At 35.2% G+C, this 72,089-nt stretch overlaps 3 protein-coding genes and 2 pseudogenes across 4 annotated transcripts; 2 read left to right on the top strand and 3 right to left on the bottom strand.

The window, feature by feature from the left end:
* The first annotated feature begins 26,170 nt into the window (after positions 1-26,170).
* On the top strand, positions 26,171-29,484 carry LOC132163909 (tetraspanin-3). The gene is made up of 2 exons (XM_059574285.2): positions 26,171-26,760; positions 28,883-29,484. Exons 1-2 carry the CDS (start codon positions 26,248-26,250, stop codon positions 29,219-29,221), a joined length of 852 nt encoding a protein of 283 aa, XP_059430268.2. The 5' UTR covers positions 26,171-26,247; the 3' UTR covers positions 29,222-29,484.
* Positions 29,485-31,320: 1,836 nt separating this feature from the next.
* SEN1 (splicing endonuclease 1) lies at positions 31,321-34,525 on the bottom strand. The gene is made up of 3 exons (XM_059574513.2): positions 34,350-34,525; positions 31,767-32,500; positions 31,321-31,647 (listed from the first exon to the last, which is right to left on the bottom strand). The coding sequence occupies exons 2-3, from the start codon at positions 32,492-32,494 to the stop codon at positions 31,473-31,475; spliced, it is 903 nt and encodes a 300-aa protein (XP_059430496.2). The 5' UTR covers positions 32,495-32,500; positions 34,350-34,525; the 3' UTR covers positions 31,321-31,472.
* Positions 34,526-35,718: 1,193 nt separating this feature from the next.
* LOC132164144 (uncharacterized) lies at positions 35,719-45,825 on the bottom strand (annotated as a pseudogene). The gene is made up of 9 exons (XR_015912990.1): positions 45,681-45,825; positions 45,096-45,126; positions 44,823-44,971; positions 41,907-42,107; positions 41,743-41,814; positions 40,454-40,621; positions 38,749-38,844; positions 37,156-37,278; positions 35,719-36,229 (listed from the first exon to the last, which is right to left on the bottom strand). The product of XR_015912990.1 is annotated as an uncharacterized LOC132164144 (transcript).
* A 2,772-nt stretch (positions 45,826-48,597) lies between these two features.
* Positions 48,598-53,700, bottom strand: LOC132164556 (uncharacterized). Its single transcript, XM_059575089.2, has 11 exons — positions 53,412-53,700; positions 53,186-53,216; positions 52,931-53,079; positions 52,553-52,644; positions 52,445-52,452; positions 52,268-52,339; positions 51,865-52,032; positions 51,383-51,478; positions 50,506-50,628; positions 48,968-49,099; positions 48,598-48,853 (listed from the first exon to the last, which is right to left on the bottom strand). The coding sequence occupies exons 1-11, from the start codon at positions 53,429-53,431 to the stop codon at positions 48,848-48,850; spliced, it is 897 nt and encodes a 298-aa protein (XP_059431072.1). The 5' UTR covers positions 53,432-53,700; the 3' UTR covers positions 48,598-48,847.
* A 17,644-nt stretch (positions 53,701-71,344) lies between these two features.
* The window catches only part of LOC148584218 (uncharacterized), a 5,636-nt pseudogene continuing 4,891 nt past the window's right edge, over positions 71,345-72,089 (top strand).

Raw genomic sequence — 72,089 nt, 5'->3', positions numbered from 1 at the left:
TTTAAAATTTGTGAACATACTTATATAAGAGTTCAGCTCGCTTAATAGCGCGACTTGTATATATTTATATATTTACATATTTATTCATAAATATATGTATATATATTCATTAATAAAAATAACTTATATAGTATAGATATGGTCATATCTTAAATTATCTAACCATTAAGTATCTAATGCTAGTTGAATCAACAATTTGAATTGTTAATTATATGATTGAATGGAAACTTATTATACTTAATCTATCATTAATAAAATTTGTTTTATTTTGTTTATTTGATTCTTTTTATACTTAAATACAAAATTTAAATAAACCAATACAAGTCAAGCTCGAGCTCGAGTACTCAACTTGAGCTCAACAAAAACTTCTGAGCTCAAGCTTGAGCTCGGACAGGGCACCCACCCTGACGAGCCAAGCTTGGATACGAAATGGGGCTCAAGTCAAGTTCGAGTTCTAGCTTGACCAAAAATTCAACGAGTCAAGCTTGAACAAGCACTACCTACTTAAGCTCGGTTCATTTACACCCCTAATTAACAATTATCTATTCATCTATTAGATAACATTATTACATATTTTATATTGATGATTATAAATTAAGTTTGTCTTTAGGTTTAGTGTTTCTTTTTTTCCAAAAAAAAAAGAAAAAAGTTGTGTCTTTTTAGTTAACATTTACTTTTACTTTAAATTAGGTTGAAGAAATTTATTAAATTGGCATCCTTTTAAAATATATGGGTTTTGTTTGGTAATATGTATCATAATTTTTTTGTTTTTTATTTGAAAATGTATTTTGACGTGAAATAAAGATTAAATTGTTTTTTGTATTTTTATTAGCGTTTTTTTATGGATAACTTTATTAGCGTTTTGTGTTTAAGTTGTCTGTTGATTTTTTTATTTTGAAAATAAAAAACATAAATTTGAACAAAGAGAACTATGATTCTCATCACATGCTCTATTAAAAATACTTGTAAAATCATATATATTTTGAACGCATGTCACTTTAATAAATTAAGATTTGAAATTAAACATTCTCCATATGCATTCATAATTTTAAAATCTTGCAATTTTACTCTTAATAATTCTCTATTAACCCAAGAAAAAAAAAATCTTGCAATTTCACTCATAAATGAAAATGGAGAAGATGAAAAAGCTAATCATAAAAGGGGTTAACTTAATTTATTAACTCGTAGACTTTAAAATGATCTTATAACCCTATTAAAAATTTGATATTTTAATGATATCGATGTTTATTTGTTACCATTATGATGCGTTTGTGATATATATATTAAAAATAAGTAATTTTAGGGGCCATCTTTTTATCCTCCTAAAGCTGATGTGACTTTTAAAATTACCATTAAATTTTAAATGAATCATATTTGAATTTTGATCCAATAGTAATTTTGAAAGTCACATTAGCTTTAAGAGAGAGAAAAAAAAAAAAAAAAAAAAGATAGTTCCTACCATTACTCATTAAAAATGTTACATATTTAACTTCCATCTCACGAGCTAACATGATAGTGTCTATCCTCCCTTTAATCAACATTTATTAAAAATAAAAAAATAAATGGTTGATGGGCACCGTTACATTAGCCTAAAGGGAACGATTGAACATTTAACTTAATTTATTAATTCGTTTAAAAGAAACTTTAAAATGATCTTATAACGATAGTTGGTGAAGGTTTGATGCTAGATGTGGACATTCACGGAGGAATGATTGAAGTGGGATTGGATCGTTCAATGGAGAAAGTTTGAAGTTGGATTCAAATGTTCGAAGTTGACAACTTATTTTTTTAAAAAAAAATCTAAGACACCTTAGCCAATCTTATCTATTTGGCTTGCCTATAAGTAGAATGCTATGCCCCTTAGCCTCCAGTCCCACCCTTCTTCAATCTGAAAACCTTATTGAAGAATATGAGTTGGGAGTGTGTTTTATTTAGATTAAACTGTTAATATGTTGAGGTTGTTCGTTAACACAAGATGTGTTATCGATCTCCTGGTTCATCTTTGTTTTATTTTGAGATTAGTGATGGATTAACAAGTTAATGATTTTGGACATGCTTTTTAGTGCATAGATAAGAAAAAACATTTTTTCTTAAAAAAAAAATAAAAAAAAAAACCAAGGGAGTGGCCGAACCCATGGTGATTTGGGGGTGGTTTGGTCACCCCCTCATTTTGAAAAGAACAAACAAATTGAGATGTAGCCAAACCACCCCCGGTCCATTTGAGGGTGGTTTCAACTACCCTCTAATGAATTTTTTTTATTTTTTATTTTTTTTTTAGGATTTTTTTTTTTTCAATTTTATAAGGATATGTTTGTTTGATTGAAAATTTTTATGGTCATTTTTGTCTTTTTGTTGACTTTGGGGACATTGACAAATTCTATAATTTAGGAGGAATATTGACTCAATTGGTAGTTTGGTGTGGGACATTGACAAATAGGATGGTAATTTGAACGGTATATTCATATAAATCGTATCTATACTCTTCCATAAACAATTTTTTTTTTCAAAACGAGTGTCAAAATACCTTTTCTTAAGAGCCCGCTTGATCTAAAACATTTTGAATCTCAAAATTCAAACCCAGTTCGAAGGAAATGGAATAGATTCAATTCAAACTCTTCAAAAAATAAATAAATAAATAATACAGTATGAAAAAAAAAAAAAAAAAATTCAAGAGATCATTTCTGCATCACAACAACATGGAAGAAGCTCCCGGTTATTTTTTTTATTTTTTTTTCTAACTATTTACGAAAATTTCATAATTATATTATAAATAGTAGTCAACAAATCTGTGTGTCTCTCCATGTGTCTTCAATTTTTGCCGGAGCCCCACATTACATGATCCATGGGTACGATTGAAAATCCATGGACCTTGTGTTGTGGAGACATATATGTTCAAGTATGGTCCACATTGTCGAATATACATGTAACTTTAGGAGTCATGCTCCCACATAAATGTTTGGAAAGCATTATATATTCCTACTTTTTTGTATTTTTGCTGCATCATATGTTATGATTTTGTTAACACGTTTTGGAGTGTCCTCTTGACATGGCATGAGTGAAATTATATAGTCTTTCTTGAGATGCTCAATATATTTGTTTTGGTTTAATTGGGTGTAATATACTCGAAATGGTTGTTTTCGAGGCTCCTCTAAGAGCTTTTTTGGGTATGCGTTTGAGATGCCTAAAAGTGTGTTTAACACTTAAAAAATTCGTTTGAAAAAAAAAAAAAAAAAGGTACCTGTTTGGTTAAAGAAATTAAAAGTGCTTTTAAGAGTCCAAAAACCTAAAAAAATAGCAACAAAAAAAAAAAAAACACTTTTGGCAAAAGCTTCATTTTTAAGCTTTTGCCGAAAAACGTTTTTTAACTTAAAAGCTATATTTCTCAAACACAATTCCAAATATGTTCTAAGCATTACAACATATGCCATTTTTAAGGGAATAATGTTGTACATGGTTAGGTAAACACTAGGGTATGTGTTTGCCTCTCACAATGGAATTTTTATATCTGATTAGCGTAAATTATATTGGGTTTTACTGATGTCTTGGTCATATGCTTGGGTCAGACTTTGGCTTAACTTAAGGGAGTGCCTGCAAATTTTACTATATAGGCCCCTCATGTCATTGTTCCTGGTAAAGAGACAGTACTATAGTCAACAGACAATGCGATACTAAATTCAATGCTTGGTTTTGAATTAGTTTAGGGAGTCTATTAGAAAGGAATTTAGATAATAGATTACTTGGAGGATAAAAGAACATGTGTAGGGTGTTTTTGGTTCATTTATTTAGAGAATTAATTAGGACACTTTTTTGCTTTATTGGTGTTAGAGTATATGATAAATATTGATATTTTTCGTGATAAATGAGTATTTGTTTATCTGAAGCAAAGGAATTTTATTAGAATTATATTACATTTAAAATTATTCATGCAATTTGTAAGATCTATAAATAGTCTTATACACATTCACATTAATTAATAAGAGAACAATATTAGATTTCTTAATAGTGGACGGAGGTGTCTAACACCAAATTACCCCTAAATCTTTTACGTTAATTTTCTTTATTTATTCCTCTTTCATTTTCTATTTAATTATAAACTTCTTCAATTTGAGACCTATATTTCTTTCTTTCTTTCTTTCTTTCCTTCCTTCTTTTTTTACTAACCTGATCTTGATAACTAGGCTTATTTCTCTATCTTGATGTTGAGCAAACACACAAAAGCATAAAAGAGAAGAATACATAGAAGTCAAGGGATAAGAAAGATATTACAACATTAAGAACCATCATTTGCCACCAAATTATTACTTTAGGTAACTTTCACTATCATCACTACCATTTGCTGCTCATGATATTTGCCTTCAAATCATCACCATCAAGTAGGGGTGAAAAAGCCATTAGTAAAATGTGAAAAAACTATTAGTAAAATTCAAGGCGGCTAGCGGTTAGTAGCTCTAATAACAACTAATCGCTTTTTAAAAGAAAAAAATTTAATAATTAAAAACAATAATAATAATAATTAAAAAAAAAACAAAAACAAAATGATGTCGTTTCTATGGTAATAGGTAATAGGTAAATCATAGTACATAAAACATTGTTTCTAGATTTTTCTATATATTTAAAATTTCAAACACAAAAACGACATCTTTCATGTGTATATATATAGGCGGTTAACAATTTTTTCTAACCGCCTTCAAAAGCCATTAGCAAACTGTTATTAACCGCCCGCCTTTTCACTCCTATCATCAAGTACTTTTATAAGCAATGTATGGCAAACTTTCCTTGAACCATTTTGTTCATTTTTATTTTGAATTTGTTCACTTCTTTCAAGGATAAAGATATCTTAAAATTTTCTCTCGAAATTCCAAAAAATTAGGAATTTCAAGAGAAAATGCGAGGCTCAGGTGCTCGAATAAGTGGACTCCACATGCAAGACTGTTCAAACCATCCGAGTCTCGCTCCCTCTCTCTCATTTTAGGAAATCATGATAACTCCTCGAACAATTTGTGCATACTTATTGTTATCCATTTGGGTCAATCTTCATGGGGGCATTTGTTGTCTCTTTACACCCAACAACTGTTTCCTACATGGCCTCTTGGCCCTCTTCCATACATTGCAAGGTTGCCCATTGCTATTCTTGAGCTTTGTAGTTCATAAGTTCTCCAATATTCTGAGAGGAAAAAGAATAGAAGTGAAAAGAAAAAGAAAAAGCCCCAAAAGCTTTTTACTTTTAATATCAATAAAATCTACAGTTATAGCCAGTGCCCAATGCAAACAGCCCCAAAAGCTTTATCCTCCGATCTGTTGTTGTGGATCGTTCTTTGTTCCTGACTTGTCAAATCAAAACCAATTTCAATGCAGCACTTGATGGATTCAATCGGAATGGCAAATGAATAATAATTTTTTTTTCCCGGTTCAGAGCATCCCCAATGATTTTTCTTTTTTTCAAATTTGGCTAAAATTCAGATAAACCAAATTTTGGAGAAATTACTTTTTGACCTATGAATTATTAATGTCTTAATATATATTTTTTTTTATGAACCGTTAATTGTATTATTTTGTCCCTATGAATTATTATTTTGTGCCAAAAATTTCATTTTGTCAGTTAAAGCTATTAACTCAACCGGTTAAAGTGATAAAGCGTTGAAGTTCATGAGACCAAAGTGATACAAAGTGACAGATTGACCATTTGAGTTAACAGTTTTGACTGACGGAATGGAGTTTTGAGCACAAAACAGTAATTTATAGAAACAAAGTAGTATAGTTGACCGTTCATAAGAAAAAAGTACAAAAACATTATAATTTAAGATGGCAAAAGGTAATTTTCCCCAAAATTTTTTGTTCCATTCGTAATCTATATTTAGAAAAAACAATCTTCTTTCCTTTCTCATTTTCACACATTTTTATAGTCATTTTCCATCTTTCTCTTCATATGGGTACTTTTGAGAATAAATAAATAAAGATAAAATAAAAATTATATTTAAATAAAATAAATTGAGATTTAGATAGTTTATTGTGTAATAATAATAGTAATTTACCAAATTCTTGCTGGAGTAGGTAAGCTAGATCATTGGCTTTTGTGCCAGTAGGATATGTCAATGTCGGATGCAAGCAAAAGCAGAAAACAAAAGAAATACTATATATATATATATATATATATATATATATATTTGAAAACTTCATTAAGTCCTCTTAAACTTTTGGTTGATTTTACAGATCTCTTTGAACTTTTAAAACTCTCATTTTGGACCCATAAACTTTTATTTTCGCTCAAATAAGGCCCTTCCGTCTATCTGAATCGTTAAGATTAAACGGAATGCATATCACGTGACTTTCACGTGATTTTTTAGGGTTCATTTACCCCTTTTGCCCTCACACGCACTCACCGAAATATCTAAAATACCCTCATTCGAAAAGGGGCAAAATTTAACATAAATGTTTCAAAATCGGCGTCAGAAAGTTGCGAAACACTTCTAGAAGATACTGTCCATGCGAACCATCGTCATCATCGCCGGCGAACCATTGTAGCTGAAGTTTGGTTGTCAATTTCCAGCGTGTTAGTTAAAAATCAGTTCAAATCCACTATAATTAAGTAAGTTTCGTTATCCCTAAAATTTAGATTTAGGGTTTGTATTCGAAATTTTTTTAAATTTGTGGTTGATCAATAATTTATAATTTGTGTTGGATGTTTGTAGGGGGTTTTGCATGTAACGCCTCTGGAAGCAATTTTGAGTAGTATTTATTTGTTTAAGGGTTTTACATAGTATTTATTTGAAGTGGGTCATATTCTCATCGTTTTTTAGATTCGCTGTTTTCTGACAAGGCGTTAAAAGTTGTCATATGTTTGGTCAACTTGTCGTTAGTTTTTTTTTTTTGAAAGTTGTTGTTTTTCTGATTTTGTTTTTCTAATCTAAGTGTAGTCCCTTAGGTTGGAGCTGTGTTTGACACATGATTTGAACGAGATGAGTTTTACTACATTGAATAAAGTGGTTAAGTGATCCCTTTCTTTACCACTTGTTTGGTTGCTGACCTTAAAAGGCACAAATGTGCTTATACATTGGCAGAGAGGTTAACTTTTTGTTGAAGTTGTTGTTTAGAGTTGATGAGTAGTGTAGTCCTTTGTTGATATAACCAAACGGGACCACAATGCATAGTGTGTAGCATAATGTACTATGCCCTTCGGTTTTTTTTTTTTTTTTTTTTTTTTTGTCCTTTCTTATCACGAGGGTTTAGTTACTAGTACTTAAACTTTAGTGGCTTGTTTAAAGTTGTGTTTAGGAATTTTTTTTATCACTGTCATGTGGTCTGTTTGGTGGCTGCTTTGAGTACAGGGGTAAGATGGAGAATATTATTAGGATTTAGGGGCAAATTTTCTAAAAATTTGTGTATGATTTTTAATTAAACTAAGATTAAATGTATTCTTTGATTGGGTCTAGTCATTGGCCACCACTTATGATTGTTGTTGTTTTTACTTTGCTGAAATTGTTTGGTGGGTTGCTTTATAATATTTATAATAATGATTGATGAAAGTTACTAGTACTTAAACTTTAGTGGCTTCTTTAAAGTTTTGTTTATGGATTTTTTTTTTATCACTGTCTTGTGGTTTGTCAAATGTCTGCTCCTTGGTATTTTTATAACTTTAAGAGATTGTATTAATTTTTTGTGGTTGGAACTGTGTATGGTATTATATTAAACCTTTGACTGTAATGAATGTGGCATGATACGTCATGGGTACACATTGTATGATGTTTGAAGTCCATCATGAGGGTATTTTTAACAGGCAATATAAGATTAATTATGTAGGGGCAATGTTAGTAATTACCCAGACCCGTATGATGGGAACAAATTGAAATTTTTTGATATAGAGGACATATGTAGGACATATAGGTATAGGTCTGGGGACCTTGTTTATTATAGTGTACCAGGTTTGCCATTAGACCAAGGGTTTAGACTTCTATCATCTGATTACAATGTAACTGAAATGGTGGCAAAACATCTAGATCATGCTCTTGTAGTGTTGTATATAGTAACTTATGGTGTAGCAGATGATGTAGTTGATGGAGATGAAGAAGAAGATTCAGAGTATGAGAGAGAATTTGTGTTTTGGAATGATGCATTCTGGGATTCAGTTCTTAGTGATGATGCAGATTGTCTTGATTCTGATGAGGATACCACTCATCGTAGTGAGGCCATTTATGAAGGGGTTGGAAATGCTGAAGAAGTTGTTGAGGAGGTAGATGTGGAAGGGGATGTTGATGATGTTTCTGGGGAGGGTGATGCTGGAGAGGGTGGGGAAGAGAGGGAAGAGAGTGATAGTAGTGGAGACATGTATGATAGTGATAAGCTAGAGTCACCGCATGGTAGTGGTGATGAAAGATTAGTGCACTCATCCCGTAAGGATGTAACCAAAAGACTCCTTTTTGATCATAGTGATATGAATAATCCGACATTGATTGCAGGGAATACATTTCATAGTACAGTGGAATTTAGAAAAACCGTGAGACAATACAATATTAGTAGGGGGAAGGATTTGAAATTCAAGAGAAATGAAAACAAGAGGATTGTGATTGTCTGCAAAGATCCAAAGTGCAACTATAAGGTATATGGGAGGTAGTTGAAGAACGAGATGACATTCCTTTTAGTGTCCATAAGGCCCAAACACGCTTGCACTAGGAAGTACCAAAATCATATGGTCACTTCAACTTGGATTGCTGAGTGGTGCATGGACTCTTTTAGGGAGCAGCCAAACATGCCCATAGATGTTTTGCAGAAAAAGGTGAAAGCAAAATGGAATGTGGATATCCATGTCAATTCTTTGTATAGGGCAAGGAAAAGAGCAAGGAAAATTATTTTTGGGAAATTAGATGAACAGTATTATCGGTTGTGGGATTATTGCTCCATGGTTAGGAGTACTAATGTGGGCAGTTGTTTGATATTGATGGTTGAGAGACCAATGCCTCAGGTGCCATGCAGATTTCACAAAGGCTTTATTTTTCATTGGCAGCCATCAAGAATGGTTTTGTGGAAGGGTGTAGGCCTATCGTAGGTCTTGATGCATGTTTTTTAAAGGGTACGTATAAGGGGCAGATGATGGCTGCTGTGGGCAGGGATGCCAACAACAACATGTACCCTATTGCAATTGCTGTTGTAGAGGCTGAGACAAAAGATAGCTGGACATGGTTTCTAGAGGCGCTTGTTACAGATCTTGGCCCTAGTCGACATGGATGGACTTTTATTTCGGATCGACTGAAGGTAAAATAATAGTTATTTATTATTCATATAATTTAAATGTTTAGTGTAATGCAACTAATTATGTTTTCAACTATTGTGCAAGGCCTCATTCCAAGCCTAAAACAAGTATGTCTGCAGTCCGAGCATCGTACATGTGTTAGACACTTGTACACTAATTTAGGAACTCAAGTCATAGGGGTATGCTACTAAAGGATCTTCTTTGGCAAGCTGTGGCATCCTACACAAAGCAAGAATTCTACAGAGTAATGGATGAGATAAAGAAGATGAGTAAGGATGCACATGCCTACCTAGAGAAGATTGATCCCAACACTTGGTGTAGGGGATGGTTTAATACAAATTATAAGTCTGGCCTCTTACACAACAACACTTGTGAGAGCTTCAATTCATGGATAACAAAATACCGTGACTAGACAATCCTGAGTATGTTGGAAGGTATTAGATGTAAGTTGATGAGAAAGTATGTGAGGGAAAAGGAATTAATCAGTTCAATGGAGGAGGCGGGGCCAAAAATTAGGAAGAAGTTAGAAAAAGAATAGGATAAAGCTAGTAACTGTTGGTGTACATATGCCGGTTAGGGAATGTTTGAAGTTGAGTACATGGGGAAGAAATTTGTTGTAGATGTGGATGGCAGAACTTGTGGCTGCAAGAAATGGGATGTAACTGGTATTCCATGTTCTCATGGCATTTCTGCCATTTTACACTAAGGTGGAGACCCAGCCGAATATTTGAGTGATTACTATGGCAATGAGAAGTACTACAAGTCATATGACTACACTGTCTTCCCTGTGCCAAGTGAAGATTAGTGGCCTATAAGCAACCAATCAAAGATTGAGCCATCAAAGGTGAGGGCAGCTCCTGGCAGACCTAAAAAAATAAAACAAAGGGGTACGGATGAACCAAGAAATACTTATTCAATTAGGAATGGGGGCCACAAGAATCAATGTGGGTACTGCATGAAGTTTGGTCACAACAAGAGGTCATGTGTAGCCAGGCAGAGACAAGAGGAACGAAGGTCATGTGTCAGAGATTATTATTGAGATAATGCATCAACTGACTGGAATTTGGACATGGTAATGGCTTATTCATTGAGAATTTTACTGTTTAATGTTTACTGCATAATGTTTAATTTATTAAATTGGTTTACATATTTTGTTTTTTTTTATTGTTTGTGTTTGTAGTTGGATGGATCTTCAACTGCCACTTCAACTACCGGCAGGAAAAAGAGAAAAGTGAACACACCATCAAGTTCAAGCAGGGCAGGGAGATCACAATCTGGTGGATGTTCAACATCCATAAGTCAAACACCTTTACAGCCTAAATCTCAGCCTGCATTTAGGCCAGCCTTACATGTTGCATCATTACATGTCTCACATACTGCATTTCAGCCTACAGCACAGCCTGCATTTAGGCTAGCCTCACCGAATGCACCACTTCATGTCTCACAGTCGGCATTTAGGCCATGTGAAGAGATTGCATTACAACAACAGTCACAGCCTGTGGGAGTAACAACTTCTGTCAGCCAGCATGTGAGAAATACACTTTATGCCACCCAGCCAGTCAGAACAACAACACATTATGCATATAAACCGAGTGTGAGTAATTCTTCATATTCTATAAATTAAACCCTTAAAAAAAATTAGGGGTCTGATTGTATGTGATTAATTGCAGGCATCTACCATATTTGGGAATAAGAATAAAAGAACCCTAGGATTGGCCACAAGGACAAGGGCATGTGGTAGGTTGAGGAAACATGTTAGGAGTGGAAGAGAACCTACCAAGCAGAAGATTGTAGTTGACTTGACTGGTAACCCTGCTAGGTCACCCGCAATTCCAGGTGGTGGACCAGTATGCGCTTGGGGGCCTCCCAAAGCTAGTGGTATTACATTTCGTACTGCCCCACCTAATTTTGAAATACAAAAAGGAAAAGGGACAGCTCTTCACCATCCACCAGGTTTTGAGGAACATGTTAGAAGAATGGACAGGGAGAAAGATAAGTCCACCAAAACAGTGAAGGACAAATGGAAGCAGAAGATGCAGTAACCATGACATAAAGAGTCAATGTGTGAACATGTGTTTGTCTCAGTTTGTAGTGTTTTATTGGTAAATATTTGTTGTGTGTTGGGGTATTTTCTAAACATTGTAATTGATGAATTTTAGATGATGGCCATGTATGTTTTGGCAACATTTTATGCAAGCTGAAGCTTGGTGTAAAATTTGGTTTAATTTTGTGTAAATTTTGTAGTACTTACATTGATATGAATTGTAAATTAATTTTGATGGTCATGTATGTTTTTAATTTTGATGCCTATGTATGTTTTGGCAGCATTTTATGCATACTCAAGCTTTGTGTAAAATTTGGTGTAAATTTTGTAGTGCTTGCATTGATATAAATTGTAAGTTAATTTTGATGGCCATGTATGTTTTGAACACATTTGATATAAATTTGGTAGTGTTTGCTTTGATATGAATTGTAGGTTAATTTTGATGGTCATGTATGTTTTGAACACATTTAGAGTAAATTTTGGTGTAAATTTGGTAGTGCTTGCATTGATATGAATTGTAGGTTAATTTTGATGGCCATGTATGTTTTGAACACATTTGGTAGTGCTTGCTTTGATATGAATTGTAGGTTAATTTTAATGGTCATGTATGTTTTGAACACATTTGGAGTAAATTTTGGTGTAAATTTGGTAGTGCTTGCATTGATATGAATTGTAGGTTAATTTTGATGGCCATGTATGTTTTGACAACATTTTATGCAACTTTTGGATTAGAATTAAATAAGGAATGATCTTAAGTAGTTGTGATTAAATATATGTACTGCTTGCCTTGATTTTGATAGTTGGATTAGGTTAGAAGTTTGAACACATTTGGTGTAAATTTTGGTGTAAATTTGGTGGTGCTTGACAACATGTAGATGACAATATTTAGCCAATGTTTTATTTCCCAATATTAAGGTAACACAACAGCAAGCAATAACATCAATTGGGGTCAATACCATCAATTAAGATGACAAATCCATTTTAATACTAGAGTCAATTGTGCCAACAAAATCCATATAAACCATAACAAATATTACAACCACAACAGTAAGCAATAACATAAATTAGGGTCACAATTTTCGTAATTTAGAGGACAAATCCATTCAATACTATAGTCAATTGTGCCAACAAAATCTATACAAACCATAACAAATATTACAACCTAACTAAAACCTAAAAAACATTACGAAAATGGTTAGTTCATACAAGTATGATACAAATAAAGAAAACAAAATGTCTATCTCAGCTGCTTAACATCAGCCTTGATGCAAGTCTATTAGAAAAACGGAAACACATCAATACAGCAACAAGACACCAAAAAGATGCAAGTGCAACTCGAAACTTCAGCTGCATCCAACGATACTCATTCTCAACCCTTTAAAGTTTAACTTCAAAATTAGCAGCATTAACTTCAATTTTGGACTTGTATTCAGCAGGCTCAAGCTTGCATTTGAAGAGTTTCCATTGCCCTTTTGGACTTCAACTCGTTCTGCCACTCCATCAACATTGACATCACTCGATCACCGCACACGCAAATTTCAGATTCAACCCATTTAAAATAATTGCAACCACGATTTTTTTCATTCTGTATAATCACATAAATTAGGGTCAGAAAAACTATGGTCACAAAAATTAGGGTTTACCCAATTAATATAGAATTTTGGCATAACGGGGATGAGCAGAAAATTAATGTGAAAAAATAAATTTTAAAACACATCTTACCAAAATAATTAACACAAGCATAAAACCTTTTGCCATGATTTTTAGTTGTTGATGCAGTTTTGATAACTATTTTGCTCCCACATTTGCAAATTGAATAGCTCGATCCTGAATCGCATACCTCACCCTTGGAGTGCTCCATATTTCACCGTCGTCATCTCGCCAGTACTGGGTAGTGGGTAATTTTGCCGTGGATGATAGAATCGACTTTCACCGGTACTGGGTATCGTCGTCGTGTGGGATTCTTCACCGTTGAGACGCACGTGACTCCCAGCTAGATCCTCAGCTTTGTTTCTTCGACTTCCTTCATAATCTTTTCCAATGGATGAATGGAACCCAGTGATTTTTTTTCTACAGCTTGGGTAGTGGGTCTTCGTGCTCTCTCGTTCTCGGGGGTTTCTTGCACAGCTTGGGTAGTGTGTTTAATATATATGGGTAAGTGTAAGTGTAAGGGTGAGTAAGGGTGAGTGAGTGTGAGTCTCGGTGAGTGAGTGTGAGGGCAAAAGGGGTAAATGAACCCTAAAAAATCACGTGAAAGTCACGTGATATGCATTCTGTTTGATCTTAACGATTCAGATAGACGGAAGGGCCCTATTTGAGAGAAAATTGAAGTTTAGGGGTTCAAAATGAGAGTTTTGGAAGTTCAGGGGGGTCTGCAAAATCGGCCGGAAGTTCAGGGGGACTTAGTGAAGTTTTCCCTTTTTTTTTTTCTTTCCATTTTCAATCTAATTTTTTTATTTATATTTTTAAAAATTTATCATTAAATTTAGGGGTAACTTTATTTTAGATCATTGAATTACCAAGAAATTTGAGAAACTCACAAACTTCAAAACTTCTCAATTTGGACTCCTAAACTTTTAATTGCAATCAATTTGAACTCCTACGTTAGATTTTAAACCTTAAAAGTGACACTACATTTATATTTCTGACCTTTTTTATGAAATTCTAAATTTACTCTTAATTTTAATTTTTTTTTTGAATAAAAAAATTAGGTATATTTTAGTCTTTTAGGGGTAAATCAGGAAAGTTAATGGCTAAATCTGACAGAGTGGTTCAAATTGACTATAATTGAAAGTTCGTGGGTCCAAATTGAGAGGCTTTCTAAAATCGAGTGGTAATTTAGGAGTTTAAAGTGAAATTACTCCTTAAGTTTAGGGGTAACTTCACTAAAGACTCCTTAACTTCTACCCGATTTGATAAATCTCCTAAAACTTCAAAATCTCTCAATTTAGTCTCCTGAATATTTAATTGCTCTCAATGTGGACTCCTCCGTCAGATTTTAAACGTTACATGACGTTTATTCCTTTGACTTTTGTAAAAAATTCTAACTTTACCCTTAATTCCAAAACCTTTTTTTATTTAAAAAAAAAAAAAAACGAAAATTAGGGATATTTTTGTCTTTTTTGGTATTTCTAATGGCTAAAATTGACAGAAGGGTCCACATTGAGAGCAATTAAAAGTTCGGGGTCTAAATTGAGACATTTTAAAGTTTGAAAAAATTTGTTAAATTAGGTAAAAGTGTAGGAATCTTTAGTGAAGTTATCCCGTAAGTTTATAAAACTTATGCATAAGTTTTTCGGATTGAATAATAAATAAATAAATAAATAAAGGTTAAAAATAAATAAATAAAAGTAGAAGAAAGAACAAGTCTCAAGTGATTAATCTAAATCTGCCATTTTAGAAAACAACATGTTGGGGGTTGTCTCTTTCTCTCTCGAATGGACCACAGAGGATGTTTCTCTCCCATCCCAATCCCATCTCAGACAAAAATTGGTTAAATCCAAAAACTGACGTTGAGTTGAGATGATTATCAATAGCAAAACTTCACAAAAAAAATATCGACGAAGGAAAGCCTGAAGAGTCATATTTATCGGCCACCACATGCGCTATGCCCTCACAGCCTTCAGAAAACGATGCCCGCATTGCACGGGTCTTCCGATACTTTCCAGGACAATGTTGATGGGTGCTTGGATTCTTGTCTTATGACGAAGTTACGAGGAAGTTGAGAAAAAAATGGAAACTTCGTTTTCGCTACTTGAATTTTTACTTCATTTTATAAACTCTTCCTAAACTTTAAAATATCTCATTTTAAATCTCTAAACTTTGAATTGCTCTTAATTAGAACCATTTCGTTAATTTTAACAGTTAAAGATATAAAAAAAGACAAAAATATCCTTGATTTTTTTAAAAAATAAAAATTAAAAAAAACGTTTTGAAAGTTGAAATTTTATACAAAAGTCAAAGGTATAAATGTCATGTAACGTTTAAAATTTGACGGTGGGGTTCACATTGAGAGCAATTAAAAGTTCATGGGTCCAAAATGATAGATTTTAAAATTTGAGAAAGGTTTGTAAAATCGCATGGAAGTTCAGGAGGCTAAAGTGAAGTTTCTAAAAATTAATAAATAAATAATACCTAGTTCTAGATTTCCTCTAATTTAATCAATTTTTTTTTTTCTTCTTATGGTTGTGGTAATTCTTGTTTAAGTTTCGGATTCGAGTGAAAAATATTGGTATAAAACTAAATAGGTTAACCATAACTCGACTCATTTAATTAAATGGGTAAGACCACTGAATTAAGATTCTCTCAATTTCAAATGAAGTGGATAATATATAGTTATAGTGGAGAGATATTTTTGTCTCATCAAAAAATAAAAAGACAAAAATACTTCTGCACTATAGCTAACTGGATATTATCCAGTTCATTTGAAATGGAGAGAATCATGTTCACGACTCAACTCTAACCCACTACTTTCATCTCAAATCTGCGGATTGTATTCAAAATTACTAACCATTACAGGATCAAATTCCAATATATTGTGAACCATAGTGACGGACTCAGAATTTTTGTTCTTTAGGGACAAGATTAAAAAAATGGAGTTTATATAGATAATTTTATTACTTGATAGTAAATTTGAAAATAAATCCAACTAAAAATTTGATCATGTACCATAAATTTTTAAGAAATAGAAAATTATTTGTAGTAAAGCAGCCTTATTATTGAAGATTATGTGAGACTGCAAAATTGAGATTATTTGTACTAAATCTGCTGAGGATGCTGGCTGTATTTGTGGTATGCCCATATGTCTAAGAAGTCAGTCAGATTTTCTTGTTTGGTTGGGTACTAATAATGGTCTGTTCTATTTTAGAAGTGCATATCATCTTGCAAAGGAAATTTCGATTATGGACAGATGTATGTGTTCTAATCCAGTCAATTTGGACAATTTATGGAACCAGATATGGAATATACAAGGATCACGTGTAGTTAAGATGTTTGTTTGGAAGGCTTGTAATGATATTCTCCCTACTAACCATAACTTGTTTAAAAGAGGAATTGTGTCCGATTCAAAATGCCCCATTTGTACTCTTGAGACTGAAACATTGTATCATATTACTTGGAGCTGTCCTTTTGCTATGGACGTGTGGACTGAATGTTCAAAGCTTTTCAATGAGTGTTCTTTTGTTCCACTCTCTTTTATCCATTTGGTTGAATTTCTTATGCAAAGGTTGGAGGTTGATGATTTACAGTTCTTTGTAGTGGTGGCAAGACAGACTTGGTTGAGAAGAATTTTTTTTTGTTTTGGGTGGTGATTTCTTTTCTCCAGGAATTGCAGAAGTTGTTCCTGCTTGGAAAATGATAGAAATTGTTACTTCCTTGGGCTACCACTCTGTTCTGTTTGAGGGGGATTCTTTGAAAATTGTCCAGGCTTTGAAGATGGAAGGGTGTTGTTTAGGTCGTTATGGTCAGGTTGCTAATGAGGCAAAACTCTGCTTGAGCCTCTTTAATTCTTGGGTTATTTGCCATGTTAAACGAAGTGCAAACAATGCTGTTCATTGTTTGGTAAAGTATGCTTTATCTGTGCGTATTGATCAGCTGTGGATCGATGAGTGTCCAAGTTGTATTCAACAAATTATAACCTTCGAGCAACAGTTTTTTTTTTTTTTTTTTTTTTAAAAAAAAGTAGTGGCATTAGTACCGGTAATTTTCATACAATTCGTAAATTCAATACAAAATTATAGCATTCGGCATAAACGAGTTATAATCATAAACGGATTAAGTAACTTTATGCAGACTCTACCTAAAGGCATTGACATATTCAATTGTGTGATGTTAGCAGTCAAATCACATCGGTTAATATTTTGTTTAAGGGTAGACAAGACAATTTTTATAAACGATGTATTAGAAAATTTTGGGCAGGGGGGTCTCCCTCTCAACCCCTTTTTTTTAATGGGCTATGATAGACCATACCTAAGGGTCCAAATAATATATTATTAAAAAATATATTTCTTAGCAATTGGTTTATTATTAAATATTCAAGTTTTTTATACAACTGTTCCAACCATCCCTAGGTAGTGCTGGAATCCCATAAAGTATGGCTTTACTTGCACTCAATGAAACCGATTTTCTCAATCCTTTCGCATATGTGAAATTTTGAGACATTCATGTATAATTAACCTAAAATCATTATAATTTTGGAAGTGTTAATTTTTATAAAACACTGAAAACGCATAGATACAGAGTAAACATTATCAAAAAAAAAAAGAAAAAGAAAAAAGAGCAAATACGTGATAAATGCATGAAAAATAAATAAATAAATAATAATAAAATAAGAGAGAATAGCAAGGGAGCCCAGAGAAAATCACACATGTTTAGTGTAGTTGCTCAACAGAGAGAGAGATGGGTCCCGAGCTCATGATGCTAGTCACCACACAGGATTCAACCCTAGCCACCTCTACAAGAGAAATGCTAGATTTAGCAAATTTTTTTAATCAAAATGATATGTGTGGAATGGAGGCTTTTATCTTCAATTGAAATGAAAGCCCACGATCATATCTCTAACTTAATTTCTACTACCCAAGTAGCCCAAAAGAAAAGGAAACTACTGGAATGGAAGTATGGAGCTCATCCAACAGCTTGCCATGCCCACAAACCCATCTGACAGCCCACCAAGCCCACAAGCTCATCCGACAACCCGTCAGGTCCATCAGACAGCCAACCCAAACGTGGCCCCAAAGAACCAATAAGCTCACCAAAACCCAATCTTGCGCGAAACACAGACCCAGACGGGAAATATAATATCACTCAATCATCTTCTATGAAAAGCAATGAATGCACTTACTTAGGAAATATGATATGCCAAAGGAAGATGGATCAAAATCACTCACACAATTGAAGGCCAAATTAATGGACATTTGACAACAATTTCCTTATGAAAGCACACGGCAATAAATTGTATTTAGCTTATATGAAGAGGCTAGACACAGTTACACTCAGATGCCCTATGCTCCATCTATCTTCATTTTTATCTCTAAATATTTTATTGACTTAAGCATCAGAGATGTCGTAGCCTCTCCCCTCCCCTCTTTGCAGCACGCTCCTCTAACTTTAGTTGTCGTGTAGGAATTCCATACGAGGACTAAGCATGGGTGGTCACTGTTTTTTTTTTTTTTTTTTTTAATTATTATTATTTTTTGGTCACTGGTTGATTTTCTGCATGAACAATATGTCACCATTTTATATGATCTATTGTTTTGGTAATGTAGTTATAAAGTGATGGGATTGTGACACATCATTGAAACCAAATTTTTTATTTTTACTTTAAGAAAAAAAAAAAAAAAACTTTAGCATTTTTCTTTAATAATTGTTCGCTTGATTCCCGACACATGTAGGTTGCAGGGGCGGGGCAAAAGAGAGGGAAGCGTGAGATATTGCATTGCAAGAAAAGTTTTAAATGAGAGAACAATACATGGCAATTGGCAAAGATGAATGCTAGGCTTACAAACACATTTTACAAAAAAAAATTTACAAATTGATGTGGCACAGCATGATTGGATATAAGATAAATTCAAATTTTAAGAAATCCAATCATATTGTGTTACATCAGTTTGTAAAAGTTTTTTTTTATAAAATGTGTTTGTAAGCCTAACATTTTCCTTTGGAATATGGTTATTGAGGAATTCATTATAATAGGGGACCTTCGACTCCTATTTCTCTCCCCAACTATTTTGAGTTGTAACTTTTCTTTTTTAATTCTTTATTAATCTAAGCATCAAAACTTGTAGCTATCTCTACCAGTCTGCTCTAGCAAGTTCTTTTTGTTAAATTCTTCTTTTTCTTGCACTTACTCCTGACCGGGGATTTGACAGTCAAAAACTGTTACAACAGGTTACAAGTTGAAAATATTGGAAAAATCGTAATTCTTTGAGGCATCATAATAATCCATGCACCGAAGAGAAGCTTATTCAACGTATTAGATGGGAGGTGAGGATCCAATTTGCTACAGAAGATAGATTTAAAAAGACTAGGAGAAATGATATTCTTTGTAGTGTTTGGGGTATAGATAGGATATTGGTTTAATTTTTATGGAGATTTTATCTGATTGTTTAAGTGTTTCAGCTTTAGCTTAGTACTATAGCTTTTCTTTGTAAAGTGTTTAATTATGATTATTTGGGGTGTGCAAATAATCATATGGTAGGAAAATTCACAATCAAATGATATAATGATAGGGAACAATCCAAGCAACCCATATATGATTTAAATAAAAAAAAATTCAAAAAGCTACGACACTAGTAGGAGAAATTACCACGAAAGCACCAAAACTGGTCAAACCTTCATATTCTCATAAATAATAATTTAACATATAAGACAGGGCATAAAAAAAACAGCCATAAAACCATATGCTAGCAGGAATGGAAGTTGGTGGTTGCCCATTTATGCAACCCATCTATGATTTAAATAATAAAATTTAAAAAGAAAAATGAATTAACTAGTTCAAACTCTTAAATTTACATTTTAAATGTGATTCTCATTGAAAATATTTTTAAATCTCCACACATTTTCCAAACAATTTTACCAAACACGGTTCCTTTTCTCTTGCCATTACTATAAACAATACTTTTTCAAAAGTGGTTCTCATTGATGAAGCTATAAACAATAATGGAACTTTTTTCCTTGGATGAAGCTATAAACAATAATGGGACCATAATATATTCCAAATGGTCCCTCCCTCTCCTCTTTAAATGTACCCAAAGCTATGAAAGTTTGGGAATATACTAATTTGAATAAGTTTTATCTGGAAATTGAGACATGTTATTCATTTATTCCTTATTTGTCTTATGTCTCTTTCTTTCAAATAATATCAGTTTTACAAATTCAATGTTTGATTTGAAGAAGTTATAAAAAAAATAAAAGTAAAAATAACATTTTTTTTTTATAAGTTAAGGTCACAAAAAATTAATTAAACAGAATGTTAAGTCAATTAATTATATACTACAACGTATTTTAATTGTTATTTGATAGCTATATATTAGTTTTTGGGTAAAGTTCACTTAATCTCTTCAAACTACGACCTTAATGACAATCTATCAATTGCGACAATTTACCTCTAAACTACCAAAATAATGACAATGTACCCCCTATTTTAACAAAATGATAAAATTACTCTTACTAAAATAAAAACAAAAATACTAAAATTTATTTATTTTTTCAAAATTTTAAGGGTATTTTTGTCTTATTGAAAATTTTATAGGGGTAATTTCGTTATTTTGTTAGCATTGGGGGTTACATTGTCATTGTTTTAGTAGTTTGGGAGGTAAATTGTTGTAATTAATAGTTTGATGGGTAAATTATCATTGAAGTGATAGTTTAAGGGGGTTAAGTGAACTTTGTCCTTAATTTTTTGTTTTTGACGAAAAACAATTAAAAGAAAAAAAAATACGCATAAAAAAAAAACAATTATAATAATACTTTATCTGTCAATTGTGATGTAACACCGACAAAGCCTTTTAATTGGATTTGTTTTAAACTGGGTTCCCACACTGGACGGTTTGATTTTCCTGCCACCAATCTTTTTGGTACACGTGTGAGTTGCCAAAGGAACAGAGAAGTTACAATGTTCCACGCGCGTGTGTCCAACGACAGTAACCGTTACGTAGTAACTAGTAAGTAACCGTTTCGGGAAGGTTTTTTTTTTTTTTTTTTGGAATAGTAATAATAATTAATTGATATGATATTATTAAGATGAAAAATAATGAAAAAAATTGTTTAATAATATTAAAAAAGAGGTTTTAATTATTATTATTTATTTTTGGAAAAAATAAAGGAAAAGAATGAACTTTGCCAATTAGATTGGCATATTGTCCGGGTACAGAGTTCTGAGGGTTGGTCTTCGGATAAGACTTGACAATGTGGGAAAAGATTGGGTTCAATCAGATAAGCGTAATTGAAGCGGGCCGTTTTGAAATATCTTTTGTTTTAAGGAAAATTATTCCTTTTCTATCCTCCTATTGTTTGTCTGAATCAATTGGAACTTCTTGCTACAGCTGATACCAGAAGAGGGAGAAATTTCATGTAGAATGGAGTCCTCTATACAAGGTTTTCTTCTAATTTTTTGTCTTTACTTTTTGTTTGAACAGTTTTTTGTGGAGACCGAGAAAACCCCAATGCTTTAAGTTAGCATTCTTAGTTGAAGTGAGAATATGCAACGAGTTTAAAGTTTTTTTAGAGGAATTCATCAATCTCCTTTACCTATACGTTGCATTCGTTTTATAGGGTCTTAGGTAATCATTTTCCATATAGTTTGTTTTATGTTCATCTGGTGGTGAAGAGATAGTGGAAGGTGGTTGAGAGATAATGGTCTTTTCACGTTCATGAAGTAGTTGACAATTGACACGCTCAAGTAGTGGTTAAGAGATAACCTCCTGAAATATATGAAGTAGCTTAGTTATTATATAACTTAATGTAGTGGTAGTTTATCTGAATGAGCTTGCTTGAGTGAGACCCATATAAACACATAACTAATGTATAGCTCATTGACTCTAATCTAACTAATGTATGCTTGCAAAGACAAAAAAAAAAAAAAAAACACGGATAACTAATTGGAGAATGACAATGAGGAACACTCCTATTTCTTTGTCAATGGGATGGTTTCTACAACGGATAAAAGATTAAGAGAGAGAAAAGTGAAATATATGTGTTCAGGATATAAATCCTTGGTGATAAACTTCTTCAACTTAGGTGTTTTATCTCCTTTTATAGGGTTGCCTCAAATAAGGTAAGTAGGCTAGATGTAGAAGTAGAAGATATCGAAGATCAAAAGTTTGATTGGGAAGATGGTAGATTATTGCCAAGTTCTTTTCTTCTAGGATGCTAGATCCAAAGTAGATCTTATATAGCCAGCTTCTCATCTGTGTACTAAATCTAGGGGTGTTAAAAATTACTAGTGAATCGGAATCGGAAAACTGGAAAACTGAGGACTCAGTTCCAGTTCTTGTTACAAAAAACCAAAAACGGGAACCCCGGTTCTGGTCCCGGTTATAACCAGGAAACCGGAACTGGGTATATATATATATTAAACCGGTTTAAAAAAATAATTTTCTTAAAAAACTGGTTACCGGATCGGGTACAAATCGGAACTGGCCGGTAACTGAGACTCGGGTTCTGGTTGCCTAAAACTAAGAACTGGAGTACCCCGATTCCGATCCTCGGTTTTGGCCAAAAATCGAGAACCGAGATCGGGTTAACACCCCTAACTCCATTAGTCAGGGTGACGGTCGGTTACGATACCATCGGTCATAATACCTTCAGATGAGGACCCATTGGCTAGGCCTCCCTTGGCTAGGGCACCTTTGATTAGTGGCTCCTTGGTGGGAAGCGCATATTTTTAAGACTCATGTTGATGGATTGCGTTAGGGTCCCTACCAAGGGGTAGGAAGCTTGTAGGGCTATGAGCCCATACGCGTAAGTGGGCCTCTTGACATTCTAACGATATTTAAGGTCCGTTTGGGATTGTGGTTTTAATAAGTGTGATTTTAAAAATTGTATTTTTGAAATCGCTACTTTTTAAAATCACAAAAGCTTTTGGTAAAACATGTTAAAAAATAATTTTTTTTTTTATCAAATATTTGTTATGTAAAATCGTGATTTTGGTTTTAATTCGTATTTTTTCAAATAAGCACCCTCTAGCCTATTTATAGAAATCACATTTTTTTTCTTCTTTCTATTTTAGATTAAGTGATTTAGAAATCGCAATGTCAAACGTATTACGTTTTACGATATTTTTTAAATACGCATATTATTCTTATGAAATCACAATCTCAAACGCATTCTTAATATAACCAACTTTTTTTTTTAAAGGGTTAAATACTAAATACCCACCTGGGGTTTCACAATTTTATTTTTTTCCTCCCTAGGGTTTGATTTTTATCATAGGAAGTTCCTGTGGTTTTGATAATAGACTAAGTTAGTCCTTTATCAGTTGACCGTTAGTTGACTTAACAGAATTCCACGTGGACTAATCATGTGTTGACACATGACACCTATTTAATTTTATTTTTAAAAAAAAAAACAAAAAGAAAAGGAAAAAAAAAATTGGCCACCCCCATTTGGCCACCTCCTTGGCTCCAAGGGGTTGGCCGAGCCCCCTTGCCGAAACCACCTTCAGTGGGTACTAAGAGTGGCTGAATCACCCCATGGAGCCTAGGAAGTGGCTCGCGTGGAATTCCGTTAAGTCAACTAAAGGACTAACTTGATTTATTATCAAAACCACATGGATCTTCTGTGATAAAAATCAAATCTTAGAAAAAAAAAAAAAAAAACAGTGAAACCCCATAGGAATATTTAATATTTAACCATTTTTTAAATTCATAGATGGGTGAACATAAAATCAAGGGTAAAGTCCACATACCCCCCTCAAATTACCACCTAATTGACAATGTCCTCCCCAAACTTTCAATTGTGACAATGTCCCCTTCAAACTACCAAAACATTGTCAATGTCCCCCCCAAGGCTAGCAATAAGACAAAAATGCCCCTATAGATTTCTCAATAAGACAAAAATATCCCTATAAATTAAAAAAAAAAATTGATTCTTTTTTAAAAACGAAAAATTTTAATTTAAAAATAATATTTAAAAAAAACAATTTTTTTAAACAAAAATTTTTATTTTTTTTTAAACGGAAATTTTTATTTAAAAAAAAAAACAATTTTTTTTATTTAGTTTTAAAAAACAAAAAATTTCATTTTATTAAACGAAAATTTTATTTTTTTAAACGTAAATTTTTATTTAAATAAAATTATAAAACAAAAATAAAATAAAAAAACGAAAATTTTCAATTTTTATAAAAAGAAAATCGAATTTTTTTTATTTTTTTCTTATAAAATTGATTTTTAAAAAGAAAAAATTGGCCAAGTTTGGATTTTTTTTTTTTGGTTAGTTTTAGGTTTTTTTCTAGAAGTTTTAGTATTTTTGTTTATATTTTACTAAGGGTAATCTTGTCATTGGGGGGAACATTGACAATTTTTGGTAGTTTAGGGGAGACATTGTCACAATTGAAAGTTTGGAAGAAACATTGTTAATTGGGTGGTAGTTTGAGAGGGTTACGGGACTTTTCTTTAAAATCAATGACATAATAATAATAATAAAATAATTATGGAGTCATGATTCCTTCCTTATCCTTAAGATGCGTTACGGTACCTTTCAGCAAAATTAGTTGGCCCCCTCTACTAGTCAACCAGATTACTTGAGTCCCAAGCCATAATAAAAATGAGTCATGGGGGGTACAGCTCCTACTCAGTTATTTAAATTCCAACCTCAATAATATACAACGCGGCTGCATGAGGTCAGATTGTACAACAACGAGCCTAATAAGGACACATTTTTTTATGCGCTGGCTCTGTTGAATAAATTCCAGAAAGGGCAAAGGGTTTCTCCATGCTTCCTTGATGCACTGTCAAATTAAGTCAAAATGAAGGAAATATCTCGGAATCTACCCCAATCTACTCACTACACGCTAATGAGTCACATGGGCAAGCAGCTGATGCTGTTCCCCATTAAAAAATATATATAAATCCAACTGTTCTTTGGAGTGCCTTCACTCAATCACTATCTGGCCCACAAGTGCTCACGTAAGCAAAAGCTCATCATCACAGGACCAGGATTTCTTCAATTCTATGATTCCTGCGGTTGCAATACCTTGTCTTCTGCCGTTCATTTATAATGAATGGCTACGATAATTACATGACATTTAATTTAATTTTTTTTTAAAAAAAATACAAAGAAAGAGGTCGGTAAATCGTTTAGGAGTGACAAACAACCTCAAAACAGCCGTAGAGTGGTTGGACACCCATTTGAGAGTGGTCGGTAAATCGTTTAGGAGTGACAGATAACCTCAAAACAACCTTAGAGTAGTTGGATACTCATCAATTACTTTGGGAGTGGTCCGACCACCCTAAGCTTTGTGAGCTTTTTTTTATTTTTTGTGGTCAACTATCTTGTTTCATAAATTATTTAGAATGCTCAGGGTGGTTGGCGAGCCCATTGACTACTTTGGGATAGTCAACTATCATCATTGGTGGCTTTGAGATTGTCCGGCCACTCCATCTCAATTTCAAGTGAAATTGAAATGAAATATTTTATAGTCAATATAGTATATATTGTCACGTCATTTAAAATTTTTAAATAATGTAACATCACATACACCATAAGATATAACATAATGAAATCTAGACCATAAAACAATTCATTTCCATTTCATCGATTGGACTTTCAAATGGAGAGATCCGAGTCCATAAACACCATGCCTTATACCAACTTACATTAACACGGGGCCAAACACCGACTTACATTAACATTAGTATTATAGCATTCACAATGAATTATTTATATTTATATTTAAAATAGTTAACCAAAAACTGCTTTTTAAATACACTTTACATCAAATTATTTATTTTTTCTCTATATCATTTAAATAATTTTTTTACTTTATCTATTAATTTTGCAATACGAACTTTATTATATATTTTTTATATTATATTTTAAAAATGACTAGCAAAAAGAGAGAAGATAAAAAGAATTTTATAGTGGATTAGTGCTTGTCCATAAATAGTTAATAAAAAGAATATATATATATATATATATATATATTTTAAATAAAAAGAAGACAAGAAGTGGGACACGGACATGGTTTTGCATGATAGTAACTAAACATACGGAGGTTTTAAAGCATCTGCCGAGATACTCACTCATATACGGAAATTCAAAATGCATATAATGCTTTAATGATTTATTAACGGACACGTGTCGTCCATTCACAGCGAGTACACTTTCGTTTCCTTTTTCCCCCGACGCAACCCCGCCTATATAACAACCGCCTAGTACTTCTGAAACACTTCATCGCTGTAACTTGTAAGAACTACTAAGCCAGCCAATAGAGAAGAAGAATCAGATCGGAGAGTAAAAAAAGATGAGATCTAGCAACCACTTGATTGGAGTACTAAACTTCTTGACCTTCCTCATGTCAATCCCAATCCTAGGTGGCGGCATATGGCTGAGCACCAGGGCAAACAACACCGACTGCCTCAAGTTCCTGCAGTGGCCGTTGATTATCATCGGCGTCGCCATCATGGTCGTGTCCCTCGCGGGATTCGCCGGCGCGTGTTACCGGAACACTTTTCTGTTGTGGGTGTACCTATTCGTCATGTTCTTCGTCATCGCCGCGCTCATAGGTTTCATAATCTTTGCCTATGCGGTCACCGACAAAGGGTCTGGACGGTCGGAGCTGAACCGGGGGTACTTGGACTATTATCTGCAGGACTACTCCGGCTGGCTGGAGAAGCGCGTAGCGGGTGATAGCTACTGGGCCAAGATCAGCTCTTGTATAAGGGACTCTAAGGCTTGCAGCAAGATGGGGAGGACTGTCGGCGGTATGCCGGAATCTGCTGACGTGTTTTATCATCGAAAGCTCAACCCTATTGAGGTATGCAAATTATTTTCTTTTCATTTTTAGTAATTTTATTTAGTAAAACAGCTATTCCATTGATTTTCAATTAGGATAAGTTAAATTAAAAATTAATTTGTAAAAGAAAATGCTAATTTTTACTGTTATCTTATTTTAGTTATAAGAGTAACATTTTTTGAGGTTTTATTTTTTATTATTTTGTTTGGTGACAATTAATGTTATTTAGTAAATTATTATAAAATTAAAATTAATATTTAAATCAATAATGAATTATAAAAAATAATTTAAGGACCATTTTGGATAAAAATTTATTATAAACTAAATTATATACAAACCCATCTAATAAAATAACATCTCATAGCAATAGATATAAATATTCAATGTTAAAGTTGAAGGAAAATGGCTTTCTCTACTCACATATCCACACAAGAAATTATATATAGGTTTTTAAGGGTTTTTTTTTTTTTTTTTTTTTTTTTTTTTTTTTTAATTATTTAATTATTATTATTTTTGTAATTTTTAATTTTTATAAAATTTACCCTTCTGAGCATATAGATATTTAAGGTTTTTTTATTTTTATTTTAATTTTTAATTTTTTTATGATAGATATTTAAGGTTAAAGTTGAAGGAAAATGACTTTTTCTTCACACATGTCCATACAGGGAATTATATAGGTTTTTAAGGGTTCCTTTTAAAAAAATAAAATAAAATAAAATTATTTTGCCTTCTGAGCATATAGATATTTAAGGTTTTTATTTTTTATTTATTTATTTTTTATGATAGATATTTAAGGTTAAAGCTGAAGGAAAAGGGCTATTTAAGGTTAAAGTTGAAGGAAAAGGGCTTTTTCTTTTTGGATGAATAGAATATTTGAACAAAAACACATTGGGTGAAGTTGAAGGAAAGAGATTACTCTTCATTAGAGGTAGATCTGGTTTAAGCTATAGATCTCCCTTAGAAAAGCAAAGCACGTGGGGGTTTGACCCCCACCCAACCCCATATAATTTCTCAAAACGATGGAATCCCACCATCACAGCACCTTGTTGCAACTGCATGATTTTCGATGACCATATATTTTTTTTCTCTTCTCTTTTCTTGCTATCCAAACAACCTAAAACATCATATAAAAAACCTTGCTGCATATATTAATAGATATTTTGCATAGTGACAATAGTACTATAGTATTGCTGGGCCACAGGCTGGCGTTTGCCTCAATGAGAAATATCTAAACCCAATAATTATATATGTCTCATCTCAGCCACTGGAAACTGTACTTCTTATCTGAGAATGATGTTTGCAAGAGAACATTTATTACAGGGTCTGTGATAAAAGAAAAGCCAAAAAACGTTGTCGTTGGACTCTTTGGCTATTGGCTGTAGCGACATATTTAACATAAGCAAATATTACCCAGCGGTTGTCGTTTTCTCTATTTATGTTTTAGCCAAAAGGCAGAGAAAAAAATATTCCCTCTCTTTTTAGAACCCCAGAATGTTCTCTCTTAAGGTCCTGTTTGGCAGTGTTGGGTTGGCTTAGCCTCGGTGCTGCTTTATACAAATGGTTTCACTTTTTAGGTGGAATATCCTTTTCCCTCTTTTGTTTGGTTGCTTGTTTAGGGCCCATAAAATACTGAGATAGATTTTGGAAGTTGGAACATCATTTCACCCCCCCCTCCCCCTAAATATAAAGTTGTTCTATTATGTGATGACTGATGAAAGCATAGGGGACACTTTTGTTGGTTCATGTCTAAATCTCATCATAGCCCTTTTGACGGCCTGATGCGGAACGAGACGAGCTAATCGAGTCTGTAGTTTTATTAATTAACGAGGTTTTTAGATTTATCCGGTGAGTTTATTCGATGAATAATTAAACAGATTTTGTTTGAGGCGTGACTCTGGTTCTTCCTCTTTTTTTATGGTGGTGAAACTTCGACGTATTCCATGGGGGCGACTCAGTCCCCTTCCTCTATTCTTCTTTTTCAATGGAGGATTTCTATCATCAAAGTAATTGCATGGATTGATGTTTAAGTTGCTTTTGGTAGCATTCTTTAAACTTGTTCTCATTTAAACAAAAGCAATTTTCATAAATACTTTTTCATATGATATTATTGAAATGACAAAAATGCTGTTTGGTGTTTGCATAGTCTGGTTGCTGTAAGCCCCCCACAGAGTGTGGCTATTCCTATATAAATGAGACGACATGGTCCGGACAAGCTGCGACGAGCAACCTTGACTGCGCCAAGTGGAGCAATGATCAACAGCAGCTTTGCTACTCCTGCGACTCCTGCAAAGCCGGTGTCCTGGCCAGCCTCAAGAAGAGTTGGAGGAAGGTCTCGGTGATTAACATCGTTGTTTTGATCATCCTGGTAATCGCTTATGTTGTTGCCTGTGCGGCGTTTAGAAATAATCGCCGGATCGATAACGACGAGCCCTACGGCGAGACGAGGATGACAAAGTCACAACCTAGTATGATCCAGTTTTAACTTTGTCAAGGAAGGATGTCTTTTCAGATTTTGGTATTCATTTAAGGGCTTGCTTGTTTAGGTGAAAGTTTGGTTGTATATGCTTTTAATCTTATGGTGTTTTCTTATTTCAGTCACTCTTCTATCACTTTAAAAGAGAGAAATATTGCTAGTATCTGGTGGAGGGAAAGGGTTTTATTTGCATGCTATGGTTTTGGTTTTGTAAATATCATGGTTAACAGTTACATTACTCAAGTAGAAAACCATTCCAGATTGGCTCTTCATGACAAAGATCAACATTGAGACAATTTAAACACTTTGTTGTGATAAATTGATAATTATGTGATGTAGATCATAGGGGTAACAATTTGTGTTCGCGTGCCGGATTCGAGTTATGCAAATGCATGAGTATAAGACTATATTTTGTAAGGTTAATTTTAACCTGACTTATTTAATTAAACGAGTTGAATCCGTCAACTTTAAACCTTCGAATTTTGTATTGGATTCGTGTCAGGTTTTTACAGGTTATATAAAAAATTGTCGAGGGTTTGGGTTGTGTCGGACATGAAAACAAAATTATATAAATTAATTTTAACTTGACCAATTTAATGAAACGGGTCAGACTTTTCAACCCTAACTTTTTAATTTTATGTTGAGTTCGTGTTGGATTCGCAAATCGTATAAAAAATTATCGATTCTAAGAGATCATCAAGGGATAATGAGCTCTAATTGAATTACATTTTTTCCTACATGAAAAGATGAGATAGTGCATACAAAATTCATGAAGTAAAAGGAAAGAAAAGGAAAAGGAAAAGTAAAAGGAAGAGAGAGAGAAAGAGGGATAATTAAAATTCAACTCATCAATTATCAATGGATACCCAGTTGAAGTTACGTATTAACATTGCTACGAAGAAAAACAAGCCAGATGAGGACTCAGATTTAAGATAACATGATTTCTTTCTAGACAGTTTTCCTTCAAGCTGGGTTGGAAGAATTTTTTTCAACTTAATTTATAAAAGTGACATGTGTCCATTTTTTTAATAACATGTAAAATGCACATGTTTTTTTAATAAAATTTATTTCAACTTTGTTCCTACTATTAAAAAAACATGTGTATCTCACATGTTCAAAGGATACATATTACTTTTATAGACTATGTTGAAAAAAATTCATCTAGCCCATTTTGGAAGAAAACTTTGTCCTTTCTTTATGTGCATGTTTTGGAATGAAATAACAAAAACAGCCCAATGCTTTATTCACGTGACACCAAAATCATGCCCATGAACTTTCATTAGATGAATTATACATTCAAATGCAATTTCCTGTAATTTTATTTTTGAAAATAAAAACAATATAACACATTCTTAAATGAGAGTTTCTCAATTGTAGCACTGAGAGAGAAGATACTTGTCCCCATAAATCCACCAAGAGCAAGCTTGTTTGGGTGCAAGCGCATCACTTTATATTTTATAGTCACGATTTAAAGTTAGTGCATCTAACAGTGTACATAATATTAATGTTGGCATGTCTATTAAAAAAAAATTAAATAATATAACATCGTGTACATCACCGTTAAATATACAGACTTTAAATCCTGATTATAAAATAAATATTCTCCGTATGAAATGAAATGGAGAGGATCCTATTCCTTTCGAGTTCTCTCATCAACTCTTTCTTCAAAGTATTCCTCTGCATTGACCTATTTATTTGCTTGAAAGGTACAGCAAGTAACTTATTATTTTGATAAAAAGGAAGTATGCTTCCCTGAAAGAAAAGGTGTCCTTTGTAGCATGGAGCTTCTGTTACTTGTAAACTTTGTCCCCATGGCAAATCCCACTTCCTATGTTTCCTAGACATAACTGAGAAAGGTGTAGCCTACATCTTGAACCTAAATTTCCATAGGAAAAAAAAAAAAAAAAAACTTGACAAATGTATATCTTACATTCCTTAACACCCTATTCATTTGACAAATGCTTCCCTTAAAATTTTCAGACACTCCAGAACCAACCACCTTAATGACATCTCTCACAATTCAGATGTTGCATTTCAGCTTATGTAATTCCTTCCAAATCAAAGCTTAACATAACTTGAAAATAAAATGAAGAATGCAACACCAAGCGGAAAAAAGAAAGAGAAAAAAACATTTAATGAGGATAAATAGCAACTCAGGGATAAGGGGAGAGCCAGGAACTTCCACTAGTGAGCAAGGATAAATACAACTCAGGGGCCTTGGTGCAACCCATTTCAATAAATTTAACTCGAGAAAATCTAATTAAAACAAATCCATCAGGCAACAGCTTACTATTACGGAAATAGACACAAAAAATAGACTAATCCTAACTAGACTAAGATTCCGAATGGTTCCAACTAGGCCCTGCTTCAATTTTACATCATGGTTTTGAATAAATTTTGGCTTTAAACTCGCTTTTCCAGGAGTTTCTAGTTTCCTGCATCAATATATTAGGAGTAAGATTAATTCCAAATACTATAAAACGAGAAGAAGATCCATTTTATGAGTTGAAAATATGAAATTATTATGTCCATCTAGTTTGGAAACTAAACTTACTTGGTTCTCTTTTCAACTATCATATGATCTTCACGGCATTGTTCTGGATGCCATCTTGTGACTGTGCGCTCTACAACAGTGTATTTCTCCAAATATGATGGAGAAGCAGCACCATTACCATTTGTATTGATCTTAAGAACTAAAAGCGTCTTCACAACACCTCGACTAACTCGAGTTGTGCAATGGAGATCAGACCACAACCTCAATCGGCGATTTATTTCGCCCTCTCCTTCTGACAAAACAAGCACAGCATATTCAGAATGGACCAGAGATGGATGGTGACGGTAGGCAACGAAGTCCACACCATAATTAGAACCCGATTTCACAACCCAATTTTTCATTCGAAGATGAGAATAAGCCTTGTAGAAATCAGGGAAAGTTGGTTTTTTGGATATCATGCACTGCCATAGCTCTACATCATTCTTTGAACAATTATCATCACCTCCAATCTTGAGGCACTTCAACGAATAGCATAGGTAAAAGGCTTCTTCTAAACCCAGCTGAAACAAATCCTTATCCTTTTCAGCTGTAATAATACGTCCTCCAAAGCACGCACGATTGAGAAGATCAGTTTGTTCTGATTCAACTTCTATAAGTACACTGCAGCCAGCGAGAAGTCCATGAGCATCTGATTGAATTAGAGAAGACTGAAGCTGTGACACTATCTTTGACATGGGCTCTGCAAGAGCTTTAGCTTTTAAGCCCTTTCCTTTCCATCTTGGCTCCATTTAATCCTGCAAAAATATTAAACTTACAAAAGTTTAGACTCCATGCTCTCTCAGTTATGGCTAAAACAACTTACACTTTGGAGCTTTCCAAAATAATAATACTAGTAATGGCAAAAAGTGTGAAGCTTTTGCTCATTCAACGACCACATAACACAAGAAGGCCTTTTTACCAATATATATATATATATATATGGGTGTGCATGGGTGCGTATAAGGAAAAGCTTTAAGCACATTTTGGAACAAATGGGCATGCTAAAATGAAACATTTTCACCGACTATGCTAACAGATTTTTGAACAATAATGGCCTTGGTATACTGTATTTAGTGCTCTTATACATTCCTAAGCTAAAAGAATGGACTCCGTAAAGCAACATTCCTCAGTGGCATTTGATCAAACAGTGGACATACGTAGTGCAAATCCCCACAAGTTGCAAGTACATGCTACAACAACAAATCCGAAATAACTCTCATATTCGAAATTTCAAAGAACATTATATGAGTTTGAGAATACTACTTCAATTAATAATCATAATAATAAGAAGAAGAAGAAGAAATTTCACCGTTGCAACCTGAAGAGACTGAGAAGCGAAGCAAAAGCACAATGAAACAGGGTCGTTTTACAGTTGCTGACGAAAAAATATGCAAATTTTTTGCTTATAACTCCTAGTGAATTAGCTATTCTTTAGCTAAATCTTAACTAAAACCCACATTAAGCAAGCCACTTCCTAAAAACGCCCCACATTAAGCTCTCTAAATCTTTCTCTACTTGATTTAAATACTCTTTTTTATTATTTCTTTATTCTTAGGGTAGTTGGAAGGCATATTCTTATGGTAATCCATTCCTCTTCCCTTAGAAATTATTTTTCCTTTAGAGCATTCCTCTCCCTCCACATTTTGCACCCGCAAACTGAATCTAACCACATATATCCAAAGATCATAACAAGTCCAGTAAGATCTTCATTCTTCCTACAAGAAACTACTACTTTTTACCTATGTATATTGTGCTTTACATGTTACATGATTTCTACAGGTTTGAATGGGAAATTTCTAAAAATCTTATATAATATAGAACAAACATGTTCCTCTCAAACATAAATCAAAGATACGAGTCGCAACAGTCTTTTAAGTACTAAAAAATTCGAAATTTTAGGATCCTTCAAACCATTTTTCAATCATAAGACACTTCTACTTGAGAAACATTTTGTTAATTAGTTCTGGATATTGAATTCATCTCCACATCCCCATCAACAAAAATCTTGTCCTCCAAAAGGTCTACTAGTCCAAAGGATCTTTTCAGATCAGGAGTGATGTGATTTCTTCTCTTGATCAGTTATGATCTGCATAAATAATTAGCCTAAATTGAATTTTCCAAACCACATGCCACCACCGGTTCTTTTAGAAGCCGCCAACTTGTCTTTAGAAACTTGAGAATAACTTCAATGAGGTTGTAGCACCCAATGAGAGATTGACATCTCAGCTTAAAGGAGAAAAAAAAAAAAGAAGAAAAAAAGCAAACACTCCACCATATTACATCCAAATCTACTAAACGCATCTTTTTCTCTTTTTTCTCTTCTTCTCACCTCACCTGATTTCACCGCCACCGGCTGACTCTACGGCCGCCGCCCAACGGCATCAACTATGTATATATGCCAAACAGAGTGCGAAAATGTCATGAGAGCAAGGAGTCGTGATACGCAGGGGAGAGAAATCAAGAAATCCCACAAAAGTTTGAGGTTGCAGGTTGAGGAACCAAGAAATCCCACATGATTTTCTCAGGAACCCAGAAGTCCCAAAACGATTTCCCCATTTCTAAAGAGAGAGAGAGTAGAGAGGGAGAATAAACGCAAGAACTTACTGGTAGTGGAGCAGCAACAGTGGGGTGAACGGCGTCGGCGGGGCTTTCTGGCTGGGCAGCGTCTTCTTTCGTGGGCGGCGTGGAGTGGGCTGGGAGGCGGCGGCGGTAGGGTCAGCCGGTGGCGGTGAAATCAGGTGGGAGGTGAGAACTGAGACGAAAGAGAAGATGTGCTGCAGTTGTCGTTGCAGACTTGCAGAGTTTGTACGCTAGTTTGAAAACAAAAAATCAAATGGACCGGCCTCTTTTACGCCGAGAATGCCCCGTTTGGCCCGAAACTGAAAGTGAGCCCAAGCCCAGATGGCCCATTTTGTTAACGAAATGCCAACCATGGACTCATTTTCTTTTTGTTCTTTCTTTTAATGACAAGGAACCGCAGTAGCCCAAATTAGGATCCTAGGCTCTTAGCAATTCCGGCACCTTTGTACAGGGAATTCCAATAGTAATAGCCCAACCCCTTACTGATTAAACAATGAATTCTACAAGAGATTTTGTGTAATTTTTGCAATGGTCCAAATTTAATTTCATTTTTATATTAAAAATAAATACTAAAATTAAATCTAGACTATTGAAAATATTACAAAAAATTTCTTATAGTTTATTTTATTTTATTATTTATTTATTTTATAGTATATAAGCCAAATTCAAACCGTTTTTCAAGCTTATAAAGAAAGATTATTTGTCATTGGGACCCAAAATTTTGCTCTCCACTTTTTACCACAAAATCACATTAAATGAGTAAAACTAATTTGTCTAATCACAAATATTTTAATATCCCTTAATCCTTCAACACGCTATAATATCCCTTATAACTGTCTCTAAGAAGTAGCTCAATCGACTGTGAATTACGTCTCATGAAGCAGAGGTTACTAATTCGAATCCCCTCTCCCTCTTCCCTTGCGTGGACATATCAAAAAAAAAAAAAAAAATCCCTTATAACTTTTTATCACTGGGGTTGTGTTTAGGTAATTAGCGTAGGGTGAAATTGTTGAAATTAGTATCACAACAGTACTGAAAAATTCAAAGAAAAATATTATTAGAAAGTTCAATTTTTTTGTATTTTTATTTTATCTCGTAGTAATTTATGTTTAAAATAAAACATCTCAAGGAAATAGTTTGAATTCCACCGACCGCCAAAAGTCGGTAAGTGGTCAATAACAGTTCAGTGGTGATCAATAGGTGGCAACTGGATATTTTGTCCACTCCAAGTTGTTTCAGTATATTTTGTTTGTGAATGCTTTTTAGAGAGAATCAGAAAATTTTAGGCAGAAAGGAAGCACAAATTGCTAAAAGTAACCTGTAAGCTCTTTGTCACCAGGCCATGCAATAGCTACAATCCAATAAATACTACTGCCTCTGAGGTGTCAAGAAAATCTTATGGAAATGAAATTGATGGAAATCGGACAAAAGCTAATTTCCAGCAAATAGTGTGATCACAAACTCACAATACAGCGAGCTTAAGTGCTTGCAAATTCGACACAATTATTAATATGGGATCGGGGTGTTACAATTATCATCTTAATAAAATATGATGTCTAACTAGCTGCCGAAATCTAATAAATAGTTTTCAATATTAAAAGGGTAATAAAATGAAATAGTTATTACAATACCAGAAAAAATACACAATTCTGAGGATTGAATATGTTAGCTGCTATAAATAAATGAAATAGTTTTAATTTATTTTGGTAATGCTTGTTTTAGTGAAGCGGTTGCATTGCATATATATGACGAGGAGAACTTAGACTAAGCTTTTGCATATCAGAGGCAGCCCACGCTGCTAATGTAATATCTATGTGAGCTCCTGCTATAAATGTCTTCACCATCAAGGGAAATTACCCTGACTAATCTTCCATACTTGAAGTCAATGTTGGCTTGCCAAGTTTCTGTTTTGTTGAGCACAGGATGCAAGTCACTAAGAGTTGAATCATCTTAGGAAATAGAAAGCAGATTTTGAAATACTATAGATGCATACACATGCACACAGAACGTTCGTATGTGTGCGAGCGCATGCGTGTAAATCAACAGTTAGACATGTAACCAGTTGATAGCAGGAAACAAAGATGCGTTTTACAAGTACGATTAAAAAACAGTTATCAAGATTAAATTGCCGCTTGTCATATCCCGCAAACCTGCAATTCTGAGGAGCATGTATGCACCAAGAAATGTGTTTAAAGACGAACCAATTCGAGAAGACACCAATTGTATGGTGTATACAGATAAAATTTTGAGATTATCCACAAATTCATAGTGAATAAGTAAGAGCCTCCTTTGAATGTAATGATCTATATTATTTGTTTTATTTCTTTGCTATAAATCATCTTCTGGCAAAAATGTCCAAAGAGAACAAAATGGAGTGCCATAATTGGAGGAATGTGCTGGTCTCTCATGGAAATGTATGTATTTCATTGCATTGTACTTTACATGGCCCCATTTTGTGTTTCATGGGATCAGAAAGTGGTCCAACACATATGAAGTAGAACATGAAGATGGGGAATTAGGCATTTTGACAAATCAAATCATGAACGTTATCATGAAGTGTCTAGTTACCCATAACAAACACCAAAATGTACAAGGAAAAACTATAAACCAACTGGTAACAAGAAACACTAACATGGAAGAATATATGAAACATGAATTCTATAACAACCCATCAAATTTAATCATTCTATTAAAAAAATAAAGAAAGAAGGTGACTTAATATCCAAAGGAAAAAGGCCTCACAAAATCCTCATACGGCGATGCTGCAATTCAACCATATTATCACAAATCATATCAAATTTCTACGAACGAGTTTTGGAAGTTCCCTTACCTCATTTAATGTAGAATGGCTTTGTTGTTCAAGTTCACGTACTTGTTGCACTGTCATCCCATACCATTCATCAATCCAACTAAAACAGTTACGATGACTTTCCAAAAAAACAGCTCTTTCACCCTACCAGAAGCATAAAAAATCATTAATAAGACTTTCCGGTTTTGGGGGGTAAGGGAAGATATAATGTACTTTTTATTTATCTTATATAAGAAAAATCTGGGCATAATAATCTATACTCCAAAAAGAAACAAAGAAAATATGTAGAAACTTAAACATATAAAATGAGTTAAATAACCATTTATCCAAAAAGCTTAAGCTAATAGAGAGTGATGAATTTATTTATTTAATTTATATTCTAACACTTCTCTCACGTGTCAGGTCAAACTCTTCCTTAATAAGTAAGGTTTACATGAGAAATATTTAATTGAAATAGGAAGAGAATGATGGAGATAGGGCTTGAACTCAGGATTTCTGCTCTGATACTAAGTTAAATCACTATTTATTATCAAAGTTTAAGCTAACAAGAAGAGATGAGTTTAATCATTTAGCTGTACATTCTGTTTAGTATAGAAATTTTGATTGTTGTTCATCCAATGCTGTGGTGCTAGTCAATAAAAGGAAGTCCAAGGTTTTCCTTCTCATTCCATGTACAATTTTTTTTCCCACTTATCGTCCATTCAAACACCATTCAATCTCTCCAAGATTTGCTCCTTTATATGGTCACCCTGTCTTTAGGCTTAAGAAAATTTGCCTACTCATGAGTATTTTTGCAAGAAAACACTTATACCTTCCCAATCAAGTTCCTCATATAATCCAGAACTTTTTCCTTTTTGATAAGTAAATAGATTATTAGAGAAGATTAGCAAAATCGGACAAAGCCCAGGTACGCATGAACTATGTTTTCCATACATACAGAGCGGCGTCAACCACTGCACTAGCAGGATCTTAATAACTGGATGGCATTGAACATGTGAAACACGGAGATGTTTGACATCCTTCTAATGATTAAACCAGGATTAGTTTGTTACTTCAACAGGTGTTATCTTACAACCTCAACATCCATAGAAGCCATCTGACCGTAGCTCAAAAAGAATTAACTAAAAGCCAGCCTACTACATCTAGGAAATTGACGAAAACTGAATGAAGTTCAAAACTGCAAATGAAGCACTATTTTCTTTTTGAAAAGTGAAAGGTACTTCATAATGTCCAGCCTTGTGATACTTCTTCCTTAATGCACCGACAGAGACGAAACACAATTTTCTTGCCTTTTTGGTTGGTCTTGTAAATAAGTTTTAAATGCTGATTTTTTAAAGGTAAAAGAACGATCACACAAAAATTTAAATTGAGCATATAGACATCGATTCTTGACTATAAGATGTAATCCAACTGCAAATGTAACTTTCAATTGGAACTTAAAATCTACTTTGAGTAATGCTGTTATCTGCCTTGAGTTACTGATGAAATATGCAATTTCATTAGGCAAAACAAACATAAAAGTTTTGGACATTTGGTGAAGTTTTGGACATTTGTTTTCGCCAAATAATTCATATTGGAAGTAATATCTCAAGAATTGTTGAAAAGGAGTGTTACCGCTATTAGAGCTTGTTCAAGTCGGTATCCAAAGCCCCAGTATGGTGCATCAACTGTTACCAACTTATATGCCGTCACAACAGGATCACATCTATTCTGCAAATGAATTTCATGACTAAATCACAAAGTCTTTTGTCACAAATTTAAAAAACACGCAAATCAGACAGTGCACCATAGTTGTTTTGCAAGATATTTGATAGTGATAGCCAAAAGTAAATGTTATACTCTCTCTATGTCGTAAAATAGTCTCCATGTCAAATGCACAAGTTTTAAGAAAATAGTAACAAATGCTTTCACCTACTTAGCTTTATACTGGTTCTCCCATTTTTAGCTTAGACAAATTTTTTGAGACATCCAAAAAGGAAGATGCGGACTATTTTATGAGATGGAAGCAGTAGAGTGAGGTTGAATAACTAGTTACTTAAAAAGTGAAAAACAGTTCCTACATGCCTTATTACAATAATTTAAGCCTTGTATAACATGGCGTACGTGAGTGGGGGCAATGCCTAAAAGTGGAGAGAGAGAGAGAGAATGTGACTTTTCTTTGAAAGGGAAAGCTACAAGACAACACCAGGAGACAATGGGAGAATTCCTACAAAAAGCATTAAAGAGGAGAGAGAAAGAGAGTTATGTAGAGGTATTGAGAATGTTCTGTTTCCCGATTTCTCATTTATATTCATTAGACTTATATACAAGTGTTTTGAGGTTACAAAATAGGAAGAAATGCAAGAGCAAATATTTGGTTTCCTTTCTTGATTTGCTAGCATTGCTTGATTTCATTTTGATTGGTGTTTGATATTAAGGACACATACTGACGAGGAGGTAGGAGATGAATTCGAAATCATTTAGTGGTTGGCCTGTGGTAGCAAGGGTGGTGGAAATTTCTTTGAGATTTTGGAAATATTCGGTGATAGAGGAACCCCTTTTCTTGGGGGTGGCGAGCTGGTAATGGTGGCTGAGGGTTCGGGCTCTGGAGGTGGTGAACTATTTTTCAAGGGTAGTCCATAAGTCATGAGCGGTTTTGGAACCAAGAACTTGTGGCAGAATCTCTTCAGAGATTGACGACATGAGCATACTAAGGATCAATTGATCGTGTTGAACCCATTGAAGGGTCTCTAGATTGACGGCGACAATGAGAGAGCCATCCGCAGCAGTGAAAGTATTTGGATGTGGCGGGGTGGCAGACCCATCGACAAACCTGGATCAAGTCCCTGGAGGTAGGGTTCTACTTGGGCTCATTACACAAGGAAATTCCCTTTGGTGCGCTTGGCAGTGACAGAGGTGAGGGAAATTGGAAACATTTGGAGTTGGGTTGGGATTGGGGTGCTAGTGGCTTGAGTTGCAGAGGTTGAAGATCAAGATTCCATTGATATTCATCAGACTTATATACAATTGTTTTGAGGTTACAAAATAGAAAGAAATAAAAGAGCAAATATTTGGTTTCCTTTCTTGATTTGTTAGCAGTTGCTTGACTTCATTTTGCTTGGTGTTTGATTTGATTTGGTTTTCTTATTGGTATTAGTCGTTGCTTGATTTGTGGTTTCCTTGTGTGTCTTATGGTTCATTAAGTTAAACAGCATGACAGGCTAAAATGGCACTAAGAAAGGACATAATAATTGAAGGAATACAAGCCAAGTTCCTCGAGTCAAGACATCCATAAAAATGCATGTTACAAGATTAAACTACATGTAAGGGGAATTCCAACCTGCCATCCCTCCAAAAGTGGACCATGGCCCGTTCTCGATGATTTGAATTTGGTGAAGTCATCATTGTTATTTCCAACTAGATAACTCCAATAATTCTTTTCAGAAGAAGCTATATCAATATATTCCACTTCCCTGGCTGCCAATTGTTCTTCACTTAGATCATGCACCTAGTTTTTCATAACACAGTTGAAAAAGGCCAAAAAAGCAAATAGCAGAGGAGAGGTAGAGAAATGCTAACTATATTTGTACAAAAACTTGGAGCCATAGTTTTCAGAACATGAATTGTCCTGTGAATCAATTTATCATCTTTCTATTTCGTGTATTTGAACCGTATAACAATATAAACAAACACACACACACATATAGAATTTGCTTCAAACTTAGAACATTTTAAATTAATGAGCAAATTTATCATCCCTAGTACAGTAATATTTAAGAAATCTAACTAAATAAGCCAAATGACAATATATTTACAACATCTGCAATGTAGCAAGTTATCACATAATTTTAAGTAAGAAATTACATTCAAATGGACCACAATGAAAAGTGACAAAACATTAATATAATGCGAATAATCTTTTTTCTTATCATTTTTATCATCTTGATGGAATAGAATACATGATCTAAAAGTAAGTTTACATGAAAAAAAGTTATCCAATAGAATGTAACAGTCGCAAACTGAAAATAAATGGGTTCTCCACAAAATTCCAATATGGAGAACAGAAAAATAAACAATAATAAAAAGTTACAGAAAAAAAAAAAAAAAAGACCTTACCTTCAATCCCAGAGAGGACTTCTTCCTCTATGTTGAAGAATAAAAGAAAAGCTACGGTAAAAAAATATTTTGGATGAGGAAAATAACAAAAAGAAAAATGGATGGAGTGGAAGGAAAAAAAGAGAGCTCATGGATGGCTTTTGTTTGCATAGATAAGCTTAAAAAGATGTTTGGACAGCTTTTGAGAAAGGCAACAAAAAAGATGTTTGGACAGCTTTTGAGAAAGGCAAACAAAACATTAAAAAAAATTATGCGTGGTAATCATAAAGCAAATTAGTGCATGATCTGTGACAGTTCACCAATTCAAATGGATTCGCATGATACACCCCATGAAATTGTACAACCAACGATTCTCTTTGAATTTGGAACCTTTCATGATTGATTCAATTTGAATCAAACAATTCATAATACAATTCATCCGATTTTAACAACACGGTTAAAGACATGCAATTCCTAACATATACAATAGATATGGAATTGAATTAACTTGGTCAAAGAAAAAGTGAAACTTACATTTTCTGACTGCCCATTGTCAGGCCTATGAATAGTCTCAATGGTTAATTGAAACCTGGGAAAATATGGGCACTGCAAAAATGCAATACAAATAAGTATGCTCTCACTATAAATACACCCACGAGTATTTATTCAATGGAGAGTTAATTGGGGATAGTTTTTACCTTCATTACTGGGCAATGTTGCATCCATTTGCAAATTAGCAAAAAAAATGTATTAATGTAAGTTCTGAAAGGAACATATTAAACAAAGTATCATGACAACACTGCACACCTGATTTGCATCTTGGGAATGCATTCCAGGCTTCCTCTTGCATGATGAGAGCATCTGCTGGTGCAAAAGTAGTAAGCCAAGTAGGGACTTTGCTGCAAGAGTAAGAAAGTGTAAACATCATAAGAGTAAGTTCACATCCGCAACAACTTAACAGAAATTAACTTAAAAATGAAGAGAAAAAATGAACCCCACCCCCCCCCCCCCCCCCCCCCCAAAAAAAAAAGAAAAAAAGATGTAACCCACCAAAACATGCAAGATGTAGCTGATGTTTCAGTGTTGTGATAGCAATTATGACAATTAGAATCAAAGTCATCATATTGATTACATTACCAGTTCTGCTGGTCATTGATAGGCTCACACAACCAGTCACCACAACGTGGGTCTGCTCGTGGAAGTTGTAATGGAAGAGGTGGAGGGTAGTTATCTGTGTTAATGGGTTATTAATGTTAGTGGTAGTAACTATGAGTAATTGTTGTTGTTGTTCTACGTTTTATAACCAGTTCTTGCTCATCAAGTGGGTAGAGAAGAACTTATCTTGTGTACTGTGGTATTTCTCCAACCCCAAGTGCAGACTCTTTCTATTTTCTTACATATTTTCTTGTTGTAATATTTCTCCGAGCCTATCATTTGGTATCATAGCATGCTAACAATAAGGAGTGTATTGAGAAGTAGAAGTGGATGTGCAGGAGGTTCGTGAAGCTATTCGTCAGCTGGAAGTTGAGGTGCAGAGCACCAATATTGGACTTATCTTTCCTCCTCCTCGAAGATGTTGGATCTGGGGAGGGGGGAAAGATGAGGCTACCTGGTAGATAAAGACAGATCAACATGTCCTTCGAATATTAGATAAGAAGAGATTTTGACGTTTGAGATTGCATGCCTTACCCAGTCAGTTGATAGGGAAGCAAGAAGAAACTAGTTAGACCGGAGCTTACCGAAAGGCGAGTTTCCATCCATAAGCATTCGCAGGTACCTCGAAGGACAACATCTCAGTCCTCGAGATGGCACATCCTCAAGAACCACTCACTCCTTCACTGGAAATGACTTATGCTACCCCACTCCAAGCAGCGGTCAAGGTGCCCATCACCATGGCGAGGAAGCCAAATTGTCTGAAAGAAGAGGATTGGCCATCACCTCATTTCCTTTCCTCTGCTTTCTTCAATCCATTCCTCCTCTGTATTGTCTAAGCTAGGCTGAACATAAGCTTGTGTGCTCCGTTTAGAGCAAGATGAGGTAGAGTGGCCAAAGACCTTGCAAGAAGAACATTGTTGGGAATGGAGGCATTGTTGAAGGAAATACAGGAATTCTTAGGAATAATAATAGTAAACACGAGAAGCCCTCATCATCCTTAACTGAACCAGAATCATTGATGCAATCCTTGGGTCATACGGATGATTCTAGCTCCCATGCCGCACTGCAAAAGTATATTAAGATGGACTTCCCTCGATATTTAGGGAACGATCTGTTGGTGTGGCTCAATTGGGTGGAGCAGTTCTTTGAGTATCAGGGAACAACGGCAGATCAACAGGTTATCCTTGCTTCTTTCCACCACGAAGGAGAAGCTAATTAGTAGTGGCAGTGGTTGCAACGAGTGCACAAGGAGGAAGGTTTGGTGGTCACTTGGGATGTGTTTGAAAGAGAACTAGAGGCCTGATTTGGTCCCATGCATCAAACAACATGGGACGCTATGCGAATATCAAAGAGAGTTTTCTAGGCTGGCTAATAGGCTTATTGGATGGCCATGGAAGGCTCTCATTGGAACTTTCCTTGGAGGCTTGAAGACAGAGATAGCCACAAGTCCCTTTGGAAAACCATTGAGTTGTCCCAAATGTAGGATGAGAGATTTGTACGACAACATCAACTAAATGAATCGAATGTACGGAGGGCAGTTCACATGCCAGATAGTGATACAGCAACATCACCTAACCCTCGTATCGTTTCCTCGGTAAAGAAAGATGCAGAAGAGGCGTTAAAAATGGTTATGTTTCAATTGCAGTGAATGTTTACTCCGAGGCATAAATGCCGTACACCTCATCTCTTTTTCATCGAGAACAACCAACTGTGGAAGGCCATGGTGACCAAAGGAGTGTTAGAGCGGCAAGCATGAACCTTGGGGACAAGGTTCCAGCCAAAGGGGCAGCGAATGATAGGCTTGCATAACTGGTCACCACAACGTGTGTATGCTCATGGAAGTTGTAATAGAGGAGGTGGAGGGTAGTTATCTGTGTTAATGGGTTATTAGTGTTAGTGGTATGCATTGGTGGTAGTAGCCAATAGTAACTGTTGTTGTTGTTCTACGTTTTATAACCAATTCTTGCTTATCAAGTGGGTTGAGAAGAACTTATCTTGTGTATTGTGGTATTTCTTCAGCCCCATGTGGAGACTTTTTCTATTTACTAACATATTTTCTTTTTGTAATACTTCTCCAAGCCTATCATTATACTAACCCAAAAATGGGAGGGTAGCATGAAAATTTGACACAAGAAGCTCATGTAAATTTGCAATGGATTATATCAAGTGTTCTAAGTTGCAGTCATAATCATATTACTCGCAAGTAAAGCGAACACCTTGTCAAAGACTGCACCATTATTGCCCTACTGATGATGGTCTCTTATAACTTTTCAGCCCATAAAATGCAGTCAAAACAGTCCAACTTTCTCAATGGACAGGCAATAAAGCAGTTAAAATTTTAAGGAAATATTGCTAACTTTCTAGATAATAAAGGGTCTCAAAGAACAGATGCACGGCTTTCAAATGCCAATTCAAAACAATTTCATTCTACCACAACATTCATTGCCCTTCTCAATTACCTTTGTAGACGATAACTTTTATTAGTGTATCGACCCTTTCCAAGTACATTATCTTCAAAGGGTTTATTCTCTAAGACTTCTATCCCTTCATCACCAGTCGTGTGCTGTTGCGACATCTTCATGACCACGTACATATGTGCCACCTGATACTGCATTGCAAACATGTAGTTTAGAGACAAAACTCAGAATCCTTGTAGAAATTAAATGGGGTATTTTATAATCACACACATTTCGTAAATCATCAAAATCTTAGACATTTTTTCTTGCTTTTACCTCTTCCAACGACATGGGCATGACAATCCGACTTCACAGAAGTTCCCCAATAGAAAAGTAACAGGTTAAGGAAAACCTCCAAAAAGAACAGCTTCCTCTAATGAAAATTGCACAAAGAAATTGAAAATAGCACTCTTTCATAGCTCCTATGAAGCACAAACCAAGTCCTACCTCATAAAACTAGCACAAAACAAACACATTGAGTGAACCATATCTACATAGATGTCCCAAACACAACATTGTAGAACTACTTGGAGCTGAAACAATTTCGAATTTTAAAGCTAAGCAAAGGAATATAAGGAATATGGTCGGGTTCAAAAATAAAATTTTTGTTTAAAAAAAAATTTAAAAACACTTTTAGACATATTGGGTCTCAAACTCACTCATTTGTTTGAAGCCCCACAAATCAAACAAAGAAAGCTCAGAAACCACCGCATGAGAATTTCATCTGAATGGGTAAAAAAAAAACCAACTCATCTTTAATTTGGTTAGTAATGCAAACTAAATAAATAAATAAAAAGAATTAAAGTGTTTTTAAAGCTACCAATCATAAGCGAAAAGAACCAATATTTCTGAAAAGGATACAATTCCTTGATCTGAACCATTTCTCGTAGATTCCAGTGAGGCAGTGAGGCCAGCTTGAAATGTAGACAGAGTTGAGGAAGACGAAAGAGAGGAGAATATAGAGAGGATGCTCCGGGAGATACGGAAGAAATACGAGGAATATGCTATTGTAGAAACAACGCGTGGTAGTAAAAGCGCGCCTAAACATCAATTATTGCGTTAGCGTCGACGTCAAGTCGTCCGCCGGTCCACGACTGCCTCGTTTGGACCGTTTAGTAGGCTGGGTAAACGTGCGGGTTTAGGCGTTTCAGAATGGACCGAAATTTCCTGGAATTAACCGTTTGAACTTTGAAGTTTGAAGGAAGGATATACGGGGGCCCATTTACTTTGAACAGCCTATAACGTCAGGCCCACCTTTTCGTGGCACATGAACCAAATGGGGTCCAATATCAAACTCATTAATTCATCGATGGCTTTAGCCTTTAAATGGTTTTTTTTTTTTTTTTTTTTTTTTGAGAAAATTTCAGTTACTTTATCACTTTTTTTTTTTTTTTTTTTTTAAAACATGTTCACATAAGGGGGAAGGAAGATTCGAACTAGTAACCTCTACTTCATAACGCATGATCCGATCTCCAGCTGATTGAGCTACTCCTTGGGGACTACTTTATTATTTTTGTAATCATACCCTTAAACTTTAAAAAGTGTCAAGAGTTACCATCTTTCAGAAGTTTGCAAAGTCAACCCTCCAGTCCAAATTCAACATTAAATCCTCACAAAGTAAGTGAAATTTCTAAAATATCTCCGTTCCCATTCAAGGTATTTTTGTAATTTTATAAACATTTTAAGGGTATTTTTTGAGATTTCACTCATTGCAAACTTCTGAAACATGATAATTCTAAATTGACAATTTTTAAAGTTTTAAGAGAATAATTGCAAAAGTGATGAAAAATCAATAGTGACAAGTTAAGTTTTTCCTCTTTTTTATTTTTTTATTTTTTTATTTTTTATTTTTTATTTTTTTAAATGAGAAAAATGTTAGGTGTTCTTATAGTGTTCTTTTAGTTATAAATAGATATTATTTTTTATAAACAGATGAGAGAAATAAGGGCAATTTTTTTTTTTTTCAAATAATATTCACATAAGACCAGAAGAACACGTAATATTTCCCTTATTATAATTATACATCATGTTGTAATATTATTACATGGAATATAATAGTCTAAACATATATTAATAAGTTATTTGTGAAATATTAATAGAAAGCAATGATGATTTCAACTGAAATCATGTTTTACATGAGATTTTGTATGAAATCACGTTTTCTATGATTTTAGATGAAATAATGTTTTAAAATACAAGTTCAATTATGTTACTGTTTGAAAACACCATTTATGTTCTTAAATAGCTTTAAAATTATGTGGAAATAGGGTTTGAAAACAACATTTGTGCACCCACCTCAATAAGGTTGGTGCACAAAATCACCTTGTTTTTAAAACAAAAAAATCAAGAGAAATTTACAGCCATCCAAATGAGAGGAGCTACCTTGGCCACATATGAGGGGGTGGCCACGTGCCCACCCCCATGGCCTAGGGGTGGGGTGGTAGCAAGTTGTCCCCACCTCCCTCTGGAGTGGCTTTTCCTTTTCCACTTGGGTGGTTGCCCTTCTAATTTTGTTTTTTTCTTTAAAAAAAAAATTTAATTAATTTTTTAACTCAGATTTAATATCATCAGGTGTGATTGTGTTTTTTTTTTTTTTTTCCTAAGATTAAATTTGGGCTAGTGATATATATATAACACTGGCGTGCATGAACAGTCATGCATGCCAGTGTTACTTAATTATAAAATATAATTAAATAATTATTTAAATAATAAAAAAAAAATTATAACACTGGTGTGCATGACTGTTCATGCACGCCAGTGTTATATAAATCACTGCTCTTAAATTTGATATAATAAACTTAAGTCGCAACTTCTGATTGGTGTCACACAGACGCTCTTTTGTGCTACCACTCATGGAAATTGCACTCAATAAAAAAAATGGAGGTACTTTTTGGTTCTATTGAATGACAATGTTGTAAGTTGTAAATAACGTTGACGTAACGTTAACTTAACGTTAATAAAGTTATTTGAGAAATGAGTGACGCATTGTTTAAGCTATTGGGTACCTTTTTTTTTTTTTTTTTTTTTTAATGCTCCCATTTAAAAATGAAAAGAAAATGAAAAGGTTTCCAATTGGAGGGTAGTCGCTCCCCTCATTTTAGTGGGTATCTTTTTAGAAATTATAAAATATAATTAAGGGGTGTCAGAGTCCATCCAATCGGATCCTCTCCATATGAACAAGATTCGTCAAGATACATTCATTGTCGTCTTTTAACGACTCAAAGTTTAAAAACTCCTAAGGATAAGTTTAAAAACTCTTAAAGATATTAAACTTTCAATTATTTCATTTCGTTAGATTTTCCGTTGAATATGTTAGTCTTGTCAAAATTCTCGGAATACCCTTATATTTCTTTTATAAAAAATATTTTTTTAAAAAATATTGCAAAGAAGTTGCAAAAATATTGCAAATATGTTTTTTTTTTTTTTAATAAAAAATAAATGTCTAAATCTTTAAAATTTTTTATAATTTTTTTAAAAAAAGTATTTTGAGAATTTTAACAAAATTCTAACAAACTAAGGTAATTAAAACAAATTGAAAATTTAATACATTTAAATTTTAATTAAGAGTTTATAAATTTCGAGAAATAATTTCGTGAAAGTTCAAGAGGATTGATTTTTTAAAGTATTCCCTTTTTCTTTTTATTTTTTATTTTTGCATCTAACAATGGGGATCCTAGCATCTAACCATGCTAGCCACAGGTATTACCTGATGATTTTGGACCCTTTCCATCAATTGTCATGATATCAAAAAACATGAAGAAAATTGCACAAAAACGAGTAATTTCAACAAATTTCAGTAAAATAATGTGGTCATAATTAGGATGTCAACAATAATACGAGTATCCGGATTGCTTCTACAAGCTCATATGCATTTTTTTTTCTTTGTTTTGTTACAATACTTTCCCATGGTAAAGGGGAAAAAGCAAATGAATTTTCGTTTTCCTTTGTTTTCTGTAGTAGCCACAAAGAGAAAGCATCAATCCTTGACCTTCACTTTACAAGCAGTGGTCTCCAACTCCTGTGCTATGCTACCCCTTTAGGTTCAAATGGAACAATAATTCCAATATCAGATAATATATGTTGTTTTGCTGTCTACTCTATTGGTCACATTTACTATGCAAATATATAAACAGCAAAAATTAGCTTACACTTCGAGTATCAATGGCATGTGCATGCTGTTGAGAATGAAGGTCAGAGTTCTTGCCACAAATGTCTTCACTATCATGTGCTCCCCCATTGAAATGATCTATGCTCATCATTAGAGCTGGCTTGACGAGTCTCTGCTTTAGAGCACAGGAAGTATATGAAAACTGAATTATCTAAAATTTCAAAAGAATTGTAGCAGCAAAAGCAGAAACAGGCAGCTAATTCTTCAGTCAAACAATAACCAGAGAAATGTTCTGGGGCAGTGATAATGGAAGCTAAGATTGTTTTTGTTAACAAAAACAGAAAGTTTCAGAATTATTTTGCCAATTTCCATCCTGGAAGCCTGCAGAACCCAAGTGCATGATGTTTCAGTCCTATGATACTTTTATTAGAAGTCCATCTTTCTGGCTAACTCCTGAGTAGATTGTAGTAGTATTTTAGTTGGGTCTCTCAATTGTTGTAGAAATCGTCTGTAAATTGTAGGAATCCTTTCAGTTTCAATGGTGGTTAGGAGTTTATTCCCAAACATATATTTGAAGGAGGTTCAGGTTCTGTTTTAAGAACCTACCCTTTTTTTCTTTCCTTTTTTATGAGCATCACATCAGAAACTAAATCTAATTCACATAAAGTGCAATATCTTGATCATGTAGAGAATTTATGAACTGATTTCATGAATGTTCGTCATGGTGACTTCTAATATAACATTAACTTCACCTTTATTTTGTAACAAATTCCTTTCTGATGATTAAAGAATGTAATCGGTGCATTATAAATGCCAATATGGGGAGGGGGGGGGGGGGGGGGGGGGGGGGGGGAGTCCATCTTTTTAAGTGCTTAAATGATTGCAAATAAGCACCCAAAAATGTACTGGGTAGGAACAAACAGATATCAATTATTAACATATAAAAATGAAGCAATATAAGATTCTGCCCCGTCATTCAATATTTTCAAATTTGATGTTTATTTGATACACACTGACTCAGTGATTCAACAAGAATTGAAGAAACTAGGAGCTCTTACTTGACCTAGGCCACTTTCCTTTTCTTTTCTTTTCTCTTTTTTTTTTTTTTTTTTTTTTTTTTTTTTTTTTTAAAAAAAATTTTTTATTGTAGATTTTTAATGGCTAGGACAATTCATTCATTCTGCTAATCTACAAGATGCTACACAATATACTATGTTTGTCCAGTTAAACTAACAAAAACTAGTGCTAACATGAGCAAATATGAAAAAGAAAGATTGCATAAGATAACCAATATAAATTCCATCCTCAAACATGAAAAACGGAATGGTGACTTCACATCCAAAAACAAAAATCTCTCCAAATGGTGAGTTCAGGAAAATTTGCATATGTATACGCGCATACACCATATAAACACACATATACATATACTCTTTGGCCTAGGAAGCGCAATTATGCTTTGCTACTAAAGCTATAAACTTCCATGTCTAATACTTAAATGGAGAACTGCAATCATGCATTTATTTACTGATTCCATCAAAATCCTACCAATGAGTTTTCGGAAGTTTGGAATCTTCTTACCTCATTTAACGTAGAGTCGCTTTGTTGCACGAGTTCAAACATTTGTTGCACAGTCATCCCATACCATTCATCAATCCAACCAAAACAATGACGATGACTTTCCAAGAAAAGAGCCCTTTCACCCTATGTATTTTTTTTATTTTTAAAAAAAGAAAAGAAAAAGAAAACATGTTAATATTTTTCTTTTGAGTGGAGATGGAAAGATTTAATAATTTAATCATTGTTCAAGCAACACTATAGTAATAGTAAACAAAGGTAACCAAAATTTTTTCTTCTTTCTAATTATCCATTCTTCTTGTTCTTTCATCTTTATCCTTTTTTCTTAAATTCAAGCAGTTTTAAAGGCTTTTCACATACTCAAGGGACACATGTCATAGTTATAGAACAAAACTTTGTCCGGTTTTAAAACTTTCTTATCTCAGTCCTTTCTACTCCTATTCCCCTTTTTTACCCAAGGGATTTGGAAAAATAAAAATAAAAACATAGAATAGAGAACATGCAGGGAATAGGGATTAGAATCTGATAAAGCTCTGCAATGTACCATGAGCATTAGAATGGGTTTTCTTGAATTTTTTGTTCCCTTTTCTTATACCTAAGTTTCCTTCACTAATTATGTAAACAAAATAATTAATAGTGCACAAAAAGTAACGATTCAGCATCCAAACATTGATTATTGACTTATGTTATAATCCAACTGCAAATTTATATTTGCAGTCAAAATTTAAAGCATTGATGCTCAAAATCTGGTTGGCGTCTACTTAATGGAATCTGTATTTCATTTGGCAAGTCAGCCCAAAAAAAATCGACCATTGGGATTGCCAGATAATTTGTAGTCAAAGTAATACATTAAGAATCTTTGAAGTCAAAGAGATAGTACCGCTAGCAGAGCCAGTTCAAGCCGACGACCAAAACCCCAATATGGTGCATCAATTGTCACCAATTTGTATGCAGTCATAACTGGATCAGACCTTTCCTGTAAATGAATTTCACCATCATTAAAAAAAACAAACTAGTTTTGCATGACCATTTGAGAAACATGCAAATCAGAAGGTGCACTTCAATATTTTAGAAAGAAAAACAAAAAATATATATATCCATAAGATATTTATAGCCAAAAGCAAATATAATTGTGTAAGGATGAATGACTAAAAAAAGCATATAGAAAATGGTTCATTTTAGAGACAAAAATTTGAGCTTTGTGTGAAGTGAGGTAAGGGATCTGGGAACTCTGCCCGAACAGAGAATAAAGAGGTAAAAAGTGAGAAAAAGCCCTTCGAAGAATGGAAACAAAAGAATCAGGACTATGCACTTCAAATAAATTTCATTAACAAAAATAAATTTATGCAAGGAAATTCCAACCTGCCAACGCTTCAGAAGTGGACCACGGCCAGTTCTTGCGGATTTGAATTTAGAAAAGTCTAAACTGCACCTTCCAACTAAGTGACTCCAACAATCACTTCCTGGAAAAGCTATATCAATATATTCGACCTGCCTGGCTGCCAGCTGTTCTTTGCTTAGACCATGCACCTGGTTTGTCAGCTTCACAGTTGAGAGAGACCGAAAAAACCAACAAAAAAGTAGAATAGAATGCAATTGCTTGATGAACAATTTAAACCCACGCAATTGCTACAAGAGGCCAAAGAAATGAACAAGAAAAAGAAAGGTAGAATAGAATGTGATGAACTTGCTAACATAAGGATAAAGCTAAGGATTTTTACTATTTCAGTCAAAAAAGCCAATAGAGAGATTCAAAGAAACTAACATTTTCTGAGTGCCCATTGTCAGCCCTATGAACGGTTTCAATGGTTAACTGAAACTTGGTAAAGTATGTGCACTGCACAAAAGCCAAACCAATGAACATGTTATTACTGTGAACTGTAACAACTGCCCAGTAATATTTTTGGAACTGAAATTTGATTGGGAAAGAGAACAATTATACCTTCAGTACTGAGTAATGCAGCATCCATTTTCAGATAAAAACCAAAAAGACATCAATAGAAGTATAAATACAAACACATAGAGTGAAGCAAAAGAGGACATGGCAAACCTGATTTGCATCTTGGGTATGCGTTCCAGGCTTCCTCTTGCATGTTGAGAGCATGTGCCGGTGCAAATTTTGTAAGCCAAGCAGGCACTTTACTGCAGAAAGATTTCAATATTAAGAGATCATAATAACTGCCACTTAAATAAGATGAAATTTTATTCACAACCAACAATTTTCTAGAAATGATCTACTTAAACAGAAATAATAAAACTAAGTAAAACAAAGGCCACCAAGTAGGTGCTCTTTCAAGCACTTGAGCACTAGAATCAAAGTCATCATATTGATTCTAATTGCCCACTTTACCCCTTTTACAAACACTTGTGTATTTAAACAACTTCTTTCCATTTCATTATATAAAAGTTATCATTATTATATGATTACCTTTGTAGACGATAAACTTTAGAAGTGTATTGACCCTTTCCATGCACACCATCTTCGAAGGGTCTGCTCTCAAGCACTTCAATTCCTTCAGTACCAGTCGTGTTCTGCTGCTGCATCTTCCTGACCATATACATCTGCGCTGTCTCATACTGCAAACAAAACAATTGTGGGGAAAAAAAGAAAACAACACAGTCCTGTCAGAACCGAAATGGGGTGTTTCTGTCTCAAAAATTTTAAACCATTGTCCTGTTTTACCTCTTCCAACGACATGGGCATCACAATCCGACTTCAAAATATCCCCCATCGAGAAAGTTATCAGCTAAGGAAACCCAATAAAAACAGTATGAAGAAAATAATACAGAAAAAAAAACAAAACAAAAAAAAAAAAAACAGTTTCATTTCAAAAACCATAAAATTTGTTTAATTTTCTTTTCTATTTCCTGAAGTCAGCCAATGGGAAAACAGCAAAACAGAAGGATACAATTCCTTGATCAGAACCATCTCCGGGAGATTCCTTCAACTGTGTCAATCGGGTTGCAGTGAGATACGACTGAAACGGCGTGTAGCTTCAAGAGCAGACAGAATTGAACCCAGCGGAACCAAAGAGAGAGCAGGAGAGAGAAAATAGGAAGCAAGTGGAAACTACGAATGAATATGCTCTTGCGGAATGGCTGGTGATCTGCTTTTTCGTGGCTCGTGGGTCGGTCTGAGAAAGATGGACAACGATGCGTAGGCGTAAACGTTAAGGTTCTTTCTCTTTCTTTTTCTGTGCAAATGGTTGAGGTCCATTCAATGCGTCGATTTGACATTTTGCTTTCTTACTCTTCATTTGGACCGCGTCCTCCTCAGACGGCACCGCCAAACGACTTCAAACAATTTAGCCGAAAGAGCAATAAGATTTTCGTCCCCATTTTAATTAAAAAGTTATATTTTCCTCCATTTTAAATTTTAATTATTGCTTTTTAAAAATATTTAAGAAAACTTCACTTTAATCTCATGAATCTCTACGCGATTTGACAAATTCTTAAATTTTTAAATCTCTCAATTTGGATCCCTAAATTTTTAATTGCTCTCAATGTGAACATCTTCGTCAATTTTAGCCGTTAAAAAAAAATAATAATAAAAAATAAAATATCCCTAATTTTCATTTTTTTTTTAAATTAAAATTTTTTTTGAAATTAAGGGTAAAGTTAAAATTTTATACAAAATTTAAGGGTGAGAGGTTTTGTCAAATCACATGGAAGTTTAGGAGGCTAAACTGAAGTTTTTCCAAATATTTATAATATACTCTGTGTGAGAGCGTTTTCATCCCACTCAATAAATGTTTTAATTTAAATAAAAAGTAATGTTATATTTCACCCTCATTTACTTTTTTTTTTTTTTTTTTTAAGTGGTTGCCGTCATATCTACAGGTATAACATGAGTGTGAAAAGTAACATTATTTTGTAGCTAAAAATGATTACTTTTTTTTTTTTTTTTTTAACAACCAACCTTTTCAAATCACCTATATCAGCTTAACATTGTAACATTATTGAGACGAGAACATTTAAAGAGTTAAACAAAGCATATATCATATTTGGATGGAATAAATTTTTCATTGTATCTATGATATTATTTTATTAGAACTAAATGCTTTATTTTTATGAAATGAATAAAGATTAAACATTGTTATATATATATAAAACTATACACACGGCATCATCAAAGAATATTACAATTAGAATTTACTAATTCTACTAAAAAAAAAAAATTTAGAATTTACTAATGGCGTAATCAATATGGGTAAGATTCTATTAATAAGATTTTGTCAAGGAAGATAAAGTAATTAATTATTGAGTTTGATAATGAAACTCATTTAATACAAATTTATTTAGAAACTAATATGGTAGTTTATAATTGATAAAATAATTAAGCAAAAAATCATACTTTTCAACTTATTTTTTATTTTTTATTTTTTGAGAAAATACCAACGTCACTTTTATTAAAGAACCAAACAGAAGAAGTAAAAAAGCTCCTCCTAGGCAATCGCATGACTACAATCCGAGAAAGCATCATATCCAAATATCTCTAATTTCTCCCAAATGGCCTATTGAACAGCAGAATATGCCACCTCAAAGGGTACCCATTCCATTGCTCCCATAAGGTTCTTCGAAATCAGAGGTAGGTCGATCCTAACTTCTCCTTCGCAACAGAAAACTCGAGCATAGCGTCTCTGACCTGTTTAGCCAGTATATTCGGGTGAAGGAAAGGACCCCCAAAAATAACTTCATTCCTCCAGAACCATACTCTTCATGCAATCCCAGCAAATAGACACATCTCCTCCTCCGTGCAATTCTGGAACATATGCTCCACCACCCGCCTAAAGGTTGGTCCACAACAAGAACTCTTCTGGAATTTTTTCAGGCTCCCACTCCAGACATCTCTTGCTGAGGGATAGTCCCACAAGAAGTGGAAACGTCTCCTCATCTAGACCACAAATGGGACATAAGGCATTAGTGGTTACCTTCCTTCTAAAGAGACTTGCTTTCGTATGGAGAATTTCATGACAAGCTCTCCAAATAAAATTCTTCTCCGCATCGGGGATTGGTAGCTTCCACAGGGACCTCCATAACTCATTATGTTCTACGCTATAAGAACATCTGGCTTGCACCTGCAATTCCTTCGCCTTGGCCACATGGTAAGCACTCTTGACAGTAAAAACGCCATTTTTCGTTCCCCTTCATATGACAATATCATTCTGGTTTGGACTAATAAGAATCGACAAAATTGCGTTAACCTCGTCTATGGAAAATAGGCTCCAACAATTTAAATCTCTATCAATGAGCTCAACCACCTTCACATCTTGGTCTAGCACCCATTGGACAGATTGGATGGCAAAAGTTGTCGGCATAGGGACCCATTTATCACCCCATATCTTTGTATTTTCCCATTCCTAATCCTCCAAAATAATCCCTCCTTTAGAAGGTCACACGACCCCTGGATACTCCTCCATGCGTAAGACGGTTTGTTCCCCAATTTTGCATCTAAAATGGAACTATTAGCATAATACTTTGCTGTCAAAATTCGGGAGACTAAACTATCCGGCCTATCCCACAAACGCCAACATTGCTTGGCAAGGAAGGCCTTATTAAAACAGGTGAAGTCCCGGAAACCCATCCTTCCTCTTGACTTCGAGACGCCCATTTTGCTCCAACTCATCCAATGTATTCCCATTGCACCCCACCAAAACTTTTGCATGAGGGAATTAATCTTCGAACACAAAACTTTAGGGAGCATGAAGATACTCATACAATAGGTCGGAATCGCTTGTATCACCGCTTTAAGCAAGATTTCCTGCCCCGCTTGAGATAGGAATTTAATTTTTCAATTCTGTAGCCGCTTCCACACTCTATCAACAATATCCTTATATTCCTTAGTGCGAGATTTCCCTACCAATGTTGGCAAACCCAGGTAAGTATCATATTGTTGTGAGCTTGTAATTCCCGTCACCTCAAGGATTTGTTGCCTCGTTTCCACCAGGGTATTTTGACTGAAATAGATGGCCGTCTTGGAATTGTTCAATCTCTGTCCCGAGGCTAGTTCGTACTTCTTAAGGAGATTAGATAATTTATTCCAATGACCCAAGTCCGCTTTGCAAAACAACAAGCTATCGTCAGCAAAAAATAGATGATTTAGGCAAGGGCCCCTTTTTGAAGTAGGAACCACCTCCAGATCACCCTCCCTATCCGCCTTCGAAAGCAACAAACTTAACACCTTTGCACAAATTAAGAACAAGTAAGGAGATATGGGGTCACCTCGTCTAATTCCCTGAGTTGGAATAATCATTCTCGTAGGAATGCCATTTACCAAGATTGCATAGTGCGTCGAAGAAACGCATATCATAACAAATTTGATCCAAAGAGGAGCAAAACCCAGCTTTTCCAAAACCGCCTCCAAAAAACCCCATTCAACCCTATCGTAGGCCTTTCTCATGTCAATTTTGACTGCCATATAACCCTTCTTACCCCTCAACTAGGTTTGCATCGTATGAAGGGTCTTATAGACTGCCAAAATATCGTCGAAGATTAGACGCCGAGGGATAAAAGCACTCTGGAATGGGGAAATAATATGGGGTAAAATCACCTTGAGACGATTAGCCAAAACCTTCGATATAATTTTATAAAAAACGTTGCATAGGCTAATCGGTTTGAACTCCGTGGCACAAGTAGGATTTTTTTATCTTGGGGATAAGTGTTAAAATAGTAGAGTTCAGCTCACTATCAAGAACAACATTATTGAGAGAAAAAAATAATAGATTTGCAAACCTTAGGTCCCACTATGTTCCAATTCTTTTGAAAAAAACTGGCATTGAAACAGTCTGGTCCAGGAGCTTTTAGGGGGGACATTTGAAATAGTGTAACCTTCACCTCATCCTCCACAAAAGGCTTCACAAGAGATTCATTCATAGCCTCTGTAATCCGCCCCTCCAAAACTCCCATGCAGCCATCATAGTTCGCAATACCTTCAGAAGAGTATAAATTGTCAAAATAATTTTCAAAGGCCCCCCCAATCTCTTCTTGGGTCTCGCATAATCCGTCACTTTCATCACGGATTTACCTAATTTTGTTCACTAATCGTCTTTGGTTAGCACAAGCATGAAAGAACTTTGAATTTCTATCCCCATATGTGAGTCAATCAATTTTTGCTCTTTATCTCCATTTTAATTCCTCTTGCTCCATCAGAATTTTTAGTTCCTGTTGGAGTTCGAAGGCTTGCCTGACAGCCGACTCATCTTCTTCTCCTTGCAAGACCGCCAATTTTTTGCATTGCTCCATAAGTAAACGGTTTGGTCTGCCCACCTCATCACGTTGCCACCGCATCAATGAATTTTTACACTCCTCCATGTTACGAGATAGCCTACGCCATGGGTCTACTTGGTTTGATAGCCCCTTCCACGTGTTTTCTATTATACCTCGGCATTTTGTGTACAATTCCCAACTTGCTTCAAACTTAAATTTTCGTGGCCCCTGCTGTCCTTTAAACTGACCATCTAGGAACACAAATAGTGGGGAATGGTCAGAGCATATTGTAACCCCAACCAAAACCTCCACCCTTTGGTACAAATTACACCACCCCCAGTTGGCCACCACTCAGTCTAATCTTTACTTGGTGAAATCAGCCCCCACTTTTCCATTGTTCCATGTGTATTTGGGTCCCTTAGTACCTAATTCCGATAGACCACACACCTCTAGGGTATTTTGAAAATTTTCCATTAAACCCCTTTGACGTCCGCTCCCTCCAAATTTTTCATCGAGGCTAAGAATCTCATTGAAATCACCAAGATAGACCCAAGGTATAGGATCCATCCGAGCAATGTGTCGAAGTAAACTCCATGCCTCCGTTCTCTTGCTAGCATTGGGGTGATCATAGAAAACGGTGAATTTCCATGGCTGGTCAATCGAAGAGGAACACACCTTCGCATTTATATGCTGACGGCTATAATTTTGGACTTCTACCCTAGAATCTGTCATCCAAAGCAAAGCCAGCCCACCACTTTTGCCCACACAATCAACCACCAACATGTGCTCAAACCCCAACTGAATCCGCACCCTTTCCATCTTATTTGCACGCAACTTAGTTTCCATTAAGAAAACTATATTGGGCTTCTTATCCTCCACCAACCGGCAAAGTTCTCGAACTGTCCGAAGGTTCGCAAGCCCTCGGCAGTTCCAACTTAAAATACTCATTGCGGTCGGCGGGGCTGATTAATAGTCGCCGCCAATCCCAATCCATTTTGTCGTCTTTTACCACCACATTGTTGTTCCTATAAAAGTGCCCTCCTTTGGTACGTCCTTTCTTTGCTGCTTCCTCTCCTCCCCCATTAAACTCCCTCGTTTTCCGCTTTTCGTAGGTTTCCCCACTAGATCCCACAGTTAGCCTCATTAGTCCCACCCTTTCACTATGATTCCATGTATCATCACTAGCTCGGCATGTTCTATCTGGTACATCCAAGAGAGCATATTTCATTTTTTTTCTCCACTTCAGCCATAGTAAAAAAGTTATTACCTGAGCCTATAGATCGTTTTTTACCCCCTTTTCCACCTTCGTTTTCTTTGGTAGTAATTTTACATTCACGTCTCCCCCTCATCCATGTGCTCCTCTTCTTGTGCCTCTTTTCTCGACAACTCATCTAGGAAAGTATTAATGGATTCAGCTATCTTACCCTTCGTGAAATTATTCTCCTCATAACTATTAGATTTTCCTCTTTCCTCCAAATCAACCTTTGATTGCGTGGGATTTGGCGTTGACATATTGGCATTTATGTTTCCATGAGTATCAACTCCCAAGTCTTCATCCCACGCACCTCCCCGATTCTCACCTCCAGCTGAATTTGAATCTGAATCTTTGTTTTTTTGGAAAGAAAATTATTATTTCGCAGATTTCTTTTCGAAAGTGACGCAGCTCCTCTCTCCACCGTCCCAGGCTGCATGCCGTCTACCATAGTCTTGTCTCCCAATCCTTCCACCATTTTCGCACTGAGGATGGTCTTTTCTTTCCGGTATCTGCCGGAACTTCCCAGCAAACATTTGTTTGGGAGATGTTGCACGCATCCACTCATATTCTGTCGGTGCATTTTGTTTTCAGGCTTCACTTCTTTCCGAGCAACCAGTTACCCATGCTTAATCACGCCATAGCGGAAGCAGAACTTTGGGAGCCTTTCGTATCGAAAGGGAATCAACATCGAGGTCCCTTGTATTTTCAACATTCTCCCCCTCATCAAAGGTTTCTGAAGATCAATAGTAATCTTTACCCTCAGGGATTCACCCCATCCCTTTCCCCCCTCATCTACATCCACCTCCTCAACATGACCCATCGACACACAACTCTATCAAAGGGGAACTTTAATGGGGATGTTAACCCATCATAGACCTCAATGGCAAAGAGATTTCCTTCAAAAACCCATGGCCTCCCTTCTAGCACTCTTTTCTTATCTCTCTCATTGATAAAATCCACCAAGAATAAATTATCCCCAACACTTTGAAGGATGGTGTTCCTGACGGCTTCCAACCACGGAGAAGAGTGGTTTGTAAAGTCTCCTTGCTCACCAGATGATTAGTGATCAATTTTCCCACCACACAAGTCCAACCCCGATTTGCTCGTTCCTCCCACGCCTGCTTTTGGATTTCCATTTCAGCACCCTCCATCTCCGAGAGAAAGAAACTCCCCCACAGCCTGTTGAGGTCGTCCACCATCTGTGCTTCTCCTATTGCCGATAACACGTCGTATTACTTCCACGGCCGTTGAAAACAACTTGGAAAACAATCCTTCTGCCCTAGGTTTACAAACTCCTAGATAGGAAACTTCATAACTTTTCAACTTAATTAATTAGCAATTAAGGGACACATGCTTTCCAAAAAAAAAAAAAAAATGTTAATGGACACATGACAATTTATTAGACTAATTAGTAACTATTTTTTGTCTATACTGTTGTCACTAATTATGGATTATCACATCAGATTGTAAGAAAATTGTAGTAAAATATGTAACCCCCAAGCATTTTCCTCATTTTTTTTTTATTAGGAGGGGGAGGGGGGGGGGGGGAGAAATGTAGTTTACCCTCCTGAAGTTTCAGGAGTTTTTCAATTTTAACCCCAAAGTTCAAAAATTGGCAATATACTCCATTGAAGTTTCAAAAATTGGCAATTTGAACCCTCTGTTTAATTTTTCCGTCTAAATGGACGGAAATCTATGAAATTACATAATTACCCTTAGACTTTTTTTAAAAAATTTCCGTCCAATTTAACGGAAATTAGTAACGGAAGGTTTAAATTGTCAATTTTTGAAATTTCAAGGGGGTAGATTGCCAATTTTTGAACTTTGAGATTAAAATTGAAAAACCCCTGAAACTTCAGGGGGGTAAACTGCATTTCCCCCCTTTTTTTTTTCCTATCAAAACTTATTCAAATCTATGTTTTGATCTTCACATACCAAAATGAACGAAACTTATTAAATCGCCACTTATCCCTTAAGCTGATAAAAAATAGTAAATTTAGTCTCTGAGTCAACCCTGCAAAATTAAAAAATCCTTAAGTAAGAATATCAATATCACTCTTAGTCTCTGAGTCAACCCTACAAAGATCTGTATTATTGAATATCAATATCACTCTCAGTAAGTAAGAATACTTACAGTGGATTACATGAATGGATCGTCAAATGTAATTACTTGTTGAAACCATTCTGCTGCAATTGAACATTACCCATAACTTTTTCAATGACTGACTTTCTCTCTCTGTCGCCCAAACTCTTTTTCTTCCTCCTCAGCTCTCTGTCTCAATCCTCCCTTCTCACTCTTGGTTTCCCTCATCTCTGAAAATTCTCTCTCTCCAGCTCTCTCTCTTTCTCACGTATATTCTATGATTATGCAATATGTTGAGTAAGGGAGAGGAATTAAATAGGCAAAATAAAGTAAGATGGAATGAAGAAAGAAGAAAGGACAATTAAATAAAGGAAAGGTAGGTGTGTTGTCGGCAAGAGTGGGTTGGTGGAAGTAAAGAAAAGAAAGATGAATAACTTAAAAGGTAAAGAAGAAAGAATATGTATGATTGAAGGGAAGAGAGAGAAAAATAAAGGAAAAGAGTGTTGGTAATGTCAAAAATGGACAAAGAAGAATAATGGACTAATTTGGGTACAGATTTTTCAAAATTTGACCCAGCATAATCTGTCTAATGTCCTCACTTAATCAATCACCAAATATTATAATCATACTCCAAAATATATTAATCAGTCTTCAATTATCATATCTCTTAAATCACCAAATAAAATAATCAGATAAAATCAGTATCATATGATCTAATAAATTCCTCAAGAATAAATATCATTACTTAATCATCATCATCAAATAAATATCTCTAAAATAATACTTTTAAAATCTGGGGCGCTATAAGACTATTTTAAGGAATGACATATCAGTCAAATTTTTTTATTCTACGTGTTCACAGTGGACATGTAGGATTAAAACTCACTGTTTTGGCACCAGCCAAAACAGTGAGTTTTGGCTGACTTGGGGGTTTTATTTTCAAACCCCCAAATCGTGAAGTTAAGGATTTCTCCTTCACTAACGAAACTCAACCTTACCCGACCCACAGTTCTCCCCCCCGCGACTCATGATTCTCCTTCGCCCCAGTCTGCCGTCGACGGCATCCTAAACGGCCAACCCCAAATCCGGTGTCCAAAGACTTCCATAACCGGCCGGGTATCTCCTTCTCCGATAATCTCAACTCCAACGGCACACCTTGCATGCCACCATCGCCGACCTAGTCAGAACCAACTCTCTGGCCTGAGCGACCACTTCTCGCTCAGTTTCTTTCAAAGTTTAAAGATTCTCCATAACCACTGTCGTCGAAGTTTGAAGATTCTTTCAAAAAAATTTGGCTATGGCTAGAGGTTGACGAAGGTATTTTTTTGAAATTTTTGTGCTAGGTTTTGTTGATTGAAAGAAATGGAAGCCTTTTCTTGAAGTTTTAGGAAGCTTTTTATTGTATTGGAAGCTTATTGTCAAAACCCCCATCCCCCAAGCTTTTGTTGAATTTGTGTTGGATTTATATATACTTTATTGCATTGTTGTATTGAAATCTTATGTATACTTTATTGTATTTTATATATAGTTTATTGCTAAGGATTGGTAGTGGGTGTCGTCATGGAATTTATTGGTTGTGGTCTTGAAACTTTTTGGTTGTGGTCCTAGAATGAGACAAGTTAGTACTTTATTCCATTATTATATGTAAACTTTTTTAAGCTTAGTGGTTTTGTCCATAATAGGCAGAATGTATGTTTTGTCGTATTTTGTCCTTTGACAATTGGTTGTGGGTCATAGAGAGGGTTGGGAGTAATTACAACAAGAATGGGTTGTAGTTTGGTATTTGTGGTACATGGGTTGGGTGATTGTCCACTATTTATCACGTTTCAATGTATATTACAAGCAAAGGCAATATATACATGCAAACTTTCATGCAAAGGCAACCTAACAATCTTCACGTTAATTTGTTGTTTGGTGTTTAAGGTTTAAACTTTCATGCAGTTTTGACATCTCCATAGTGCAAAGGCAACTTAACATCTTCACGTTAATTTGTTGTTTGGTGTTTAAGGTTTACTAGAGATTTAATTCCCAAGTGAAAGGAGTAATGCAATTTCAATAACAGAAGTGAAAGGTTTAAACTTTCATGCTGTTTATTTATTTTCTGTTTTTTTGTTTTGTTTTGTTTTTTGTTTTTTGTTTTTGTTTTTTGTTTTTTTTTTTTAATGTTTGAAATTAGTGCATTTGTTTTTTTATATATATTTACTAGTTTTTTATAAGTCAAAGAAAAGTTGAAGAGCTTATGGAAATGAACTTTTAGCCAAAGAATAAATGTTGCATGTCACTTCTTTAATGATTTCATGCATGCTCAATAGCTGGGTCTGTGTTTACAGATAAATACTCTTTCATATATTTTGTTGTTGTTAATATTAATATTTGTTGCATGTCTGAACAAGTGCTTCACGCTCCTTAATTTTTTGTTGTTGTTATAAATAGTCTTTCATATATTTACAAATATGGTTATCAATATAACCATCCATCATGGTGGGATAATACACCATACCCCATTTACTTATGTTGTGGTGGTGACGTACATCAAGTAAATGAGTATGATGTGGATTACTTGAGTCTATGGGAAGTGAAAGAGCTGGTTTGCGATTTAGGATACGTGAACGACATTAGATGCTGGTATAACGTCGATGACAATCATGAGCACGTAATACTTTTAAATAGTGATGCAGACATTGTAGATTTTTTAAATATTGTAGAGGATTACAAATATGAACAAGTTCATTTATATGTTGAACATATGGTGGATAATCCTGTAATGGTAGAGGAGCATTTATTTCTTGAAGCTCCTGGAGGACAAGATGGAGAAAGGGGGTGGTGGGGTGGATGAAATACCTATGGCTGCCCGTGAAGATGAAGATGGAGAAGGATAAGATAGAGAATGTGAAAATTCTCAATCAAGAAAGTGTAAAAGCTCACGGGTCAAAACTAGGGCTGCCCATATTGTTACACCATCCAAGAAAATGACCTCCATCGACTGTGCATCTCCAAGCAAGCAAGCAACCGACCACCAGTCGAGGAGGTACACACGATTCTATTCTTTTAATTTTATTGATGTTTAGTTGATTCTTTTAAATTGAGATTACATTAATCAATTCAATTTTTTTTTTCTTTTTTCAGAAAGAGTAAGGAAAGCAACTGCTATTAAGACTTCAACCAAGAAAAGGACCTCCACGAACTGTGCATCTCCAAGCGAGCAAGTAATCGACCACCAGTCAAGGAGGTACACAAGGTTCTATTCTTTTAATTTTATTGATGTTTAGTTTATTCTTTTAAATTGAGATTAGGTTAATCAATACAAATTTATTTATTTTATTATTTTTTTAGGAAGAGGAAGGAATGTTAATGTCGGTGTGGAGGACAATGCTAATGTCGGTGTGGAGGACAATGTCAACGTTGGTGTGGAGGACAATGTTAGTGTCGTTGTGAACACCATGCCCAAAACCGGTAAAGAAAACACAAGACGTGGTAGGCCACGGAAGACCAAAGTGGCTGAGTATATTGATGAAGTTATCAAGGAGCTGTTGAGTAACTTCGAAATAACTAATGGCGAAGATGAAGACCTATTCTACGATGCTGATGAGGTCATTAAAGAAAAGGATGGAATGGCCAACTGGTGGGACAAGGTTGATCGTAACATAGGTGAGATTGGAGCCAAGATTGGGGATCAGGAATCTGATGATGAAAGTGATGGCCTTGCAAGTTTGTAAGGCAGTAATTCTGACGATGTTGGAAAAAAGAAGAAGCGGTCGAAGCAGTTCAATGAGAAACATGACTTGAAAATTCCAGTGACATTTGACATTGGGGATTAGTTTGCAGATACATATTCCTTTAAGAGGGCATTGAAGACTTATGTTGTGCAGAAGGGGTTTAATTACCACTACAAACACAATGACATGAGTAGAGTTAGTGCAGTCTATCGAGAAGAGCATTGCTCATGGAGGATTCATGCATTTATTAATGCTACAAGGACTTGCATACAAATTAAAACTTTCTACCCGACTCATATTTGTGATAATCAATACAAAAACACTAGATGTGATGTCGAGTATCATGTTCATACGTATAAGAAGAACTTCAAGGATGATCCCACATGGACCCCATATGCATTGCAACAGAGGGTGAAAAGAGATCTTAACATAAATGTTCCTATTGCTCGTTGCTAAAGAGCAAAGAAAGATGCATTACATCAACTTTTTGGTAGCCATTTAAAGCAATATCGCCTCACAAGGAGATACGTGTTGGCAATACTCAGCACCAACCCTGATAGTAGTGCTTTTGTTCAAAAAGATAAAGCATTATTCCAAAGGATGTATATTTGACTTGATACGTGTAAGAAGGGTTAAAGTATGGTTGTCGGACCATCATTTACTTAAATGCTTGTCATCTGAAGGGGGATTGTGAGAGGCAATTATTGTGTGCTATAAGCAAGGATGGCAACGAATGCATTTGCAGTGGCCGAGGCCGAGACTAGAGAGTCGTAGCAATGGTTTATTAACATTTTGCTGGAAGACTTATGCGATGCATAAGGCAGACTTGGTTGGACTATTATGTCTGACAGACGGATGGTATTTGGTGTAATAAACTGCTTATGTTCTTATTGTGTTCTTTTATTTGTTTATGTTTTTACATATTATTCAATGTTATATGTATGTGTGCAGGGGCTTGGAACTAGGGCTGGCAATTTTGACACTACCCATGAACCCAACACGAAAAAATAGGTGTTGGGTTTGGCCTTATCGGGTTCGGGTCGTAATCAGGTCTACCCGATTAAGACCCGATAATTTCGTGTTTGGCAGGTCGACCCGTCAGACACGGCTACTGTGCGGGTCTGGCAGGTCGACCCGCTAGACCTGGTGGTTTTTTTTTTTTTTTTCCTAAAGGATAAGGCAGAGGCAATAAAGTGAGTAAATTGTAAACCTAAACCGCGCCTCTACCTCTCTGCTTTCTCAAGTCTCGGTCTCTCACTCTCCCTTCGTCTCCTTCTCGAGTCTCGGCTCTCTCTCTCTCTCTCCCTCCTCCCCGTTGCCGTTACCAAGGCGTCCTCACCGTCACCATTAGCAAGGCATCCTTAGTCCTCATTGTCGCCGTCAGCCGCGCCTCTCTGTCTCTTACTCTCTATTTCTGGACTCTAATTTTGGGTATCATATATTCATATTCTGTGAATCTGTTTGTGTATTGCAGTATTGCCCTGATTTCATACAATATAATGGGGCAAATTATATCTGTTTTTCAATGTATGCTAATTGGTACTTGCACAATTCTGTTTTGACAAATTTATGTCCAACATATCAACGGGTCGGGTCGGGTTTGGTCGTGTCTACCCGATTAGACCCAATTATTTTAAACGGGTAAAACGGGTCATGTCGGGTTACCCGGCTATTTCGTGTCATAATCGTGTTAGACCCGATTACCCGTTTAGCCAAACGGATCGTGTTTGTGTATAGGCTAATCGTGTAATGGGTACCCGTGGGTCGTGTCAGGTACCTGTTTTGCTACCCCTACTTGGAACTACAATTGACGTTGTGTTGCCACATGCTGAGCATCATTTTTGTGTTCGACACCTACATGCAAACTTGAAAGCAAAAGGCTACACAGGGAAAGCTTTTAAAGATGATCTATGCGGCGCTGCATGGGCAACCAATATTTATGCCTTCGAGCACCACATACAGAATATCTTGTCAATTGATAAAGGTGCACACGCTTACCTTAGTGGTGTACCTAAGGCATCATGGTTCAAACATGCTTTCAACTACCAAACCAAAATTGATATGTTATTGAACAACTTGGCTAAGAGCTTTAATGCTTGGATTAAAGAAGCTAGGAGTAAGCCCATCTTGACTATGGTTGAAGATATTCATCAGCAGATAATGGCATGCTTCCAGCAAAAAAGGAATGGAATCCGGTCAACGCAATACATAGTATGCCCAAAAATTCAGAAAAAGTTGGAGAGGTCAAAAAGTAATGTAAGAAATTGTATCAGTCGGTGGTAGAATGAATTGGAGTTTGAGGTTGACCACATGTACGATGCATAGCGTTTAATTAGGTTAGATCACCACACATGCACATATAGGAGATGACAGTTGAATGGGATCCCTTGCTCACATGCTTGTGCTGCAATTTATATGCATAGGCAAAATACGGAGGAATATTTAGATGTATATCACATGATGGATAAGTACATGCAAGGATATGTACCTCGAGTATATGGCATGCAAGGTCCAGCAACATGGCCAGCTGATGATGGATGCGATGAAATTCTGCCACCTATTAGTAGAAGGGCCCCTGATAGACCAAAGATTGCTAGTAGAAGAGCATCATATGAGCCAACTAACCCCTACAAGCTAACTCGTAGTAGATAAGTTGCCAAATGTGTAAATTGTGGGGGTTTATGGCATAATTACATAGGTTGTTACTTGCCTTTGAAGTCAGACCGAAAGATGTGAAAACCGAAGAACTAGTAGCCAAAAACTGATGCTACTCAAGCACAGGTAAAACCAAGACCTTTTACAGCACACATTTCATATACTTCCAATTTGTTAATGTAGTATTTATTTCAGCAATACAATTCTTAGCATGAATGCTAGAATTTTGAGTCCAATTTTGTGTCCAATTTGTTGCACAATATTTTGATGGAGTTTCACCACGTTTTGTTGTGTATGAACCTATAAATTGTTTGTTATACCACATGGATGATTTGTACTTTAAGCCAACTACATAGACAAATTTTATATTTATCCCTGCGTTAAATGCAAGCATTAAAAGCCACATGCCAATTGCCATGATTGGTCCCTCTCCTCCATCTGTAGTATGAACGGAGGACTTTTACACATTAGAAAAAGCAAAAGGTGAAGGATTTCGTGCGGTGGTGATCTTTTGTGATGATACAGAGGATTTCCCAAAGATTTTTTTGCTGAGCCACTAATGATATGAATTCCCCAAACATTATTTTTCTTTTGACTTTTGAGCTCTCATTCACGCCTCAATCCTGTACTCTTCTCTTTTTGTCATGTGTATTCTTTTATATATTACAATTCAAAATTTTCACACATGTTAATGATAAATTATAAGAGCACTAGCAGCAGTACTCTATAGCATATTCTCTTTCTTATATTTAGAAAAAAATTCAAAAAAATTACAAAAACTTACATACATAGTTTTCCTAAATTTATGATCTTGGCTTCCAATATCAATACCCTTTGCACATTTTCATGGTGTTCTATTGGAATAGGTGTGTTTCAAATTCTGTATTTTCTCTTATTTCAGACACCCTTTTGTTTGCTGGTTTGGAATTTCTCTAATTATCTTTTATATTTTGCTAATTTGAGATTGATTGGGAAATTATCTCAACAATAAATTTGAATGGCGCGTCAATCTTGGGCAAATAAGATAAATTTGATTCGGTGAAATTTAAATTTAGAAACTTGTTTAAATGGGCATCAATCTTGGGCAATTATGAGGAGTCGGATTTGGTGGAATTCAAATTGGAAAATTTGTTTATTTAAAGAGAAATCACATGAGGAGAAAGGAAGCCCAATTTTATTTGGAAGGCCTGCTAAATATTTTATCATTTATCTTCATATATCTATTGTAACCATTCAGTTCTATAATAAATATCTTCATTGTCTTTTCCAATTACAATATGCACTATTCTATATATTTTTCATTGTAATTCCAGCCATAAAAAAAAGAGAACAATTACAAACCTTTTTCAGCTTCCGAGTGTAGAATTCGTCTTCATTGTCTCATTCTCCATAAATTTTCTTCCTCATGTTCATCTTATTATCTGAACCTAACAATATATACCTGACATGGGAGAGAATAATCAAGCTCATAAAAGAAAAATATAATCAAGCTTGCCAAATGGCAACCTAGCTGCCTCAGCCTTCAAAATATGTTGGGAAAAATATAAAAAAGCCCCCCAAACTACCAGCCGTTTGCGATTTAGCCCCCTGATGTTCCAAAACTCATAAAGTAGCCCCCTAAACTACCAAAATGTTGCATTTTGGCCACTCCGTTAGTCAAAACCGTTAGTCTGGACGGAAACCTCGAAACGACGCCGTTTTATTAGGGTTAAGTTACGAAATCGCCCTTATGGCATTTTTTTTTTTTTTTTTTTTTTTTTAAAGCTGGAGCAAAACGGCGCCGTTTTGCTTATGGTTAGGGAACCCTAAGCAAAACGGCGCCGTTTTGCTTAGGTTAATAGGTAATAGTTTAGGGCCTCCTTCTCCTTCACGCTCACGCTCACGCTCACGCTCACGCATCTCACCCGTTCCCCTGGTTCACCCAGCCCCCCGCCCGATTCTCGGCTTCCCCGTTCACGCAGCCCCACCGCACGGTGCGCCGCCCGATCGTAGCCATCCCCCGGTCACGCAGCCCCCCTCGCACGCGGCGCCACCTGATCGTAGCCATCCCCCGGTCACGCAGCCCCCACGGAGCCCCCCTCGCACGCTGCGCCGCCCGATCGTAGCCATTCCCCGGTCACGCAGCCCCGTGCACTGTTCCGGCCGGTCGTCGCAGTCCCTTCACGCAGCCCCCCGTTCACGCATCCGGTCCCGTCATCCCGAAGGTAGCCCACTTTCCCGATTGAGTTTTTCCTATGGGTTTGGTTGTTTTGTTGAAGATTTTGTGGAGAATGGGTTTGGTTTGTTTGTAGAAGATTTTTCTGGAGAATGGGTTTGGTTGTTTTGCAGAACATTTTGTGGAGAATGGGTTTGGTTGTTTTGTATATGTATTGATGTTCTGATTAAGTGTGAAGGAGAATTCGCTTTATAGTGTCCAAAAGTGATATGGGTCCCTATGTTTAGAATATTTTTGCCTTGTCTGCAGCACAGCCGTTGTTTTTAGTATAAATTTTTTTTTTGGTTAAAAATTGAAAGTTATTGGTTGCTGTGTATATTGTCTGCTTATTGGTTTAAAATTTTGCATTCTGCCTTCCCTTTGTTCTGTGGTCCCCCTTGTTGTAATGCATGTCACATGTGGTCCCCTTTATTGTCTGCTGTAAAGGAAGAGAAAGAAGAAAAATCTGAACAAACCATGACAAGCAATACATCATAAGGTGACCGAAAATTAACAAAAAAGAAATGAAATTGTCCAAATGTAGAGCACCCACCTTGCTTCTTTCAACCTATGGCTTGGGTGTCGAATTATGATTTTTGTATGCTACATAACGCCATTTTATTTAAAATGCACTCCCAAATGAGGAACTTTCAACTATTTTTTTAAAAAACACATCTTTGGCTTGCAAATTCTTAAATGAACTCCAATAGAAAGTAGGCATTAAAAAGTTTGGAATATAACCACTCTTTCGCAAAATTTTTGGAATAAGTTAAGTTAAAAAGAAAGTGAAAATGTCTAGGGTTAAACACAAAACACAAATGTGAACGAATTAGTTGCATCCTGAGGCCATGCTTGACTAGCTCCAAAAGGGGTATCCAAATATACACGTTTTTCTCCCTTATGATGTGAGAGTTTCAATATTCAAATATTAGTATTTTCTTCTCTTGTTCTTCTTTTTTCTTTTTTTTTTTCTTTTCATTTTCATTTTATCTCTCCTTAATTATATGCATCATGCATGCATGGGAGAGGACAAAGATAGGAATATGTCTCACTTTGGTGGTATTTTGTTGCTACTTGTATGTTGCACGTGTTTGAGAATGTCGAAGTTGACAAGGATGAAAATTTTTTAATTTTTAATTTGTGTAAGGGAAGCTTGCATATTTATTTATTGGAAAAAAAAAAAATCAGTTAAAGTTACAAAATTGTGTGGTCATTTTGTAACATAAATAAAGTTAGATTGGAAAAAAGAATATGTATAGCACTTACTTCATTTTTACTCTAGTAACGTAAATATATATTCTTGAATTATTTTTTTATCGCACATATACAATCATGATAATTTTATAGTGTCGAGTAACCCTACATCCGATCACTATTTCCAACCTCCATCCGCAATGGGTGACGTGGCCATATATAATAATGTCATATAAAATACTCATATGATCATATGAAGCTTCATGTGCCTTTATAATTGGGTGTGCATAATTAATGACCATATAGTGTCTAGATTTGTTTCTGATATGTTCCCTTACTTTAGATTGCATGCCTTGTACAATTTAACGTTAATTATTATTATTATTTTTATTTTCCTGTGAAGTGACTTTAAATTAGTTAAAGTTAAATTGTACTTAATAGTAGTTGATATTTACATAAACTTGAATTTCTATTAGTAAATTTTTTTTTTTAATATTTTATTGAGTTGTTAATTTTCTTTACTTCTTTTATTGTTTAGGATGACTATACGAGATCTTGTGTTCGAGGTGCATTACGGTGGTAAGATTAATAGGGGGTTTACGTGCACATATGTGGGGGGTGAGGTAGATGTGCATGATGAGACGTACGATGAGGACAAGTTGTCATTTTTTGAGATTGAGGGTATAGTAAAAAACTATGGATACAAGTCAGGGGATCTAGTGTATTACTTACAACCAGGTTGTACTCTTCAAGGGGGTTTGAAATTAATTTCATCGGATCATAACGTCTTGGAAATGGTTGCTGCACATAAAGGGGTACCGGTTATTGAGTTGTATCTTGTTTCATTTGATGAGCCTGCAGTTAATGACGATGAAGATGATGACGATAATGATGATGGTGATGGTGAACATTGTGAAAATAGTAGGATTGATCGAGATGATCCTTATTGGGAAGAAGTATTCGAACCGGACTTGTTTGATGAAGATAGCAATCTACCTGGGCCATCCACGGCAGGAGGAAATGTTGAGGAGGGTGGTGTTGAGGGTAATGACGAGGGTGATGGGGAGGGTAATGAGGGTGAGGATGGTGATGAGGATAATGATGAGGAGGGGGATGAGGATAGGGATGAGGATAATGATGAGGAGGGGGAGAGTGATGAGGCGGCGGAGGATGATAATGAAAATGCAAATGCAAGGGTAGCTAAAAAAGGTAGTGGAGGGGGTCAGTGCTATGGTGATGAGTTTGATGGTGATGAGGCAAACTCTGACATGGCTAGAAGTGACA

This window comes from Corylus avellana, chromosome 8 (assembly GCF_965113065.1).
Source record: "Corylus avellana chromosome 8, dhCorAvel1.hap1.2, whole genome shotgun sequence".
NCBI lineage: Eukaryota > Viridiplantae > Streptophyta > Magnoliopsida > Fagales > Betulaceae > Corylus > Corylus avellana.
Note: the sequence above shows the minus strand (reverse complement) of the source record. Positions and strands in the feature narration are given on the sequence as shown.

What these genes read in the sequence shown, in the direction of transcription:
- LOC132163909 (XM_059574285.2), top strand. Translation starts at nt 26,248, where the DNA reads ATGAGATCTAGCAACCACTTGATTGGAGTACTAAACTTCTTGACCTTC. An exon ending in GAAAGCTCAACCCTATTGAG is followed by an intron (nt 26,761 to 28,882) that starts GTATGCAAATTA and finishes GTGTTTGCATAG; the next exon opens with TCTGGTTGCTGTAAGCCCCC.
- SEN1 (XM_059574513.2), bottom strand. Translation starts at nt 32,494, where the DNA reads ATGGAGCCAAGATGGAAAGGAAAGGGCTTAAAAGCTAAAGCTCTTGCA. An exon ending in ATAGTTGAAAAGAGAACCAA is followed by an intron (nt 31,648 to 31,766) that starts GTAAGTTTAGTT and finishes ATATTGATGCAG; the next exon opens with GAAACTAGAAACTCCTGGAA.
- LOC132164556 (XM_059575089.2), bottom strand. Translation starts at nt 53,431, where the DNA reads ATGGTTCTGATCAAGGAATT. An exon ending in ATGGTTCTGATCAAGGAATT is followed by an intron (nt 53,217 to 53,411) that starts GTATCCTTCTGT and finishes GATATTTTGAAG; the next exon opens with TCGGATTGTGATGCCCATGT. An exon ending in TTGAACTGGCTCTGCTAGCG is followed by an intron (nt 50,629 to 51,382) that starts GTACTATCTCTT and finishes AAAAATACATAG; the next exon opens with GGTGAAAGGGCTCTTTTCTT.